This window comes from Rhinoderma darwinii, chromosome 1, assembly GCF_050947455.1.
Source record: "Rhinoderma darwinii isolate aRhiDar2 chromosome 1, aRhiDar2.hap1, whole genome shotgun sequence".
NCBI classification, from domain to species: domain Eukaryota; kingdom Metazoa; phylum Chordata; class Amphibia; order Anura; family Rhinodermatidae; genus Rhinoderma; species Rhinoderma darwinii.
Genome location: NC_134687.1, coordinates 289,242,026 through 289,302,973, shown reverse-complemented (window position 1 = coordinate 289,302,973; position 60,948 = coordinate 289,242,026). Strand labels below are relative to the sequence as shown.

General features: G+C 44.0%; 1 protein-coding gene across 1 annotated transcript; it reads left to right on the top strand.

Moving 5' to 3' along the window:
- The first annotated feature begins 526 nt into the window (after positions 1 to 526).
- Positions 527 to 52,371, top strand: LOC142646688 (occludin-like). Its single transcript, XM_075825303.1, has 8 exons — positions 527 to 669; positions 9,740 to 10,462; positions 10,552 to 10,713; positions 22,041 to 22,195; positions 24,034 to 24,201; positions 25,123 to 25,294; positions 25,388 to 25,429; positions 48,980 to 52,371. The coding sequence occupies exons 2-8, from the start codon at positions 9,755 to 9,757 to the stop codon at positions 49,082 to 49,084; spliced, it is 1,512 nt and encodes a 503-aa protein (XP_075681418.1). The 5' UTR covers positions 527 to 669; positions 9,740 to 9,754; the 3' UTR covers positions 49,085 to 52,371.
- Positions 52,372 to 60,948: the final 8,577 nt, after the last annotated feature.

Below are 60,948 nucleotides of genomic sequence, written 5' to 3'. Positions count from 1 at the left end.
AACCTGCATCTATCTGACAGTTATGACATATCCACAGGATATGTCATAAATGTCCCTGGTGGGAAAACTCCTTTAACTAAACCATCTGCTTTCTTTGTATAATTCCTGACTTGTACATGAAACAGAGCAGTATATTTTCTATAACATACAAAGTATTCAATTCTAATATACGGAACCTGTGCGTATAGTCACTACTTACAATTATAGTGATATCGTATCACACCTCTGCTCTTTCCACTTATGTAATTGATGTCCTTTTATGTGGCAAAAAAGCCCTTGGACCCCTCCCCAGACTGACACCAGGGCCAGGCTTTAAGTGCAACCTCTCCAGCCCCTATAGCTATGCTACTGCCTGTACTGCAGCAGGAAAATAATGGGTTAAAGGTATGTGAGTGCCAGACCTGCCCATGCACTTGTTCTCTGGGAATGATAAAGTTTTCCAAGTGCTGACCAGCCCTGAGGGAAGGATTGCACAGAGTGAATGTGGGCAGAGCTAGATTCTAATAATTAATCCAGGAACGCCATTGCCAGGGCTTAGAGTGGTGACAGACGAGTGTGAGCAAGGGGACACAGGAAACCTACAGAAGCCATAAGCTAGGTGACAGCACAAAGAACGTGAAGCCATGTATTAATGCCACAAGAACTGGACAGTACAGAAGTTTGAAACAGGTAAGGACAAAAAGAAGACAGCTGCTCACCGAGAGTGTAAGTGAAGGTGGCAGACACTTAGATGCGGGGATACCGAGTAATGAGAGAAAGGGATACATGGTCTGATGGGCAGAAAGAACATTAGTGTATGGGGGAGGGGAGAATAATGGTGAACTAAAGTATTTTAAGTAAGTAAAAGAATTAAATAAAACAACAATATAGTATCTTACATTATAAGTTCACATTAGTATTTGCTTTGTGTTGTCTTGACACATTTTAAAAATGTAAAGAACAGGTTTCGAACCAAAGTTTGTAAGCCGTGTCTTCCCCTTGTGCTTTAGTACAACATAATATAAAGGAATGTATTTAAAACCCTTTGTCAATACAGGTTTACATCTGTAAGGGCTTGTCCACATGTAACGGAATTGCTGCTGAAAATTTCTGCAGCAATTCCGTTGAAAGTTGCAGACTTTCCGCTGCGGAAAAACGGCACCATTTCCTGCGCTTTTGACTGCAGAAAATGGTACGTATTTTGCTGTGTTTTTCTCAATCATGGGAGATGGTGACATTTCCTCTGGAAAACGCCGCAATTTAGTGCACTTTCCACAGCAGGAATTGACATGCTGCGGTCCGAAAAATACGCACCGCAGGTCAATTTCTGGACTGAAATATTATGCAGCGTGTGGATGAGATTTGTTAAATCTCACCCGCTTTTCTGCTACTGTATTCTGCCCCGTATTTTCTGTCCGCAATTCCGGGCGGAAAATACGCAGCAATTCCTCTACGTGTGGACAAGCCCTTAGTAAGTGACTCGCTATATGTAAAGAAAATATGGAAATAGCATTCATCACAAACTAATACCTCGTTTTCTTTCACTGGCTAAAATACAGTGGCATCTAACTTATACCAGACAAGATTGGCAATTTGCCCAGATAAAATGTAGTTAACGCCAAGTGTTTTTATTCAAATTTTTTTTAACCCTAACAACATCCAAATACAGAGGTAACGTATTCCACTTTTGTAAACATACTGAACCCTTTACACAAAATTGCGACATATGCATCTATATTTTTCACGTTATTTCAAGTTATTTGCACCAGAAACTGCTGCGCACACACAACTCTTCACATTAGCAGCCTGATGAAGGAAAATATCTAACCTGAAATATTACACTTTTTTATATGCTATGTATGAGTAAATTTACTAACAGTGTTTTATGGTTCTGAGTTTTAAAAGTGTTAGGCTGAATTCACACATATGTTGCAGGGTTTGATGAAGATTTTTGAGCCAAAGTCAGAAGTGGTTTAAAAAAGAATGGAAAATATAAAAGGGAAAACTTATACTTCTCCTTCCTCCAGGATCCACTTCTGGCTGTGACTCAAAAATCTGCATCAAAATCAGCAAAAAATATTCGATGTGTTAATTTGAGCCTTAAAATAAAATCACTTGAAGCATACCATACACCTGAAGTACTGCTCCATTTTACGACTTTGTACAAGAGAAGTAGCATTGCATATATATTAATTCCTCAATGACCAATCATACGCCTTTTTACAGCAGTTATTAAAGGTACATATGCCAGTGGGTTGCATTTTCATGGTGCTGTATCATAAATCCGGTACGGGACTAGAGCAGGTGTCGGACTGTTTAAAGACAGCCTGGCTCTTGCTCTAACGGGTGGGATCAAAGATACCTTCAATTCCGCCCACTTAACCCCTTAGATTCAGTGGTCAATAGCAACCGCGACATCTAAGGCTGAGTTCCCACGTAGTGTAAACGATGGGGAATTTCCACAACTAAATTCTGTGCGAAAATTTCGCACCATTTATAGGAGCAGCAAAGTAAATGAGATTTAGCGCAGCTGTGGAAAAAAACCGCAGTGAAAACGTTCATAAATTCAACAAATAGCCAAGAGTTGCGACTCTTGCAGCAAAATCGCATCGATACTGGCGCTACTCAGAAAAAAAAAGCTAACACTTACCACCTGGGGTTGTCATAGCGGGGTATTCGACCGTCGTGAAGCCGGCCTTAATTTTTACAGAGAGAAGGTGCTCCCTCTGTCACCCCATCAGCGCCCCCTGTGACGTGATCGCAGGGTGTTGATGGTTTCCATTGGAGGCGTGGGCCTAACAAAGGACTTTATTGTATTCCTATTAGGCCCTATTAGAGGCAGAGCCTAATAGAATGCCTATCAGTTTTCCACTGACAGTATAATACATACATACATACAGAAGTATTGCAGTGTATTATAAAAGCGATCAAATAATCGCATAGTGAAGTCCCATAGTGGGACAAAAAAAAAAAAAGAAGTGAAAAATGGTTTAATAAAGTTGCTAATAAATTAATTAAAAATCGCAATTAAAAAAAATGAAACACACTTTTCCCCTTATAAAATGCTTTATTATGAAAAAAAACAAAAACATTTTTAAAAAGCTACACATAATTGGTATGGTCGCATCCATAACGACCCGAGTTACAAAACTGTTGTGTTATTTAACCCACATGGTAAACGCTTTAAAAGTAGAAAAAACAATTCCAGAATTGCTGCTTTCTGTTCATCCTGCTTCCCAACAAATGCAATAAAAAGCGAACAAAAAGTCGTATGTACCCCAAAATGGTACCAATGAAAACTAAAAGTTGTCCTACAAAAAATAAGCACTCATAGAGCTACATAGGCGGAAAAATTAAAAAAAAGTTATGGCGACACAAAAACAAATACTTTTTTTTTAAAGTGTTTTTATTGTGCAAAAATAGCAAAACATAAAAAACCAATATAAATGAGGTATTGCCAAAATCATAGCAACCCGCAGAATAAAGTTCTTATGTTATGTGTAATAAACGTAAGCGGTGTAAGTTTTAAACGCAAAAAAAGACTGGCGAAATTTCAGGTTTTTTCCATTACCCCTCAACTAAAACTAATAAGAGTTAATTAATAAATTGTATGTACCCCAAAACAGTGCCTTTTAAAAATACGACTTGTTCCGCAAACAACAAGCCCTCAAATGGCTATGCCTACAGAAAAATAAAAAAGTTATGGCTTTTAGGAGGCAACAATCAAAAAACTGAAAAAAAAAGTATTCAGACTCTTTGCTATGACACTTGAAATTTACCTCTGGGCACCTCCAATTTCTCTAGATCATCTTTGAAATGTTTCTACACCTTGATTGGAGTCCACTTGTAGTAAATTAATTTGATTGGACATGATTTGGAAAGACACACCCCTGTCTAAATAAGGTCTCACAGTTGACAATGCATATGAGAGCAAAAACCAAGCCATGAGGAGGAAACAACAGCCTATAGAGCTCAGGGACAAGACTGTGTGGAGGCACAGTTCTGGAGAAGGGTAAAAAAATATTTCCGCTGCACTGTAAGTTCCCAAGAGCACAGTGGCCTCCATAATTCTTAAATGGAAGACGTTTGGAACAACCAGGCCTCTTCCTAGAGCTGGCCGCCCCAACAAACTAAGTAATCGGGGAGAAAGGCCTTGGTAAGAGAGGTGACAAAGAACCCAATGGTCACTCTGGCTGAGCTCCAAAGATCATGTGTGCAGAAGGGAGAAACTTCCAGAAGGTCAACCATCACTGCAGCACTCCACCAATCTGGGCTTTACGGCAGAGTGGCCAGAAAGAAGCCTCTCCTCAGTAAAAACACATGAAATTCCTTAAGGAATTCTGAGGCAGATTTTACCTGCCTGAGAAAAAACTTAGTGTGAACAGGGCCTTAGACTGTAAGAAACAAGATTCTATGGTCTGATGAGACCAAGATTAAACTTTTTTGCCTCAATTCTAAGCGTCATGTCCGGAGGAAACCAGGCACTGCTCATCACCTGCCCAATACCATCCCTACAGTGAAGCATAGTGGTGGCAGCATCATGCTGTGGGGGTGCTTTTCAGCAGCTAGGATAGGGAGACTGCTAAGGGTTTGAATGGAGAAAATTAGAGAGATATTCTTAATGAAAACCTGATCCAGAGTGCTCTTGACCTCAGACTGGGCTGATGGTTCACGGTCCAACAAGACAATGACCCTAAGCACACAGCCAAGACAACACAGGAGTGGCTTAGGGACAACTCTGTGAATGTCCTTGGGTGGCGCAGCCAGAGCCCTGGCTTGAACCCGATGGTACATCTCTGGAGAAACCTGAAAATGGCTGTCCACCGACGTCCCCATCCAACCTGACAGAGATTGAGAGGATCTGCAGAGAATAATGGCGGAAAATCCCCAAATCCAGGTATACAAACCTTGTGGCATCATACCCAAGAAGACTGGAGGCTGTTATCACTGCCAAAGGCGCTTCAACTAAGTACTGAGTAAAGGGTCTGAATACTTATGTCAATGCAATATTTTAGTTTTTCCTTTTCAATAAATTAGCAAAGATTACTAACATTCTGTTTTCACGGTCATGATGGGGTATTAAGTGCAGAATGATGGGGAAAAACTTAAATGTTTATTTATTTTAGCACAGGGCCTCAACATAACAAAATATGAAAAAAGTGAAAGGGTCTGAAGACTTTCCGAATGCACTGTAAACATTCCGAATCAAATGGTAGTCTAAGAAAAATGGGTCGGCATTATTTCCAGAAATAGCATCATTCCTTTCCATGGGCTATGACATCATCCCACTTGAATAAAACACATAGCCAATGGAGAAGTGTGGCACTGTTTCCGGAGAAAGCAAAAAATATTATGGTCGAAAAATGTCAAATTATGTTTTGGCAGCATGGCAACATGCAAAGCACACCGCTGATACATGTAGATGTTATCCTGGTTGGTTAAAACCCAAAGAACCAGTGATGCAAGCCATTATTCCTAATTATTACATCAACACAATTAATTGTAATATTTATTTTCTGGGCACTTGTGTTCCTGTATACACTGTTCAGCCATAACATTGAAACCACTGACAGGTAAATTGAATATCATGATAATCTTGTTACAAAGGTGTCAGTCAAGGGGTGGGATGTACTAGTCCTTCTCAATGAATTAGAATATCATCAAAAATTTAATTTATTTCAGTAATTCAATTCAAAATTGAAACTCATATTATATGGATTCATTACACACAGAGTGATCTATTTCCAGCATTTTTTTCTTCTAATGTTGAAGATTATAGCGAACAGTTAATAAAAAACCCAAATTTAGTGTCTCAGAAACTTAGAATATTATATAAGCCCAACTTCCAAAATTATTTTTAATACCGAAATGTTGTCCTACTGAAAAGTATGTACAGTCTATGCGCTCAATACTTGGTCGGTGCTCCTTTTGCATGAATTACAGCATTAATGCGGTGTGGCATGGAGGTGATCAGCCTGTGGCACTGCTGAGGGGTTATGGAAGCCCAGGTTGCTTTGATAGCGGCCTTCAGCTCGTCTGCATTGTTGGGTCTGGTGTCTCGTCTTCCTCTTGACAATACCCTATAGATTCTCTATGGGGTTTAGATCAGGCGAGTTTGCTGACCAATCAGGCGCAGTGATACTGTGGTTATTAAACCAGGTATTGGTACTTTTGGTAGTGTGGGCAGATGCCAAGTCCTGCTGGAAAATGAAATCAGCATCTCCATAATGCTGGTCAGCAGAGGAAAGAATGAAGTGCTGTAAAATTTCCTGGTAGACAGCGGCGTTGACTCTGGACTTGATATAACACAGTGGACCAACACTGTTGCTCAGTGTCCAAAGTCCTGTTTTCAGATGAAAGTAAATTTTGCATTTCAGTTGGAAATCAAGGTCCCAGAGTCTGGAGGAAGAGTGGAGAGGCATCAATCCAAGTTACTTGCGGTCCAGTGTGAAGTTTCCACAGTCAGTGATGGTTTGGGGAGCCATGTAATCTGCTGGTGTAATATATGAGTAAGGCTGAGTTCACATGTCACAGATTTTCGGTGCGGATTCCAGATTGAAAATCCATGACAAATACAGTACAATGTAAAAACTCCAGTGCAACCCAACAGTAAAATTTTAAAACCCCATCCACATGTAGCAGAAAAAATTCACATGGAATTTTTAAAGTGGATTTTAACCTACGCAATGCATAGGGCGTGGATCATTAGCGAAATCTGCTGTGCCAAGTCTCAAATCACCCTAAGGATCTAAGCAACTTTGACAAGGGCCAATCCCACAAATTACTGAAAATGCTGGCTATAATAGAAAGGTTTAAGAACACACAGCTTTCTGTGTTTGAGGCTGCAGACCAGTACCCATACTGACCCCTGTCTACCGCCTTATATACCTCTGTGTGCATCAGAACTGGACCATGAAGCAATGAAGAAGATGGCCTGGTCTGATGGATCACTTTTTCTTTTTTGTCATGTAGATGGCTTGGTGTGTGTGCGTCGCTTACCTGGAAAAAGATGACACCAGGATGCAGTCTGGGAAGTAGGCAATCCAGCAAAGCCAGAGTTAATCTCTGAGTAATGTTCTGCTGGGAAATCTTGAGTGCTGTAATTTAGGTGGAAATTACTTTGACATGTACCACCAACCCAGGGGTGCACCCATACATTTTAATTGGGACAGGGGGCCCTAAGCCGACTGCTGCCGCTCTCCTCCAATACGGGGTCGATTTGTAGTCCCTCTCTGGACAACTTGGCAGCAGGCACATGTTGCCATGGTCTAGCCTTCTCTATTCTAATAGGTTGTGGAGGCTGGGAGGAGTGACTCAGGTGCACAAAACCAAAGCCAGTCATACTAATTCTTGTTAGGTTCTTTATCACTTTGTACTACAGTCCGCACTGGTGCACTCTTCTCTTCTATAGGCTCTGCTGATTTGGCTGCCCATCTGCTGTAATGTGCTGCTCCCAGGAATAAAATCTAGGGGGTGGAAAAACCACAAACTATCAGCCACATAAGTAGAAAGTAGGATGGGTACAGCGGAGGCATCAAACCCCAGATTAAACACAAAATGAATTCAGACCTCAGACCAAGCCCTTAAACTCACACAGACCCCAGACCAGACACCAAAATTAATTCAGATCTCAGACTAGACCCCTAAAAAAATCAGACCTAAAACCAAACCCTTGAATAAAAACACACCCCGGACCAGACCCTAAAATTATTTCAGAACTCAGAGCCATTAAATAAACCAAAACCCAGACCAGACCCTTGAATAAATACACATCCTATACCCCTCAAAAATACAGACCACATACCAAGCCCCAAATGTATTTAAGACCTCAGACCAGACCCCTAAATAAATCAGACCCCCAAAAAAAATAAAGACCACAGAGCCGACCCCAAATTTAATTCAGACCAAAACCCCAAAATAAATTAGATACCAGACCAGAATGCGGCGTTTACTTACTGCTTCTTGCTAACTAATCTTCTTTGGGTGCTGATGCACACTACGTCTTGGCACTGTTTGGCGTCAAGATACAGTGCAGCAGTGGGGCCCAGAGGAGAAAGAACTCTGAACCAAGCTGTGCAACTTGGAGCTGTGAGTTGCCGGCAACAGCGTTATGTATTGTAATTGATATGCAGGATGCAAATCAAATCCTATAAATGATGGCTTGTTTTTAAAAAGAAATCTTCATAGGCATCTTAGAGGGTGTGAGCACCATTGCACCTACCTAAAAATCATTGTAAACCAAGTACACCCCTTCATAGCAATGTACGGAATGGTATTCCCTACAGCACGAGACTCTTTCAGCAGGATACTGCAACCTGCCACACTTCAAAAATTGTAATGGTTTGTGGAACATGACAAAGAGTTCAAGGTGTTGACTTGGCCTCCAAATTCCCCAGATCTAAATCTGATTGAGCATCTGTGTGATGTGCTGGAAAATGAAGTCCGATCCATGGAGCCCTCACCTCGCAACTTACAAGACTCTAAGGATCTGCTGCTAACGTCTTGGTGCCAGATACACCAGGACACCTTCAGAGGTCTGGTGGAGTCTATGCCTCAATGGGCAGAAAGAGGGGAACCTCCACAATATTAGGCAGGTGGTTTTAATATTATGGCTGAACGGTGTACGGCTTTTGCAAGCATACTATGATCAAGTACTTAGGATTAAACAACCAGATCAAATCAAACTCAGCAATGAAAATGCATACCTGTAGTTTCAATTAAATGCTATTTAGAAACATGAGGGGTAAAAATTTAAAAAATATGCTTAAGCAGGTACGACAGTGGTAAGGGCAGGATTTACAAAGGGTGAGACAACAAGACAAACTGAAAAGAGCTAAGAAAGTGAGATAAGATTTGAAGCTGACGTGACAAAGATATGAAAAAGAACAAACAGAAGGGTGTGTAAAAAAATTAAAATGGAATAGGACACGAGACCATAATAAGAAGGGGAATGTGACAAAGGAACTGGTATAGAGAAACCATTCTTGTAACTACAGCAGGGTTGGGGTGGCTATCTTTTCTGCACGTGAATCACGTGGATCACGATCTTTACTTTTCCAACTATGGGTGAGTGTGCTCTTCCTGGCTCTATCTGGTGATTCCAGATGAATAGCCTTGCATACTCTGCGTATCTTGCATACATATTGCAGCTATACTTGGACCAGATGGTACTCTCTCTTGCTCTCGGGGATCTCTGTATGGCACATTCATTTAATACTAAGATCTGATGCTTTCCTTACGAGCATTATTGATGCTGTTTAAATTGTAGGATGTGTATTTGAGTAAGGGGTTTCCTTTATTGGATCCCCCTCTTTTTGGAATGATATAGACACATTAATGTGAGATTCAAAGTTGATAGATAGCAGCTTTTTTTGTATTTACTATTTACTATCATACTGCATATTTGTATGCTTCTTTTGCTATTTAAATCCAATTATGCTCATGTCCCCATGGTTATATACTACTTTTGAGTGACCCACATGCAACTTCTTCTTTTTAGAAACCTCGCCATGTTTTTTATTAATTGTTCGATATGTAAATTATATGTAATAAAATTTATCTTTTGTACTTTACATATAGCTTTAGGACTGTTTTTTCTCAATATATGCTATGCTATCAGCGAGTCTGCTATTCTGTGACATTTTGGGGGTGCCTTACACCAATGTTGGCTGCACCTAACCAGTTACCCGTCCCTGTGAGACATTTGTTTATAAGGGTTCTAATAGTCAGGATCTTTCATCTTTAAACTGTTCTCCCACAGGATACCAACCTCAACATGTACAGCCAAAAACGATACGACAGCCCCCCAGACTACAGTCCACCAACTTACATTCATCAGAATAGCCATGGTCCTGGATCCTATGCTTACCACATGAACTCTGCCCGTCCTGAGTCCTACTATATGGATGATGTGCCACCACAACCTTTCTACAAGTGGAAGTCTCCTCCTGGCATTGTCCGAATTCTACAGGCCATTGTCATTTTTCTTTGTTTGGCTACCTTTGCCTGTGTGGCCTCAACATTGGCATGGGAATACAATTATGGAGGGCTTGGGTATATGGGTGGAATGGGTGGAATGGGTGGAATGGGTGGATACATGGGTGGATACATGGGTGGATACATGGGTGGTTATGGTTATGGAATGTCCAATCCACAAGCTGCTAGTGGTTTCATGATGGCCATGAGTATTTTAACCTTTATTGCCATGCTGGGGATGTTTATTGCAAGTGTAACTAAAGCCAGTGGATCCCGGTCCCGTAAATTCTTTTTGGCTGTAGTAGTGCTGAGTGCTATTTTAGCTACGATGGACCTTATTGCATCCATTGTCTATATTGTTGGGGTGAACCCAAGAGCACAGATGGGTGGCAGCCTGTACTACAGTCAGATGTTAGCAATGTGTAACCAGATTTACAGTCCGGTGTCATCTGGAGCAGGCTTTGTAAATCAGTACCTGTACCATTACTGCATGGTGGATCCACAGGAGGTAAGAAAATATAATGGGCTGGGAAGAAAATAAGTTTTAAATATTGTTTGCAGTGATCAAATGTCAAGTATTGCATTTCTCTTTCATAGGCCATTGCTATAGTCTGCGGTTTTATCATAGTCATCCTTTTGTGTGTCACATCCTTTTTTGCCCAAAAGACAAGAAGCAAGATCTGGCGCTATGGGGAGCCCAACATTCACTGGGATAAGCCTTTTGAGGCATATCAAGAGGGTCCAAATGTTGAGGAGTGGGTAAGAACTATAAATCACTCATATTTACAACTTTCTGTCAGTGGTTTAACCTGTTACAAGTTTGTTCGCCACGGTTATCGCAGTTGTTCCTCATTGTATGGTTCATTTTGCTTGTTTTATGTTTACTTTTGTTATTGCTGTATTTATTTACATTGATTTTTATAATAGCAAAATAGTGTTCTCAGTATTTCATTTTGAGTAAAGAGTAGTTGCAAACAAGGGCATAACTACCGTGCATAGCAGCAGCTGAAGGTGCCCACCTCCACTGTTAAAGCATTGTAGGGATTACTGTGGATGATGGGGAGGGGGGGGGGGGAGTGCACACAAAGTTAAAGGTTGCTTCCTAGTATCCAAGAAAAATGATAGAGGTAAATGGTTATGTAAAGGGAAGCATAGAGTTCTGCCCCCCTATAAAGAATTCTGGACCAGCTATTCAGATTAATTCAAATGATATTATGGATAGACTTTTGAGACCACCACGATTAACCACTTCACCATTCAAAACCACCAGGAATATTACATACTTTTAGGTGTTAGCCACAAAACCACCTTAGACCGCCAGGGATATTAGATATTAATTCCAAACCTTTATAGATGACCATAGATATTGTATATAAATATTGTGTACAATACCAGAGATACTACTGCTAAACCACTCCAGACCAACAAGATTATTACAGGATTACAATCACTAAACTGTAAACCACACTTTGTAAAGTTGACAAACTGACTATAAGGCCAGATTCACACGAGCGTGTGTGTTTTGCGTGTGCAAAAAACGTGGCGTTTTACGTGCGCAAAAGGTCCATAAAAGCTCCGTGTGTCAGCAGCGTATGATGTGTGGCTGCGTGATTTTCGCGCAGTCGCCATCATTATGACACTCTGTTTTTATGTTTGTGAACAGAAAAGCACGTGGTGCTTTTCTGTTTTCAATCATAGTTTTGACTACTGCAGCGCGCATCACGCGCGGCACACGGAAGTGCGTTCGCGTCCAGTGCGCGGTTTTCACACACCCATTGACTTCAATGGGTGCGTCATGCGCGAAAAATGGGCAAATATAGGACATGTCGTGAGTTTTACGCATCGGACACACGCTGCGTGAAAATCACTGACAGTCTGAACGGCCCCATTGACTAACATAGGTCCGTGCGACGCGCGTGAAAATCACGCGTGTAGCACGGACATATTATACGTTCGTCTGAATAAGCCCTAATAGGAAAAGGCCATTTTTACATCTCCGTTGTAGGCACCAACACACCTGGAAACCACCTCAAAAAATCCTGCATTTTCCCCTGACTTAGGCCTCATTTACACGAGCGTAATATACGCGCGTGCGACGCGCGTGCTTTTCACGCGTGTCGTACGCACCTATATTACTCTATGGGGCAGTGCAGACGATGCGTGAATTTTGCAAAGCGCGAGTGCGTTGCGTAAAACTCACGACATGTTCTATAATCGTGCGTTTTTCGCGCATCACGCACCCATTGAACTCAATGGGTGCGTGAAAACCACGAAGGTCGCACGGATTTGCGCAAGAGCTGTCAAACTGAATCTAAACAGAAAAGCACCACGTGCTTTTCTGTTTACAAACATCCGAACGGAGTGTCTTAGACATGAGCGAACCGAACTTTACCGGGTTCGGCCGAACTCGTTTTGACCGAACCCGGCAGGAGACAGTCACTGTGCAGGGTGCTGAAAGAGTTAAACTGGTTCAGCACCCTGGACAGTGACTTCTGATTCCAATATACGTGAACGTGTAAAAAAAAAAAAAGTTCTGACTTACCGATAACTCCCGGCTTCTTCCTCCAGTCTGACCTCCCGGGATGACAATTCAGTCCAAGTGACAGCTGCAGCCAATCACAAGCCAAGCACAGGCTGCAGCGGTCACATGGACTGCTGCGTCATCCAGGGAGGTGGGGCCAGATGTCAAGAGAGGCGCGTCACCAAGGACACGTCACCAAGGCAACGGCCGGGAAGTTCTCGGTAAGTACGAACCTCTTTTTTTTAAAACAGGTTACTCGATATGGTGATCGGAATGCACTGTCGAGGGTGCTGAAAGAGTTACTGCCGATCAGTTAACTCTTTCAGCACCATGGACAGTGACTGACGTCGACTAGCCTCATCTCTATGATGGCGGCTGCGCGAAAATCACTCAGCCGCGCATCATACACGGATGACACACGGAGCTGTCAAGTGCCTTTTGCGCACGCAAAACGTTGCATTTTTTGCGCGCGCAAAACGCACACGCTCGTGTAAATGAGGCCTTAGGCTTTATCCACACTGCATTTGCAGTGTACGCTTGCTAATGTGCTGTAAAATGCTCCTGGCGTTTATACGCCGAATGTGTTTTTAGACTTCTATGGATATATGTGACATATGCCAAAAGAGTGTGTTTTCGCCAAATGTCTGTCCGGTATGAATCGACATACCGTTTTTTTAACGGTATCGAATAGCATAGACTACATCATTCAATACAGAGGCATCCGGCAAAATAGTATATACCTCATGTCATGATATATATATATATACAGTGAAGGAAATAAGTATTTGATCCCTTACTGATTTTGTAAGTTTGCCCACTGTCAAAGTCATGAACAGTCTAGAATTTTTAGGCTAGGTTAATTTTACCAGTGAGAGATAGATTATATTAAAAAAAAAAACAGAAAATCACATAGTCAAAATTATATATATTTATTTGCATTGTGCACAGAGAAATAAGTATTTGATCCCCTATCAACCATTAAGGCCTCATGCACACGACCGTATTTTTTCCCACCCGTAAATACTGGCGTAAATACGGGTCCGGCGTCACACGTATTCCACCCGTTTTGCACCAGTATTTACGAACCCGTGCTCGTAAATATGGGTCCGGTGTCACACGTATTCCACCCGTATTTACGAGCACGTTTTTGGCGGCAAAATAGCACTGCACTAATCGGCAGCATTAAGAGTTCAGCCTCCTCCAGACCAGTTACACGCTCCAAATCAACTTGGTGCCTGCAATAAAGGCAATCTGTCTTAAATGGTCACCTGTATAAAAGACTCCTGTCCACAGACTCAATTAATCAGTCTGACTCTAACCTCTACAACATGGGCAAGACCAAAGAGCTTTCTAAGGGTGTCAGGGACAAGATCATAGACCTGCACAAGGCTGGAATGGGCTACAAAACCATAAGTAAGACGCTGGGTGAGAAGGAGACAACTGTTGGTGCAATAGTAAGAAAATGGAAGACATACAAAATGACTGTCAATCGACATCGATCTGGGGCTCCATGCAAAATCTCACCTCGTGGGGTATCCTTTATCCTGAGGAAGGTGAGAGCTCAGCCGAAAACTATACGGGGGGAACTTGTTAATGATCTCAAGGCAGCTGGGACCACAGTCACCAAGAAAACCATTGGTAACACATTACGCCTTAATGGATTAAAATCCTGCAGTGCCCGCAAGGTCCCCCTGCTCAAGAAGGCACATGTACAGGCCCGTCTGAAGTTTGCAAATGAACATCTGGATGATTCTGAGAGTGATTGGGAGAAGGTGCTGTGGTCAGATGAGACTAAAATTGAGATCTTTGGCATTAGCTCAACTCGCCGTGTTTGGAGGAAGAGAAATGCTGCCTATGACCCAAAGAACACCGTCCCCACTGTCAAGCATGGAGGTGGAAACATTATGTTTTGGGGGTGTTTCTCTGCTAAGGGCACAGGACTACTTCACCGCATCAATGGGAGAATGGATGGAGCCATGTACCGTCAAATCCTGAGTGACAACCTCCTTCCCTCCACCAGGACATTAAAAATGGCTCGTGGCTGGGTCTTCCAGCACGACAATGACCCGAAACATACAGCCAAGGCAACAAAGGAGTGGCTCAAAAAGACGCACATTAAGGTTATGGAGTGGCCTAGCCAGTCTCCAGACCTTAATCCCATCGAAAACTTATGGAGGGAGCTGAAGATCCGAGTTGCCAAGCGACAGCCTCGAAATCTTAATGATTTACAGATGATCTGCAAAGAGGAGTGGGACAAAATTCCATCTAACATGTGTGCAAACCTCATCATCAACTGCAAAAAACGTCTGACTGCTGTGCTTGCCAACAAGGGTTTTGCCACCAAGTATTAAGTCTTGTTTGCCAAAGGGATCAAATACTTATTTCTCTGTGCACAATGCAAATAAATGTATATAATTTTGACTATGTGATTTTCAGTTTTTTTTTAATATAATCTATCTCTCACTGGTAAAATTAACCTAGCCTAAAAATTCTAGACTGATCACGTCTTTGACAGTGGGCAAACTTACAAAATCAGCAAGGGATCAAATACTTATTTCCTTCACTGTATATATATATTTATTTTTTATTTTTTTTGCAGTGTGGGTTCTTTGGGTGATGTATGAAACTGTAGGACTAAAGGAAGCCCATAAACTTTTCATGTCCTGAACTGACCTGCTGCTTATGGTGATCATCGCAGAGTGGGGCCTGATTCCAAGCTTTGCTATGGAGTCCTGTCACAACTTGTTACAACCCTGGCTGCAAAAGCATAATTGGGAGAATGCCCAGTTTCATTAAAGCCTTCAGAACTTCTAGCAGTTTTATGCGTATTCACAATGGAATCATATTACTATGGATGGATAATCAATATATAGGAATAAAGAAAACGTTCTGCCATAAAATGAATAATAACGTATTGTCAATCATATAACACTTTAGAAGTTCAAATGGCCAGTTTTGCAGTAGATAGTGATTTTGTTTCTCCAAAAATGTGCTTTCTAATTCACTGAACTGTTTTAATACATATATTAGGAATTGACCTTAACATTACAGGATGGGCCTGGATATTTGTGATTAATCTTCCTGGTACAGTGGGCACAAACTCTGGAATACAGAGCATCTACCTTTTTTTATGGATACAGCCAGCCTTTAAAGGGGATTTCCAGGACTTTAATATTGATGATGACCTATCCTTAGGATGGATTATCAATATCAGATCGGTGGGGGTCTAACTTCTGGCTTCCCCACCAATCAGCAGTTTGAAGAGGCTGCGGCGCTCCGGTGGCCACTGATGCCTCTTTATTGCTTACCGGCAAAGCCACTACAGAATGTACAGAGCTGTGCCTGGTAAGCAATAAAGAGGCCACAGTGTCAGAGCGCCGCAGCCCCATAAATCAGCTGATCAGTGGGGCTGAGGGGAGTCGGACCCCCTCTGATCTGACATTAATAATCTATCCTAACGGTTTAATATCAATGTCTCGGAAAACCCCTTTAACAATTTATTTTTAATAGATGACTATTAATTAGTCACATATGTATTACCCTATATGTATATAACCCAGACGTAATGTAGACAGTAGAGTGTTGATTCTACAAAATTTAAGCTTAAAGGGGTTTTCCCATCAGAGACATTTATGACATATCCACATGATGTGTCATAAATGTCAGATAGATGCAGGTCCCACCTCTGGGACCCGCAACTATCTCTAGAACGGGGCCCCCTAAACCCCGTTGTAGCTTTTTCTGCTCCCTCTGCTTCCCCGACTTTATGGTCAGGAATTACGAAAACAGCGTAGCTCGCTTTATCTTCTTCACTTTTGGCCGTTTATCTGCTTTTTAGCATGTGCACATGTATGATCAGTGACTACTACTTAGTTTTATTGTCTAATGACAGTCGCATGTGTTATGAAATCCACCTCCTGTCTGCCCCAAGGCTCAGACTACTGTCTTGTTCCTCTCTCGTGTTTTATACTGCAGCCCTGTTTGTTCACATTGGCTGCTATATATATGTACCGTATTTTTCGGACTATAAGACGCACCTGACTATAAGTTGCACACAGGTTTTAGACAACAGAAAATAGAAAAAAAAATGTCATATTTTACTACTTTTACAAAGCAAAAACTATTTGTTCAAAAAAATAATTTGTTCTGTTTCACCACATTCTGAGAGACATATTTTTGTACATACGATTTTGTTATCACTTTTTATTTCATTCCTTTTTTTTTATTTTTACATTGTGCTATTTTTTTACATTCCTGAAAATGTATCTAACTTTTTTTTTTTTACACATTTTATTAGTTCCCCTAGGGTACTTGAACCAGTGATCATTAGATCGCTGGTACAATACACTGCAATACATGGATGAGTTACAGATACAGTTTAACCCGCTGAGCTACGCTGTTTCCGTAGCTCCCATAGTAGTGAATGGCAGTTACAGAAACATGCTACGCTATTTTCGTAACTACTATTCAGTTCTATGGGAGTTACGGAAACAGCGTAGCTGAGCGAGTTACGCTGTTTCCGTAACTCGTCCATGTACGCTGTTTTCGGAGCTACCGAGTTCCGGAAACAGCGTAGCTCGCGGTGCTACGCTGTTAACGTAACTCCCACTCACTTCTATGGGAGTTACAGAAACTGCGTAGCTCAGCGAGCACTCGGCTGTTTCCGTAACTCCCGACCACCTAACCAGGAAGTGGCCAGAGCGAATAAGCTAGAACGGGGTTTAGGTGGCCCCGTTCTAGAGGTGGGACCCGCATCTATCTGACATTCATAGGAAGACCCCTATAAATGCCACGGTCGCTATTGACCATGCCATTTAACTAGTTAAATGGCCAGGAACAGCGCCATCGCTGTTCCTGGCTGTTAGGCCTAATTCACACGAGCGTGTTAAACGTCCGTGGGATGGCCGTTGACACAGCGGTCGTCCCACGGACCTATGTAATTCAATGTGGCCATTCACACAGCCGTTGTTTCAACGGACCGTGTGAAGGGTCCGTGAGAAAATGGGACCTATTATGTCCTATCTTTTCACGCATCACGTATCCCTCCATAGACTCTCATCTATGGGGGATGCGAGACCTCGCGTCCCGCAGGGCTGAGCACGGATGCACCTCGGCTGTGAAAAACTGTCGTTTTTCACGTCCGAGGTGGGCAACGCTCGTGTGAATTAGGCCTTCGAGCAGCATGTCAACTGTAAAACACAGCTGACATCTGCAGTGTATGGAGCGGGCTCAACGCGTGAGCCCGTTCCAATCATCATCCCCTCCCTGCTCCATGATGTGCCGGCACATCATGAGTCGGGAAACGGTTAAGAAGCAGTCAGGGTTCCCGGCGCTGCCGGGTCCCTTGACTGCCGACTAGAAGACGCAGGGACTTTTTAGCAAGATTTATACTTGCTAAAAACTGCGTCTTATATTCCAAAAAATACGTCATATAAGCACAAGCTCACACGAAACTACACGTGCTTGTTTGCATTACAGGAAGGTAGGTTAAAAATTATAAAACAAAAGGCAACTAAACCATCAGTGAGAAAATGAAGATCAGGTTTCTGCCACACCTATAATGAGGTAAATAAATCTCAACAAGGGAGGATCCTAGTGATACAATACAAATAAACAGCATTATGGCTCATGAAATTCTATTGAGCTCGTACTCCGCTACATCGATTTCCGGAAAGAGCCGAACAGAAACGAAGTGGCTAAGCGCTCACACGAGCGCTTTTGCTGCTTCATTTTAGCAATTGGTGGGGGGTCTTAGTGCTCGGACTCCCACCAATCAAAACTTCTGACATGTCACTATGACATGAGAGAAGTTTATTGAACATTTAGTTACCCTTTAATCATATTATGTGTTATTCCCTGCTCAGACATATGTCTAAATGTAAAATTCTGTTAGCAGAGAGCAGTGCATTGTGGGAGCATAGATCTATTTTACAGAGTTATAAGCTCTTTAGTCACATGAATGTACAGTATTAGCAGTGCATATAATCCATATACAGACTCTAGAAGCAGTTTTGCTTTTTACAGTATTTTGGGTGGGGAAGAGAAAGAAAATGACATAGATCAAAATCTGTACAAGATAAGTAAAGTAAAGTATTTACAAATGTATTTACATTTTTACATATATTTGAACTCTTATATCTATTTATTTTTTTGTTTGGATTTTTTGCTAAAACCAGAACTGGATTTAAAGTTTACCATTATATATTTTCTATCTTTATAATTTAGTCCCAGTTTTAGCTTTTTTTAAAAAAAATAAAAAAAAATCCAGGGCAGACAAATCATTCGGGCAATTCTGCACTAGAACATTAAGAGTGCCCACAGTTGTCCACCTAGAAACTTCATCAAATTTATTTATGAAGGTCAGAGATTTGTTTTTTTCTTTACAGAGCTTCAAATCCCCTGCTTCCTGACATGGAGTTAAATTGTAAAATTCTGGGTTCCTGCATCCACCACTAGGGGGAAATTATTGCATACAGATTAATACAGCTCCCATTAAGTTCATAATCCTTATGACCTGGGGGCCCAAACAACTCTCAGTCCAGTCTGGTATATACGGCAACTATGTGAGCTGTGTGGACTCAGCTTATCTTATTAAGTTGCTTCCATACCATGAAAAAATATATATATATTCTATACATATATTCACATACAATGGCATTGCTATAGAAAAATTGCCATACTATTTTTTGTTTTTCAACACTTGTAAATAAGTTCTTCAACTTTTATTAATAGGGTAGCTAAATGAGGTTTCTCTATAAAGGTGTATGGCACAATGTCAGGTGTTATGAGCTCTGTGTAACTGCCAGTCCCTTCCTAAATGCATATTTACTTATTGATAGTATTTATTGATAGTACCAGTTTCTGTCTAGTGACTCATTAACACCATTTTTAATAAGAGCCAGCACAGCATACAAAACTCACACCTTATATCAGGGATCGGGGAAAATAACCTCTTGCTTTCTACCGAACAAAAAAAATCTAATGTAACCTTTTACTTTTGAAATTACATGGAATGTAACAGTATGGAACATAGAATGAACGAATGTCTGCTTTAATGTGCGCCTACAGTTGTCAATCACTGTGTGTGGTCGGTGGAACTGGACTTATAGGCTTTCTCTGTAACGTCCGTGGTCGCTGACCACGAACTCCTTCCATCCAGTCGACGCCCTTCTCTCCAGAGATGTCTGCACATATACGGCCGTCCTGTTCCACAGTGACCACCAGGGTGCGCTCGCGAGCTCAGTCCAGACTCGAGGAGCCAAAGCGCACGCAGGTGGTAGATTGATCTGATTGCTCCCAGAGCACCCTGGGCTATAAGAAGGGCTGTGCCCCTTCCTCCCATGCCTAAGCGTTGTTGTCGTACCCAAAATTTGTCTATGCAAATGGTCTCCTAGTGTCTTCCAGTTCACAGTGTTCCCCGTTCCTTTACCTGTATCCTGTAACCTGTATCCCGTGCTATCCTGGTCAAGTGCCATGCTGAGCTGTAGTCATGCTGTCCTGCTACTCCACGCCTGACGTCTACCTGCTGCCTAGTCCCAGCCGAGCCTGTCTTGCTACTGTCCGAGCTGCCACAGGTACACTATATGAACTATAGACTGTGACCTGTGTCCTGTTGGCCAGCTGCCATACCGTCAAGGTGGTACGGCCCAGTGGGTCCATGAACCCAACGTGAAATTCTCTATGAGTCCTGGCAGCAGCTAAGCAGCTTTTTACATGAAAAAACGGAATCAAATAATAGAAAACTGTATATCTCTGAGCCCAGTATCTACCCCTCTATTTAATGCTAATATTACATGGGGTAGCATTGGAGAACAGACAGATCTGCTTTGAAAAACACCTTGGAAGTCTGAGCTGAATAGGATTTTGCGGCAATTTATTTTTCTCCGATAGTGGCAACGTTCTACTCTGTAAACTGTACAAAAAAATGAGTCATTCAGCCCTAATAATGCTATTGATAACTCAGCTGCTGATATGGCTTATAAAGTGAGTAGATTATAGAGTATAAGTAACTGAATCTCGAAAAATTATATTCTCTGATTTTCTACAAAAAGAAACAGGCTAAGGATATGGATATGCATACTACAGATTCTTAACCATACAACTATTATATCCAAAAAGAAGTAGCAAAATGCTATGTAAATGTTCCTGGAATCTGTTAATCACCCCACTCAGTTTCAACGGCGTGTCCCAGCGAGTGGCCGTGGCCCTGCTGACCGCTGCATTTGTTGTTGGAAATTAGACGTTTCCCCTTCTCTTGGCCTGACTCCTGTCTTTCGCCACGACCCTGTTGCTTCAGGCCGTGGCCCTCCTGTTTACACTGCTAAGGCAACTAGTGCCCGAAGATGACGTCAGGCCTGGCTGGATTGTGTTTCATATCCATTCCTTGCTCCTGTGCTATTTGATCCTGATATTGACCCCTGATTGACTCTGATCCTAACCTCGGTCTTGTTTTAGGCTATCGCTCCTGTCTCATTTACTAGATTGTTTGCCTGGCCACTGTTGCCCTACACCTGGGCTGCAACCCTTGGTTATGTTTCTGACTACGCTTCTGGCCTGTGGCAGGATGACTATGCTTCTCGTCCTCTGGCCTGTCGCATCCGGACAGCTCTCCTGGCTCCATTCCAGACTACACTACTACTGTGCACTGGTGCCATCAATCGGTGACTAGTTTGGGGATCGTAACCTGGGGATCTTCCTGCAGCAAAGTACATACGTCATTGCAGGGTTAAGGGTGAAAACCTAAGGAACCCTTAGACTCTGCACCAAAGTCTAGCTAGCAACAGAACGATTACGGCTTAGAGAATCCACATCTCTGTTATGTGACTGTAAAGAAGTGTATTTATAGGTGTTGTTTTTAAAGCTCTACTGCACTTAGGTCTCAATTAACTTTCCTCATTGCAGTAATTCAGTTAAAACAAAACTAAACATTGAACGACAATAAAAAATTAAACAAAACAAATATAACCAAGTTAGTGCATTATTTAAGTTGAAACAATGCCAAAAAGAAAAAACAGGTTGTTGGTAGCGTTAGCTAGTTGAAAAAAGTTGTATTGCCCTCAGTAAGAGAAACAAAATATCAATCTTGCAGACATAATATCTTTTAGGGTATGCTCACACGTAGCGTAAACACTGCGGAAATTCCAACAGGATTTTTCTGAGCAGAAATTCCGCAGCATTTTCGCAAGAAAAATTGACATGCTGCGGATTGAGAATCTGCAACACAAGTCAATTTCCGCACTCCTTTTCTGCTTATTTTTTACACAGTGTGTGGATGAGATTTGTTGAAATCTCATCCACTTTGCTGCTACTGTAATACGCTGTGGATTTTCCACAATAAAATCGGTTGCGGGAAATCTGCAGCTTTTCCGCCCTGTGTGCACATACCCTTAAAGACTAACAAAAATAAATGATTTTAAGCAGCAAGCTTTCGAGATTACTTAGGTCTCTTTATCAGGCAAGGTATAAAGAGTACATGGTTTCCAAAAGTAAATTTTTTTATTGGTTAATGGTAAGTGGGCCTTCTAAATTGAATATCTTTCTTTTGGATTATACCATCTCTCTACAGGTAAAAAGTGTTCCAGAAGGTCCTCCTGATGATACTGCTACCATGATTTACTCAGAAAAATCACAAAGTCCTCTGAAGGCATTGAGTAATAACAGCATGTACAAACAACCCAGAGAAGAGTTTGAAAAAAGAGCTAACAGTCCTCTAACCAGCAGGTGTGTGTATATAATATGTAAGGAAGGCTTGGATTTCGGCCATTCAACAGTCTTCTGGTTTTAGCACTTCTGAGCTTTTAGAACAAAACTAGACAAATGCCTGTATAAACTAATTATTTATTTCATATTTTACATGGATGTAATGTGTCTGGTCCTAGAAATACTCAGGAAAAAAGTCCATAGGATCGCACTTTTGACCTATAGAACCTCTTTTGCCTTTAGACTTCAGTTATGGCTTCTGGCACTTTAGTACGTAGGTGTGATGTTTTCTTCCTCACACTTATTCCCTGAATAACTTTGGCTCAAATATCTGAGCCACAGGGCAGGTAGTTTCACATAGAAATGAAAGATGCGTAGTTGCACAGGTTGGGACTCAAAATCTAGGCAGAAAGTCTGCAACAGAAGGTCATAGGAAGTGACATGGATGAAGCAGAGGAGTAGGCAACGCAGGCCAGGTCAAAAATAAGTGATCAATGGTGAGGTACTAAAGCACAAGGAACAGGAGCTAGGAGCCCCTCCATCATCCGCAGTAATGAATAACTGTCATCCACCTCTGAGACTCCTTTAACAGTGAAAATTTACTAAGCAAAATGTGCCGGAATTCTATTGCAAAATGCACATGTACGGATGTAGCCATCTTTATCTTGAGTCTGATAACTTGTTGCTGCGTGATATCACACAATAAATGCTATTGAGAGAGTCAAGAAAAAGTATTTTTGATACCGTGTGTTTAATGCGTTAAAAGTCAAGATAAAGATGGCTACATCTGTACATAGCAAATGCCAAATTTATTGTGTGTTTTTAGAGGCTTTTTATGCCTACCTCAACAGTTTGGAAAAGGCCAATCGCCCCCATTTACATTGCGACTAATCCCGACGTACATGATATACATGTCCATAGGGCTCCATTAGCCTGACAGAGGCCAAAAGTGTGTCCTTTTGGTCTCTGTCTGTATTACTTTTTTTTTTTTTTAAAGTATGGAATAGTGTAGTAGACTACACTATTCCATCCTGAGGCATCCCGCAAAAAAAAACACTTTTTTTTTTTTAACATGGGAGCCTATGGTGATGGATGCCACAGGTTTAAGTTAAACGCATATTTCGGTAAGCCCGGGGACTCCAACGCTGGGGAAGCTCCTGTCGTCGCTGTCCATATATGGACAGTGGTGTCAGGAGTTTCCATAGCACCGAAGTATTCAGGCAGAGCACTAGATAATGGTCTGCCTGGGGACTTTGACGCTCGGAAAGTTTCTGAAGTCACTGTCCATATATCATCAGTGACTTCAGGCGTTTCAGTGGGCGACACATACCACTGTATGACGTATACCTCCAATGGAAGGCCAAAATGCGATGTGAAGAAGACCTAAGAGAAGTGGTAAAGTCGGTAACGTTTTTATGCAAAATATTAGCATTCATGCATTCTAGCCATGATCTTATGTAAAAGACAATAAATGTCTCATATGCCTAGTAAGTTGCGCCAAATAAATTGTGCCTTGCTCTCCATTTTAATAAATATTCACCGACTTGTATTTTCATACATCTTTCGACACTATTGATAAATATCCCTATTGTCTTATAAGCATGGGCCATACTTAATCTTACAATTTAAAAGCAAACAAATCTTAAAAGTCTGAAAACGTCCGTTAGCCACTGAGTAAATTATTTTATGTGACATTTACACACAGATAACTGGAACATAGTAATAGATAATTAAAGTGACAGCCTTGGGATCATTCAGAAACTCAGATTTAGTACTTTCCCAATGGTAAAAACGAGTGTTGAAAAAAATCATATTTACTTATCATATCTATAACTGAATGTGATCCTGTATTGTTATAGCCCACCTGTATCAGTTAGAGAGACCCAGGAACAGAACAGGGGAAGGCCTCTAGTCCGCAGAGGTCGACGATGGAGAAGAAATCCAGAGCTGGATGAATCCCAGTATGAAACGGATTACACAACAGCAGTTGAATCTGGAGAAGAAAGAGACCTGGAGGACTGGAAGAGGTAAGTAGATAAATAGGCAATGCAAGAATGACAAATGTGTAGCATAGCATAAAGATATCATTAATGGTAGCCATCTATCTGGATGAAGAAAATGACCAATGAAAAAAAAATAATAAAACCCCACATTAAAGTTAAACATTTCACAGAAGCCTTAGTGAGGATTTATACTTACATCTTCTAGACTTCTAGAGGTTGTCCAGGATTAGAAAAACATGGCTGCTTTCTTCCAGAAACAGCGCCACACCTGTCCATGGGCTGTATTTGGTATTGCAGCTCCATTGAAATTAATGAGGTTGAGCTGCAATACCACACACTACCTGTGAACAGATGTGCCACTGTTTTTGTAAGAAAGCAGTCACCTTATAATCCCGGGCAACACATTTAAATATTTAGCATCTCCATTGATAGTGGAACTTAGACACCTGTGACCGGTTTATTTCAAACATAGTATCATTTGGAAAATGTTGGAATAGCATACATGGATATAGTTTGCAAAATATTGGTGATAGTGTGCATAAGGCATATTTACTGTATATATACATGCACACAGGACCCATCCAAAGGCCTTGAAAAATTAGGAAATAGGACGTGGGGAATGAGGCCATGAGTCATAGAACAAAATGGATATACATAAGTCAGATATTATATTTTCCCTTTTAAGCTTTACCCACCAATTACTTCAGACTGCCAATGGCTGGAAAATAAGCGATTATTGGGAATGGGGCCCCTTCTCCACTATGTTTGTCCCTGTAACCGTTATTCAGCAAAAAGTATATGTAAAGCTGTATACAGCTGGAACTATAATAGAGGCAGTACGTTTGCAGGTAGTGGATCCTCTACAATTGAACCCAGTACTGCTAAGCCCAAATATGTCAGCGAGAAATACATATTACGTCAGATATTGTTTTTTTCCCTTTTTAGCTTGTACCCACCAATTACTTCCGACTCCCAACGCCAGGATTATAAGCGAGAGTTTGATTCTGACCTAAAGCGATACAAGAAAATGTGTGCTGAAATGGATGATATTAATACCCAGCTGCAGCAGCTAAACAAGCAACTAGATGGACTGACCGAAGGCACCACCCAGTACCAGGTACGGTACATTATCCATGCTTAACCCTAACCTCCTCTTCTCAATAACATCCAAACAACAATCTCACTTCTTGTCTCATGTTTATGATTGCAGGGAGTTGCAGAGGAGTACAATAGACTTAAGGATATTAAAAGAGTAAGTGATCCTACACCACTTCATCCAATTAGGCTGTCGAGTTTAATCCAATCTGACTTTATTAGACATTTCTGATTACCGGCTTTTATAAAAGTTTTCATCAACCTGCACTATCTTTTTAAGTTTGTTTCCTTCTGCGTATATTTTGCATGTAAATCATACATTTGTTAGTTTAATATAACAACATATGTATTAGGGTATGTTCACACGGCGGGGGTCCGTAACGGCTGAAATTACGGGGATGTTTCAGCCTGAAAACATCCCCGTAATTTCAGCCGTACCGGCATGTGCAGGCGCTTGAACGCCGCGTCAATTACGGCCGTAATTAGCGCTGCTATTCATTGGAGTCAATGAATAGCGGCTCCAATTACGGCCAAAGAAGTGACAGGTCACTTCTTTGACGCGGGCGTCTAGTTACGCGCCGTCATTTGACAGCGGCGCGTAAATATACGCCTCGTGTGAACAGACAAACGTCTGCCCATTGCTTTCAATGGGCAGATGTTTGTCAGCGCTATTGAGGCGCTATTTTCAGACGTAATTCGGGGCCAAAACGCCCGAATTACGTCCGTAAATAGGCCGTGTGAACATACCCTTAGTCTTAGGCTCTGTTTACACCAAGGTTGGCTAGGGCCTCTTTATCCATAAGGCAAAGGGTTCAACTGCACCGGACCCCCTTGCACCAAACCTCGGAATCCCACACAATCCCTCCCTACCTGCTAAGCCACTCTGGTGGAGGATCTGGGATCTGTGTCAAGCACCATTGGGTGGGAGGGGGGGGGCTTGGTATCTTTGGCAGACACTCTGGCATCAGAGGCCTATTTACTGAATGCGCAGGGCTTTTGAGGCTAAAAGCACTATATGAGGGCATCTTTGACTGGCACACATATGGGGGTGGCATTTGAGGCGGAATTAATATATAGGGGCATCTTTGACTGGCACACATATCGGGGGTGGCATTTGAGGCGGAAGTACTATATATGGGCATCTTTGACTGGCACACATATGGGGGGGTTGGCATTTGAGGCGGAAGTACTATATAGGGGCATCTGACTGGCACACACGGTTATGAAAACATTGGAATTGGGAAAAAAACAAAGGCATTGTCACAGATAGTCTACTGTCTTAGATGTTGCTGCATTTACCACTTAGGGTTATTACTTTCTCTCTAGCGCTATGGAGGCCCACTAATAAAATCTTTACACTGGGCCTACCGTTGTGTTTGGCAACCAAGATAGACAAGTTTAGAGGCGTAGCTAGCAGGGGGGCAGGGGGGGGGTGATGGCCCAGGGCCCACTGAGATTGTGGGGCCCAGGGGAGGGATGGTCGCGGTATGTCCTTGTCTCAACTGTATCTGCATCCTCAAGACACAGATACGGTTGAATCCAATGCTGGAGCAGGGAGCCGTCAGCTCCCTGCTTCAGCATTCACTGTGTAACGCCGGCCGTGAGCAGCTTAGCATAGACAGACGCAATGCAGTGACGTCATCGCGCCTGTCTGCGTCAAGCCACTCATAGCACATACCGGAGGAGCAGAGAGATCTCCTCCACTCATCGTGGGAACAGGGATGGGTGAGTAATTATTATTCATTAGGCCCTATGGGAGCATTATACTGTGTGGGGGCAGCTATGGGGGCAATATACTGTGGGGGCTGCTATGGGGGCATTATACAGTATAGGGGCAGCTATACGGGGGGCATTATACTGTGTTGGGCAGCAATGGGGACATTATGCAGTTTGGGGGGCCACTATGGGGGCATTTTACTGTATGGGGCAGCTATGGTGGCATTATACTGTGGGGGCCGCTATGGTGGCATTATAATGTGTGGGGGCAGCTATTGAGGCATTATGCTGTGTGGGGCAGCTATGTGGGCATTAGACTATGTGGGGGCCACTATGGAGGCATTATACTATATAGGGGTAGCTATTGAGGCATTATACTGTGTGGGGGCATCTATGGGGCAGTGGGGGCAGCTATGGAGCTTAATACTGTGTGGGGGCACTATAGGACCATTATACTGTGTGGGGGCTCTATACTGTGTGGGTGCACGATAGGGGCATTATACTGTGTGTGAGGCACTTTGGGGGCATTATAATGTGTGGAGAAGTACCATAGGGGCATTATACTGTGTATGGCAGCTAAAGGGGCATTTTACTGTGTGGGGCAGCTATGAGGGCATTATACTGTGTGGGGGCAGCTATAGGGGCATTATCCTGTGTGGGGGCAGCTACAGGGGTATTATACTGTGTGGGGAGGCACTATATAGTGAATGGAAGTGACGTAAACAGCATAGCTTGCTATGCTGCGCTGTTTCTGTAACACCCATTCACTTCTATGAATGTTTACAGAAACAGAGTAACACAGCAAACGACACTGATTACGTAAGTCTGACCCCGCCAGATGCACCTCTGCAGTAGTAAACATGTGTTGGGTGGGCCACAGGGTTGGGGCCCACGCAGATGTGTTTTGCCCCTCCCCCCCTGGTGCTTAATCCCTAGCTCTTACTCTGGGTAAGTTACACTCCCCTTAGAACTGCAGTTCTCAGGGGTAAATCCTCACAGGCCTTTATAGTGAGAATGTGCTTACTATGGGAATTGTGTCCCCTGCAAGAAAAAAAATAAACAGACAGACATATTCTACTGTTTTTGGTCACAGTCCAGTATTTGGAAATATCAAAAAAGAAGTACCGCCGGGTGAAATATTAGGGGTGCACTGCACAAAACTACCAGTCAAGACTAGTCCCCTACCACTTTCAAGCCATAAGATTTGGTTAAGGCTTTAACTTCTGATTTTCCAATGTATGTAATTTTTTGCACTTTGGGTGGGATACCTTAATATTTCGAACAACAGATACAATATCTAAAATGTTTGGCCAGCATTAGGCTGAGATTACACACATACTTTTTGCAGTAAAACAGTTGCAGTCCAAAGAAATATATAAAAAAAAATAACATGGGGTGAAAATCAGCTATGCCCAAGTCACACACACGTCATATCACAGTCTTACAACAACAACTACTATTGCTATTGAAGTTATCTTGTTCAACTGATAGGAGTTGTAGTGGGACAAAAGTCGGTTTGTAGCCCAAGCCTTAGGCAGGTTTGTAGCTAGGGGGGCGCAGGCGGGGCATGTGCCCAGGGCGCAAATCTGAGGTAGGGAAGGGGGGGCCGCAGAGCAGCCGTATCAAACAGGTGATCGCTGCTGACAGGTGCCCCGTATGCCATGCAGCTACAGCAGCGATCAGTGTTATGTGGAGGCAGGAGGTCTTGCGGCGGGGTTCAGACTGGGGTCGGTGCCAGCCCGGGAGTGGACCAGTCCAGTCACCTGACCTCACGTCAGTGACATGCGGTCAGGTGACTGGACTGGTCCAGTCATGGGCCGGCACCGACCCCAGACAGAACGCAGCCGCAAGGCCTCCTGCCTCCTCCTAATGGTGAGCCACGTCAGGCAGAGCGGAGAGTAGTAGCGGTAAGCTACCGCTCTCCGCACTGGTGGCAGTCTGCCACTCAGTACAAGGGGGAGGGCGGTTCAGTGGCACTAAGCACAAGGGAGAGGGGGTTCAGTGGCACTAAGTACAAGGGTGAGGGGGTTGTGTGGCACTAAGTACAAGGGGGAGTTGGGTTGTGTGCTATTAAGTACAAGGAGGAGGGGGGGGTTGTGTGGCACTAAGTACAAGGAGGAGGGGGGTTGTATGGCACTAAGTACAAGGGGATGGGTGTTGTGTGGCACTATGTACAAGGGGAGCGGGGTTGTGTGGCACTAAGTACAAGGGGCGGTAGGGCACTAAGTACAAGGGAGGGCAATATCTACAATAGGGGGCTGTGTGTGGCGCTATCTACAGGGGGCTGTGTGTGGCGCTATCTACAGGAGGGCTGTGTCTGGCGCTATCTACAGGAGGGCTGTGTGTGGCGCTATCTACAGGAGGGCTGTGTGTGGTGCTATCTAAGGGGGCTGTGTGTGGCGCAATCTACAGGGGGGCTGTGTGTGTGTTTCTATCTACAGGGGGCTGTGTGTGGTGCTATCTACAGGGGGGCTGTGTGTGGCGCTATCTACAAGGGGTGTGTGTGGCACTATCTACAGGGGGCTGTGTCTGGCGCTAAATACAGGCGGGGCTGTTTGTGAAGCTATCTACGAAGGGTGAGGGTGGTACTATCTACAGGGGGCTGTGTGTGGAGCTATCTACAGGGGTCTGTGTGTGGAGCTATTTACAAGGGTCTGCATGGCGTTATATACAAGAGAGGGGCTGTGTGTGGCGCTATCTACAAGGGGGCTGTTTGGCACTATGAACAAGGGGAGCCGGGTTGTGTGGCACTAAGTACAAGGGGCGGTGTGGCACCAAGTACAAGGGAGGGCTGTGCGCAATATCTAAAAGGGGGGGCTATGTGTGGCACTATCTACAGGGAGGCTGTGTGTGGCGCTATCTACAGGGGGCTGTGTGTGGCGCTATCTACAGGGGAGCTGTATGTGGCGCTATCTACAAGGGGTGTGTGTGGCACTATCTACAGGGGGGCTGTGTGTGGCGCTATCTACAAGGGGTGTGTGTGTGTGTGTGTGAAGCTATCTACAAAGGGTGTGTGTGGCACTATCTACAGGGGGGCTGTATGTGGAGCTATTTACAAGGGGCTGTGTGGCGTTTTACACAAGAGAAGGGCTGTGTGTGGCGCTATCTACAAGGGGGCTGTGTGTTGTCGCTTTCATTTTTTTTTTTTTTACTTATTGTTATGTTAAACTCCCTTATAGAACTATATTGCTTGTAAAACGTAGAAATGGTTTTATGCTTGAGTTACATTAAAAAAATTGTGAAAAAAAAAAACTTACACCTTATTGATTGGTAGAGAAAGCAAACATGTCGAGGGGGAAGGAAATGTCGGGAAAGAAGTTGGGGGGGACACCAATCTGAATCTTTGCCCCAAGTGCTGGAGAACCTCGCTACGCCTCTGCCTTAGGGGACACTAAAACTGATAATATGTAACACCTTGTTGTGAAAAAGCCAAATGCAACAACAAAACAAAACAAAACTAGAATATTAGAGTATTAGAATATTTTTGGCTACAAAATAGTTACTTTTAAGGCATCTTCTATTCATCCAGCATAATGTAAACCTCCTGAGTCCTGATGTCTGGATGTATAGATATATCTATCTATATATATATATATATATATATATATATATATATATATATATGTATATATATATAGATATATATATATATATACAGTGAAGGAAATAAGTATTTGATCCCTTGCTGATTTTGTAAGTTTGCCCACTGTCAAAGTCATGAACAGTCTAGAATTTTTAGGCTAGGTTAATTTTACCAGTGAGAGATAGATTATATATTAAAAAAAAAGAAAATCACATTGTCAAAATTATATATATTTATTTGCATTGTGCACAGAGAAATAAGTATTTGATCCCTTTGGCAAACAAGACTTAATACTTGGTGGCAAAACCCTTGTTGGCAAGCACAGCAGTCAGACGTTTTTTGTAGTTGATGATGAGGTTTGCACACATGTTAGATGGAATTTTGGCCCACTCCTCTTTGCAGATCACCTGTAAATCATTACGATTTTGAGGCTGTCGCTTGGCAACTCGGATCTTCAGCTCCCTCCATAAGTTTTCGATGAGATTTTGCATGGAGCCCCAGATCGATGTCGATTGACAGTCATTTTGTATGTCTTCCATTTTCTTACTATTGCACCAACAGTTGTCTCCTTCTCACCCAGCGTCTTACTTTTGGTTTTGTAGCCCATTCCAGCCTTGTGCAGGTCTATGATCTTGTCCCTGACATCCTTAGAAAGCTCTTTGGTCTTTCCCATGTTGTAGAGGTTAGAGTCAGACTGATTAATTGAGTCTGTGGACAGGAGTCTTTTATACAGGTGGAAGACAGGAGTCTTTAATGCAGGCACCAAGTTGATTTGGAGCGTGTAACTGGTCTGGAGGAGGCTGAACTCTTAATGGTTGGTAGGGGATCAAATACTTATTTCTCTGTGCACAATGCAAATAAATATATATAATTTTGACAATGTGATTTTTTTTTTTTTTTTTATATAATCTATCTCTCACTGGTAAAATTAACCTAGCCTAAAAATTCTAGACTGTTCATGTCTTTGACAGTGGCCAAACTTAAAAAATCAGCAAGGCATCAAATACTTATTTCCTTCACTGTATATAGATATACAGTGAAGGAAATAAGTATTTGATCCCTTGCTGCTTTTGTAAGTTTGACCACTGTCAAAGTCATGAACAGTCTAGAATTTTTAGGCTAGGTTACTTTTACCAGTGAGAGATAGATTATATTTTAAATAAAAACAGAAAATCACATAGTCAAAATTATATATATTTATTTGCATTGTGCACAGAGAAATAAGTATTTGATCCCCTACCAACCATTAAGAGTTCAGCCTCCTCCAGACCAGTTACACGCTCCAAATCAACTTGGTGCCTGCATTAAAGAGAGCTGTCTTAAATGGTCACCTGTATAAAAGACTCCTGTCCACAGACTCAATTAATCAGTCTGACTCTAACCTCTACAACATGGGCAAGACCAAAGAGCTTTCTAAGGATGTAAGGGACAAGATCATAGACCTGCACAAGGCTGGAATGGGCTACAAAAGCATAAGTAAGACGCTGGGTGAGAAGGAGACAACTGTTGGTGCAATAGTAAGAAAATGGAAGACATACAAAATGACTGTCAATCGACATCGATCTGGGGCTCCATGCAAAATCTCACTTCGTGTGGTATCCTTGATCCTGAGGAAGGTGAGAGCTCAGCCGAAAAGTACACGGGGGGAACTTGTTAATGATCTCAAGGCAGCTGGGACCACAGTCACCAAGAAAACCATTGGTAACACATTACGCCGTAATGGATTAAAATCCTGCAGTGCCCGCAAGGTCCCCCTGCTCAAGAAGGCACATGTACAGGCCCGTCTGAAGTTTGCAAATGAACATCTGGATGATTCTGAGAGTGATTGGGAGAAGGTGCTGTGGTCAGATGAGACTAAAATTGAGCTCTTTGGCATTAACTCAACTCGCAGTGTTTGGAGGAAGAGAAATGCTGCCTATGACCCAAAGAACACCGTCCCCACTGTCAAGCATGGAGTTGGAAACATTATGTTTTGGGGGTGTTTCTCTGCTAAGGGCACAGGACTACTTCACCGCATCAATGGGAGAATGAATGGAGCCATGTACCGTCAAATCCTGAGTGACAACCTCCTTCCCTCCACCAGGACATTAAAAATGGCTCGTGGCTGGGTCTTCCAGCACGACAATGACCCGAAACATACAGCCAAGGCAACAAAGGAGTGGCTCAAAAAGAAGCACATTAAGGTCATGGAGTGGCCTAGCCAGTCTCCAGACCTTAATCCCATCGAAAACTTATGGAGGGAGCTGAAGATCCGAGTTGCCAAGCGACAGACTCGAAATCTTAATGATTTGCAGATGATCTGCAAAGAGGAGTGGGCCAAAATTCCATCTAACATGTGTGCAAACCTCATCATCAACTACAAAAAACGTCTGACCGCTGTGCTTGCCAACAAGGGTTTTGCCACCAAGTATCAAGTCTTGTTTGCCAAAGGGATCAAATACTTATTTATCTGTGCACAATGCAAATAAATATATATAATTTTGACTATGTGATTTTCTGTTTTTTTTTTAGATAATCTATCTCTCACTGGTAAAATTAACCTAGCCTAAAAATTCTAGACTGTTCATGTCTTTGACAGCGGGCAGACTTACAAAATCAGCAAGGGATCAAATACTTATTTCCTTCACTGTATATATATAGATATATCTATATATATATATATATATATATATATATATATATATATATATATATATATAGATCTATCTATATAGATATATCTATATCTATAGATATATCTATATCTATAGATATATCTATATATATATATATATATATATATATATTACCAAAAATATTTAAATGAAGCATCACTCATGTAGTAAAGTGGTGGATGCAAAGCAACTACAGCTTAATCCACAGCTCAAGATACCATACAAGAAAAGAAAGATTGCAGCACTCCAGCAAGTTCCAGTAAAAAATCTGTGGTTTTATTTGCCCATGTTTAGAGCGAAGCAACGTTCCATTTCCACCATGGAACTTTTTTCAAGCAAAGTGATACATGTCAACCAAGTATTGAAGACATGTGAACTAGTTACATCATTAATAATAATTAAAACATAAAAGTGACACAGTGCATACAATCATAGGAGTACGTATAGATCATAGATATGATCAAATTATAAAGTGCATAGTAATCAGGGACGTAGCTAAAGGCTCATGAGCCCCGACGCAAAGATTCTTCTTGCCCCCCCCCCAACTTCTCATGGCCGATGGCCTGCAGCTTTCAGCTGCATCGCTGGGTCTCCTAAGTGATCCAACAATGCAGCACTAGCAACCAGTGACGTCACTAAGGACTTGAAACGTCAGGGGAAACAGCCCCGATACATACACCCCCCCAAAAAATGTGTGTGCGTGTATGTATATGTGTATATAGGAGACAGCATATCTATAGCACTACGACCCTATACCTATGGTTAGGATTAGATACAGTGGCTCAGCAGACAGTATCACACATGATAGGATTAGATACAGTGGCTCAGCAGACAGTCTTACACATGATATTATAGGGACCAGCTCTCTGACATTGCAACTCCAGCGCTGGAACCTGGAAAGGCAAGAATAATAATTGTTTTGCTTTTTTATGTGTTCCTAATTATTTTTCTGTGTTTGTGTTTTTTTACAAGTTCGGTTGTTGGACTACTTCGATGACGGCATTTTTTTTGTATTCTCAATAAAATGGATAACAAGGGTTGTGTGTGGGATTTTTATTTCAATAAAATATTTTTTCCTATGTCTTTGTATTTTTCTAAACTTTATTACTACCACCTTAGTAATGGCCGCTGGCTGATTGACAACGTCCATTACTAAGGTGGGGCTTAATGTTAGACATGAAGAGGCTAACACTAACCCCTATTATTACCCTGGTACCTACCAACATCAGGGGTACTGGGAAGAGCCGGGTACGATCTAGTACCCGACCAACTGTAGTGATGTTTGGGTAGTGTCGCGGCCGCAGGCTGGTATTATCAGGCTGGGAAAGCCAAAAAACAGTGGCCCTTCCCTCCCTAGGCTGTTGCTGCTGTGTTGTATCTGGCTGGTTATCAAAATGGGGGAACCCCACATCGTTCTTTCCAATTATTTATTTATTAAAACAAAAATTACATGGGGTCCCCCCTCATTTTTGATAACCAGCCAGATACAACACAGCAGCAGCCTAGCGTTACCAGGGTGGGAAGGGCCACTGTTTGGCCTTTTCCAGCCTAATAATACCAGCCTACGCCCGCCCCTGTGCCCGGCAATCACTACAGATGGTGGGGTACTGGATCATACCCGGCTCTTCCTGGCATTCCTGGTGGCGGTGGGTACCGCGGTAATAATGGGGGTTAGTGTTAGCCTCTAGACCGACTAACACTAAGCCCCGCCTTAGTAATGGATGCTGTCAATAAGCCAGCAGCTATTAATAAGGCGGTAGTAATAAAGTTTAAAAAAAATACAAAGACAGAAAAAACTGGTTTATTGAAATAAAAAACCCCCACACAACCCTCATTAACCATTTTATTGATAATAAAAAAAAGCCGTCATCGAAGTAGTCCTCGAATCTGACGTAGTCTAATGACCGAACCTTTAAAAAAACACAAACACAAAAAAAAACCTTAGTAAGGGCCTGTTCACATCACCTCAGTCGACTGTTGCTATTGGTTGCGTCAAGAACAACGGAACCCTGTCACAACGGTGACAAATGGAAGCCTTTAGCAACGTTTCCGTCACCATGGAGATCAGTGGTGAGGGAAACGGAAGCTGAGGTTTCAGTTTGCCGTTCCGTTGAGGGGTTACCCGATAGAAACCTCCGACGGAACCCCTCAATGGAAGGCCAACGCTAATGTGAACACAGCCTAACACATATGGTAGACTTAGATACAGGGCCCAAGTGCATGTGTGATACAGTTTGTTGGACCCTGTATCTAAGCCTAAGGTAGGCTTAGATAGAGGGTCCAGCAGACAGTAATCTTATACAGTATAAGACTACTGTCTACTGGGGCCCTGTATCTAAGGCTACAACATAGTAGGCGTAAAGGGGGTTGTCCAGACACTAAATATTGATGGCTTATCCTCAGGATAGGCCATAAATAGCTGATGGGTCGGGGTCCGACTCCCGGGACACCCGCCAATCAGCTGTTTTGAAAGGGGTACAGCGCTCGAACAAGCGCTGCTTCCCCTTCATTTCCCTTACTTTTTCACATTGTGAATCGCTGGCACGTACATGTCGGTGATTCAGTGTGTAAAAAAAGTGACCGTAATGAAGGGGAAGTAGCGCTCGTACGAGCGCTGCACCCCCTTCAAAACAGCTGATTGGCGGGTGTCCCGGGAGTCGGACCCCGACCCATCAGCTCCAGCAGACCGTGGTATTAAACTTACCCTCCTCCTCAGCCGCAGCAGAGGTCCTGACTCCATCCAGGGTCGGGATGTTGTGCGCAGCGCATAGCGCTGTGACGCCATGCCTTGCACTCAGCGCTGTGAGGTCAGGATCTCCGCTGCGCTCCGGAAAGAGGGGGTAAGTACTGTCCGTTACTATAGTAATGGGGGCCCGTGTAGTTTATTACATTGTGCCCAGTTACTATAGTAACTTTCCATTGATGTGGTGTGGGGGGCCACAGGCCCCCATGGCTTCAGGGCCCGGTCGCAATTGCGACCCCTATAGTTACGCCACTGATAGTAATCATATAGTGCATATAACACAAGTACATAGTGTACATAACAGTGGTAAACAATTACTAACAATTGTGTACATCTGTAGTGGAGGAGGGACAGCAATTAATTTACCAATCCATAGGGTATCACAGAGATCATATGTAAACACAGCCATGTGCTGTGCAATGTCATTCTGAAAACTCAACTGAGCATGCTCGGCTATAGAGCCAAACAACATGCTAAGCTGTACAACCAATTAGCAATTTCGGAAGAACAGCCAATAGGCATGATGCGGATGTCATGAGCCCCATGGTAACATGCAATTATCTTCAAAGAAGTATAGAATGAGTAAGACATATAATAGAAGCTCAGATATAAGGCAACATTATATCTATGTAGTAAGCAATAAACAAAGGAATATTTAAGCTGGTATGTAAAAATATATAGATATAACTAAACGGCAAAGACAGAGTCAAGTAACAGCACCAGGACTTCAAAATTGGAGAGATGTTGGTTTATTCACCACAGAGTGAACAGAATGAGCAACGTTTCGGTTCACAACCTTTCTCAAACTAATGAAAAGTGCATAGTGCCAAGTATATATAGGAAGTACATATAGCATACAATGTATAATGCAATAAATTCATAATATATAATAAATGGACATATAAAAAGACATACTATATAAAAAGTGAATACATGTGAATCAGTGTTACATGACTAGTGTGTTTAAACACATATCTCAGTGATTCAAATAAACATATATAGTATAAACCAAAAAACTAATATTACATTCAATTATAGCAATGACTCCTAATGAAGGAGGAGGGCAGAGGCCAATCATATATTAAAACAAAATGAATACAAAAATGTAATAAGGGAACTTACGATGCCGCATTACTGAAGTGCATGGAGCAAACGCCGGCGTCCTGCGAACCATAGTGCACATGCGCAAGATGGCGCAAGTACAGGAAATGCGTCATCGGAACGCATCTCTGGACCGCAAGGAAAGCCATGATAAATCACACATGCGCAGAGATGCTAGCGTCTACTACTCACGTTTTTTTGTAATTGCAAAACCAGCCATTCTTAAATCTAAACAGAATATCACACTAGGTATAATATTCTGAAATGTATATATAAAGTAGTATACCATAACTTATTTCTAATAAATTATGGATTATTCCATGTACATCAATCATATATATATATATATATATATATATATATATATATAGTCCAGAGATAGATGAACACAGCACTCCAATGGTTCCAGAAAATCAGGCCATGTGCTCGTTACCTGGGGGTGAATCAATTCCCCAAAATAAAATAGAAAAAGGCATAGAACACAGTAACAGCACCAGGACTTTATTTATTCACCTCAACACAGCAACGTTTCGGTTCAACAGGAACCTTTCTCAAGCCAAGTTCTATGCCTTTATATATATATATATATATATATATATATATGTTCCAAATTTAGATAGTATGTTGAAATAACTGCGTCTGCTCCCACAATGTTTCCCTCCATACAGAGAATCGATATCTGCAACAAAACACAACATTTTTTAATTCAAATTAAAAGATAATTGGGACAATATTCATAATAAGTATATGTATTCATAAAAACAAAGAAATATACAAATCTAACATATAACCAGGAGGAGAATCTTGATCGATTCACTAGAACTCACGCTTAAATTATATGCAAAAAACTGAAAATGAGATGTGTGGAATATAGGCATAATCTACATTAAAGAGGCTCCGTCACCAGATTATAAGTGCCCTATCTCCTACATAATCTGATCGGCGCTGTAATGTAGATAACAATAGTGGTTTTTATTTTGAAAAACTATCATTTTTGAGCACGTTATGAGAAATTTTAGATTTATGCTAATTAGTTTCTTAACCCCTTAGTGACCACTAATACGCCTTTTTACGTGATTCACTACTGGGCTTTAGGCTAGGCTGACGCCTTTTCACGTCAGCCTAGTCTAAGTCCTGCACGGGTCTCCCGTGCAGGCAGGAGCCGGGGCTCTGCTGTCTGATGACAGCTGAGCTCCTGCTCCAACGCCCGCGATCGAAGTTTACTTCGATCGCGGCCGTTTAACCCGTTAAATGCCGCCGTCAATAGCGACCGGGGGCATTTAACTTTGTTTACAGAGGGAGTGCGCTCCCTCTGTCACCCATCGGCGGCCCGCGAATGCAATCGCGGGTCTCCGATGGGGTGTCATGGCAGCCAGGGGACTGATAAAAGCCCCCAGGTCTGCCCTGGACATATGCCTGTTAGGACGCGCCGGAGGCACGTCCTAACAGATTGCCTGTCAGATTTACACTGACAGGCAATAATGCTCTGGTATACGAAGTATACCAGAGCATTATAGCAGCGATCGGAACATCGCACAGCAAAGTCCCCTAGTGGGACTAATAAAATCAGTCATCAAAGTGAAATAAAGTATATTAATAAAAAGTACAGTAAATAAATAAATAAAACCATTTTTTTCCATAAAAAGTGGTTTTATTTAGTAAAAGTGTAAAAAAAAAAAAAAGTACACATATGTGGTATCGCCGCGACCGTAATGACTCCATTAATAAAGTTAATATGTAATTTAAACCGCAAAGTGAACACCGTAAAAAAAAAACGCAAAAAACTATGGCGAAATTGCAATTTTTTTCCATTGCCCCCCAAAAAAGTCATAATAAAAATGAATCAATAAGTCCCATGTACCCCAAAACAGTACCATTCAAAACTACGTCTTGTCCCGCAGAAAACAAGCCCAAAAAATCACTACATTGATGGAAAAATAAAAAAATTACGGCTCTTGGAAAGCGACGATGCAAAAACAAATAATTTTAGTTCAAAAGTGTTTTTATTGTGCAAAAGTCGTAAAACATAAAAAAACCTCCACATATGTGGTATCGCCGTAATCGTACCGACCCATAGAATAAAGGTCACATGTTAATTACGTCGCACAGTGAACGGCGTCAATTTAAAAACGCATAGAACAATGGCGGAATTTCAGTTTTTTTTTATAATCCCCCCCAAAAAGGTTAATAAAAGTTAATATAAAAATTATATGTACCCAAAAATGGTGCCATTAAAAAGCACAACTAATCCCGCAAATAACAAGTCCTCATACAGCTATGTAGACGAAAAAATAAAAACGTTATAGCTCTTTGAATGCGACTATAGAAAAACGAATAAAATAGCTTGGTCATTAAGGCCTAAAATGGGCTGGTCACTAAGGGGTTAATGACCAAATGGGCGTGTTTTTACTTTTTACCAACTGGGCGTTGTGAAGAGAAGTGTATGATGCTGACCGAATTGCAGTCACAGTATCAATACTAAAAGAAGAGATCTACCAGTGTCTAGACACTTTGTAGAGTGCAGACTCAATGTATCTCCGTTGCATATTAAAATAATTGATTCAGTACTCCATAATAGACGGGGAGGTGACAGAGAATTGGCCCTTAAAAGAAAAGAACTGGAGTGGATTTTCACCCTAGAAACTATGTCCCCAAAGGGACTTAATGTAGATTATGCCTATATTCCACACATCTAATTTTCTGTTTTTTGCATATAATTTAAGCGATTTGCCATGAGTTCTAGTGAATCGATCAAGATTGTCCTCCTGGTTATATGTTAGATTTGTATATTTATTTGTTTTTATATACATATACTTATTATGAATACTGTCACAATTATCTTTTAATTTTAATATAAATTTTTTGTTTAGTGGCAGATATCGATTCTATGTATGAAGGGAAACATTGTAGAAGCAGAGGCCGTTATTTCAACATACTATCAGAATTTTGTTACACACACAGTTTTAACAGCACATTCCAACAAATTGATACAAAACGTGTATGCAGGTGCAAGAACACCTGTGACTGCAAATATACAGCAGACAAAAAAATGGCGACAGCACACTGCGAACACTAATGTAACCTAAACCGCTAAATATAAATAAATATGCATTACTGCTAAATCTACTTACAATAGGGAGGTTCTTAGTGCACATTTTGATCAAAAAGCATATTTATTTATATTTAGCGGCTTAGGTGACATTAGTGTTTGCAGTGTGCTTTTGCCATTTTCTAGTGTGCTGTATATTTGCAGTCACAGGTGTTCTTGCACCTGTATACACGTTTTGTATAATTTTGTTGGAAGGTGCTGTTCAAACTTTTGTGTTGTTTATGTGATTCATATATGCGGGGTTAGTGACTGCCTCAATTTTTTGATCTTGCACTCCTCCCATTCTGCCCTGGGTGATTTTAATTAGTTTAATGCTGGTTCCTACCATCCCCAGATATATATGTAGGCTTAGTCCCAGTTCTGGGTGTATGTGCAGAGTAGGTCCCCACCTATGGAGGATGACTTGTCGTGGCAGGTGGGCAAACACTTTTTGATCAAAATGTGCACTAAGAACATCCCTATTGTAAGTAGATTTAGCATGTAATGCATATGTATATATATTTAGTGGTTTAGGTTGCATTGGTGTTCGCAGTGTGCTGTCGCCATTCTTTTTCTGCTGTATATTTGCAGTCACAGGTGTTTTTGCACCTGCATACACATTTTATATCATTTTGTTGGAATGTGCTGTTCAAACTTTTGTGTTGTTTATGTGATTCATATATGTGGGGTTAGTGACTGCCTCCATTTTTTTATCTTGCACTCCTCCCATTCTGCCCTGGGTGATTTTAATTAGTTTAATGCTGGTTCCTACCATCCCCATGTACATATGTAGGCTTAGTCCCAGTTCTGGGTGTATGTGCAGAGTAGGTCCCCACCTATGGAGGACGACTTGATCAAAATGTGCATGATCAGGGGACTGTAGAGTGCGTACACTCCTACCGGGGGGGGAAGTGGCTTCACCTACTCACCTTCCCCATTAATGGCCATACCTTTTCCCAAACCCCCTGTCCCTCTAATAAGACTCAGACACTTGGGTTGGATAAATTTGGCCACAGCAGCCATTTTATTTACAAACAAACATCAAGAACAACAATTTACAAATAATAATAACAATGGAAGGGGAGTCCTTGGAGCTACAAAAGTCTGTCACGAAACAGCCCACCTGCATAGTATTTTACTCCCAGCCGTCACCCTACTGGCTCAGGGGCACCGTTATACCTGCAGTTGGCTGACCTCAACCGCAACCACTCCCCGGGACACCACCCAGCGGGAGCCCAAATTGACCACTCCCCGGGACACCACCCAGCGGGAGCCCTAATTGACCACTCCTCGGGACACCACCCAGCAGGAGCCCAAATTGAGCAGACTACCAACCATAATAAATTGGGGAGGGACCATACCCCCTATGAATCCCCCCCCCCCACAGTAATTTACCACCAACTCCAAGGACCCCCAATCCGCCATACAACTGCTGCGACATTGCAAAACTGTTCCACAGCATCCTCTGGTACCTGCGGAAAAACAAAAACAACGAGCAACAAAGCGAAATACCAAAATAGTCACACAGATGAACACATCATTTTGGGAGGGAGGGTGGGACAAGCTTCCCTGTGCTGTTACTAAAGATGGCGACGCCTTTCCCTCTCCTACCCTTAAGTAAACTGACCTCGCCCCCCTCACATCCGCCCCCTCCTAACCACACCCCTAACTCCTTAACTCCTTCCCTTCCTAACATCCCTGATCATGGTGGCCTCCCCCTATGGCATTCTGCCGGGTCCAGCCTGTACTTGATCAGGGGACTGTAGAGTGCGTACACTCCTACCGGGGGGGGAAGTGGCTTCACCTACTCACCTTCCCCATTAATGGCCATACCTTTTCCCAAACCCCCTGTCCCTCTAATAAGACTCAGACACTTGGGTTGGATAAATTTGGCCACAGCAGCCATTTTATTTACAAACAAACATCAAGAACAACAATTTACAAATAATAATAACAATGGAAGGGGAGTCCTTGGAGCTACAAAAGTCTGTCACGAAACAGCCCACCTGCATAGTATTTTACTCCCAGCCGTCACCCTACTGGCTCAGGGGCACCGTTATACCTGCAGTTGGCTGACCTCAACCGCAACCACTCCCCGGGACACCACCCAGCGGGAGCCCAAATTGACCACTCCCCGGGACACCACCCAGCGGGAGCCCTAATTGACCACTCCTCGGGACACCACCCAGCAGGAGCCCAAATTGAGCAGACTACCAACCATAATAAATTGGGGAGGGACCATACCCCCTATGAATCCCCCCCCCCACAGTAATTTACCACCAACTCCAAGGACCCCCAATCCGCCACACGAACATACTTAGACACCTTTAAGTATGCGAGCCCCCACCCAACGAGAGGGCCCTTTCGATACCTTCCTGCAGGCGCAGAGTCCACAGGTCGATCCCCACGGCCGTCAGGTGCACACCATCACCTAGCCAATAATTACCCTGGCCATCCTCGAAGTCATAATGACGCACGAAGACCCCCCCATTTCTCACCACGAAACCCGAAACTGCCCGATTAACCTTAACCCTGGCTTTATTCAACCGCTGCACCGATCTAGCATGCCGCCAAACCTTCCGCGGGACAATCTCTGACCACACCACCTTAATAGCCGGGAAAACGGACCATAACCTGAGTAGATCGTATTTTATATCCCTGATCAATTCCCGAAAAGGACGACTACCCAAATCGTTACCCCCGACATGTAACACCAAGACATCCGGGGCCCTGTCCATCAGCGCAAACCGATGCACGTCCGGCAACACCCGACTCCACAGCATCCCCCTACTCCCCAGCCACCGCACGACTACATCCTCCCGCCGAAAACCCAACTGCCGCCCGTCTGGACGAACATCCGCCCGCTCCGCCCCCCAATGAACGTAGGAATGCCCGACGATCCACACCAATCGGCCCGCGGGTCCTGAAAAATAAAACCACTGATTAACAAAACGAGTAAGGATGCAAGCGAAACATGGAGGAGGAGAGAAAAACGATGAGGGGAGCCGGAGGGAGTGTAGAGAAGGAGGGATTACGACTGGACTATCATATAAACTGAGGGCGCACATACAGCTGGAAGCGGCGGGAATCCCATCGACCTATCTGCTTTACCACTTCCTCACCCAACCCCCATGCCACCGCCTCCGTCGCTGCCCCAATCCGAAAAGAATGGGGGGAAAACAACGCCTCCTCCAGTCCCAACTTCCGCAGACACCTACGAAAAACCCACGTAAACTGATACCGGGACATAAAGGACCCATCCTCATGACACAACAACTGTCCCCTACGCACCGTTGAGACCTCTCTGAACCCCGCAAAGCAGGCGACCGGGCACATCCTGACCCCCTTGGCCACCCCCAACACCACTCTCTTACCCCGACCCCCTTGATCCGTCTTAGACCGCCGGATCCAGAATTCCACACTCCGATCCGTTACCAACACATCTTCCATTCTCAACCCCCCAGGTCTCCTTGTGCTGGGAGCCACCAGCTCCCCGACCCTCAGGGCCCCAAAAAATGCCCACGAGAATGCCAACCTATACAGGGTCACCTCGTAGCTGGAAAAACAAATGTCACACAACACCCCCCACAACTGTTCCAACAACATAAACGACACAGGGCGCCGCCGATCCGGCAACATCCTCCCTCTCCTGTACCCCCTCAGGGCCTGGCCAACCAAAAAACTTTTTGTAACATCCGTGTACCCCCGGACCTTAAAACCAAAAGCCAGGGCTGCCACAAAACGATTCACCTTGGACACTGACCAGCCCGCGATAGAGACTTGCCCCAGAAAAACTAACAACGCCACCACCCGATCCTCATCCGTCACTACACCCTCCAGAACTGCCAACCAACTCTCCCACTCCCGCCACGCCGAATCATAAGCAGCCCAAGTACCCTGCGCAAGCGAAGCCTGAATCAAACCTCCTGCGGCTCGTAACCCAGCCCCCACAACCATTCCGGGCAAGCGATCCCATCCTCCTCCGCGTCCGGAGCCACCATCCTGAACCGCTCCCACTGCAAGCGAGAAAGAGAATCTGCGATGTCATTTTTTGATCCCTGGCACATGAACCGCCACAACCCAAGCGTTCAAAGACAAGCAACGTAAAACAAGGTGCCTCAAAAGCCGGACGACCGGGGGGGATGACGCTGACACGTTGTTAATGGCCCCCACTACGCCCAAGTTGTCACAATGGAACCGTACCTTGCTGTCCCGAAACCTCTCACTCCAAATTTCCACCGCCACTACTATGGGAAACAGCTCTAGGAATGCCAGGTTCTTCACCAAACCCAACTCCGCCCATTCCTCAGGCCACCGCGCCGCGCACCACTGACCCTTGCAGTAAGCCCCAAATCCCACGCCCCCCGCAGCATCTGTAAACAGCTCCCAATCCACGCTGTCAACCACCGGGGCCATGATCAAGGACCTCCCATTATAACGATGCAAAAACTCAAACCAAACTGCCAAATCTGCCCTCAGCGTCTGTGTCAGACGAATGAAATGATGAGGGGCTGTCACCCCAGCCGTCGCTCCCGACAGCCGCCTGCTGAAAATCCGGCCCATGGGCATAATCCTGCAAGCAAAGTTAAGCTTACCCAATAATGACTGTAAAGCACGTAACGTGATCTTACGCAAATGTCTAGCCCGGTCCACCTCCGCCCGTAACGCTACCAATTTATCTTCCGGGAGCCGACACTCCATCCTCAAAGAATCAATGGTGATTCCTAAAAAGACCAGACAGGAGCTAGGTCCCTCCGTTTTGTCCTGGGCCAAAGGCACACCGAACCTCTTTGCCACCCACTCTATCGTGTTCAACAACGTAGCACAAACCGAAGACCCGCCTGGACCAACACACAGGAAATCATCCAAGTAATGTATGACCGATGAGACCCCCGCAACCTCACAAACCACCCACTCCAGGAAAGAACTAAAAGCTTCAAAATAGGCACAGGAAATAGAACACCCCATAGGGAGGCAGCGATCCACAAAATAAGCCCCGTCCCAATAACATCCTAACAGCCGTATGCTGTCAGGATGCACAGGGAGGAGGCGAAAGGCCGACTCAATATCCGTTTTTGCCATTAATGCACCCACACCATAGCGGCGCACCCACGCAACTGCCGCATCAAACGACGTGTAAGCCACCGAGCAAAGTTCCGGAGAAATCCCATCATTAACCGATCGCCCCCTCGGGTAAGATAAATGATGTATGAGCCTAAACTTATTCGGCTCCTTCTTAGGCACCACCCCCAGTGGTGACACCACCAGCTCTGGTAAAGGGCAACTCTCAAACGGACCTGCCATGCGCCCCAACTCCACCTCCTTCCGCAACTTATCCCCTACTACCCCTGGATACTGCAACGCTGAACGCAAACTACGCAAGGTAAACGGCACCTTGTGAGCAGGGGCAGGGATCCGGAAACCAACCCGAAAACCATCCAACAACAAACTTGCCCTGGACCTATCAGGGTACCTATTTAGAAAGGGCTCCATGTCTTCCCACCTCACCGGTGTCCGGCCCTTGACTAGCGCCCCCGGCCCCTCGTCCTTTTCCCTTCCGAAAACATTTAACCGCTCCGTGAGAGATCCCCCCACAGGAGGAGCAGCTATGTTTGAACTTACAACCCGATCCGAACTTACACTGGCCCTCATTAAACTGCCAGCAGAACCCGGATTTTCCTCCTGCCCCCCCTGCTCCCCCCCCCGGGGGCAATGAGGGGCCGGCCACCCCGGCCCCACCCCCTTGAAAGGACTGGCCAAAACGCACTGGAGCCATGACCCGCAACCATAACCCTATGTCTTTGTTATCCCACCTAATGTCAGGTCTCACTGCCTTCCGCTGCCGGAACTGCTCATCATAGCGCAGCCACGTCTGCCCGCCGTAAACTCGATGAGCCTCTCCGATAGCATCCATATAACAGAAGAGGCCCGAACAATGTTCCGGCGTCTTCTGTCCAATGACGCTTGCCAAAATAGCAAAAGCCTGCAACCAATTAACAAAAGTTTGGGGAATCAATCGATACCGACGTTTTTCCTCCTTCTCCTTCTTGCTTTCCAACCACTTCCCTTTATCTAAATTGAACTTCTCCAACGGCAACAATGAAAAAATTTCCACATATTCATCCCTCCATATCTTTTCCCTTACTTCCGGTTTCAGATGCGCCCCCAATGGGCCCTCAAAACAAACATAGACCTCGCCCTTCGCCTTATCGTCCAACCGCACCTCATCCACTGCCACATCTATTTCTGTCTGCACCGACACTGCCACGCCCGATTCCCTAGACACTACCCCAGCTCCCCATAGCGTGCTATCCACCACTGCAGGCCCCGACGGCCCCACCCAAGCTGCAACCGGGGATGGAGAACCTATCGCCCCCCCTCCGCATCGCGCCAAAAGGTCACGCACACAACACAACAATTCCTGAATCTCACCCCCACCACCCGTACTTCCTGTAATCCCCCAGCTACACCCCGGCAATCCCGTAGGCAAAAGTGAACCCCCACCCCCTACCCCTGGGGACCGAAATACAGCAGGCAATGAAAAAGTAGGAGACAGCGACTCACCGGGCTGCGCAGGTGCTGTGTCCCCACCAGCCGGGGCGAAGGATCCATCCAGACGTCCCTCTTGGTCACCGAACTCACGGTCGTCCACTTCATCCTGCCCAGACGGGCCAGGACAAGCGCCGCATGCATGACATCCCCGACCTTCTGATGGAGCGCTCCGTAACTGCGCCGATGAACTGGGCCTCTCCGCCCGTCTGTTGGGGGGCTCGACCACCCTGCGGCCCGCAGGTAGCCGCCCTCCTGCCCGCCGTGTCACCACCGACCGTGGCACACGCCTGGAATTGGTTGCATCATCCTGGGTACAGGTGGGCCGCCCGACTGGAGCATCGCCAGCACGGCCCACCGCAAGTCCTGGGTCCCGTCGTCTGGAGGCAGAGGGTGGTCCCGGATGCATGGGCGCCTGCCCTACCACCTCCGCTGAGCCAGGCCGGCTTCCAGGATTCCTCTCAGACCAGGCCGTCCTGCTCACGGCAGCCGAGCGAGGGGCCCGGCCTGGAGGGTCCCTCGTGGGGCTCCTTACCCTGCGCCTGGCTCGTGGCATCACTTCCGGGCTCAACCTCTCCGGAGGCCTCGTGCGACGTGACCGCCGCCGGGGAGGAGAGGACGGCACCGCCTGCGCCCCAGATCCAAACACGGCCGCGTCCTCCGTACTCGCCCCTGAACCAGGGGGCTCCCCATCTTCCTCTCCTCGTCCGCTCACCGCCGAGCTCGGAGCCCCAGGCAGCGGGCCGGAAAGCCCCAGCCCCTCCGCTAGCCAGGCCATGCCTCGTTCTGCTACTGCTGCCCGGAGCTGGGTAAGTAGTGCATCCATTGTCAAATCCTGGACAAGCTTCCCTGTGCTGTTACTAAAGATGGCGACGCCTTTCCCTCTCCTACCCTTAAGTAAACTGACCTCGCCCCCCTCACATCCGCCCCCTCCTAACCACACCCCTAACTCCTTAACTCCTTCCCTTCCTAACATCCCTGATCATGGTGGCCTCCCCCTATGGCATTCTGCCGGGTCCAGCCTGTACTCTAAGAACCTCCCTATTGTAAGTAGATTTAGCATGTAATGCATATTTATTTATATTTAGCGGTTTAGGTTACATTAGTGTTCGCAGTGTGCTGTCGCCATTTTTTTGTCTGCTGTACTTCCTATATATACTTGGCACTATGCACTTTTGGACTAGCTTGAGAAAGGTTCAGGTGTGAACCAACACGTTGCTCATTCTGTTCACTCTGTGGTGACTAAACCAACATCTCTCCAATTTTTAAGCCCTGGTGCTGTTTGTTCTACACCAAGGAGTTGATTCATCCTTTCACTGGTAATGTGCACATGGCCTGATATTCAGCTTGCTTTGAGTGCTGTGTTTTTCTTTATATTTTTGGCTATATAGATATATATATCACTAATACAATACATAAACACAAGAGCTTGAACAGTACATTCCAGCAAAGTGAAACGTGTATACAGGTGCAAGAAAGCCTGTGACTGCAAATTTATACAGCACACAAGAAAATGGCGACAGCACACTGCGAACACTAATGCCACCTGAGCCACTAAATATAAATAATTATGCATTACTGCTAAATCTACTGTCGTGGCAGTTGGGCTCACACAATTTGATCAAAATGTGCGCTAAGAACCTCACTATTGTGAGTAGATTTAGCAGTAATGCATATTTATTTATATTTACCGGCTTAGGTGGCATTAGTGTTCGCAGTGTGCTGTGGCCATTTTTTGTGTGTGCTATATATATATATGGAAAGAGAAAACTTGCAGCACTCCAGTATGAAAAAATGGTGGTTTATTCAGTCAAACACAAAGCCTGTGTTTGACTGAATAAACCACCATTTTTTCATACTGGAGTGCTGCAAGTTTTCTCTTTCCATATATGATATTCCGTCCTAGGATCATGACGTCTTGCCGGGCACCCGTACAACAGTTTTTTGTGAGTGCTGCTGCTTTCTGCCTATATATATATATATTATACTGTATATAGTTATATAAACCCTAGAACTTAATTGGCATATTTATCTCAGGATTCCCACTCAAAACGGAGGTCCAATATGGTTTTGTATGGGTCACAAAACTGTTCTAATGCGATTATATTTTGTATCCAAAAGTCATGGAACGAGAGTATGCCCTCAATGCAATTAATTGTACACACCTTAATTGTCTTTAAAAACTTAGCTTACATAAACTGGCATTTTTCTTGGCAATCCAATGTGTTCTCACGTGAAACTAGGCTGTTTTTAATTTCCTTTTTGTTTTTCAGACTCCTGACTACCAAACAAAGAAGATTGAAACCAAACAACTTAGGAGCAAACTGTTTCATGTAAAAAAGATGGTGAATGCTTATGACAAAGAAAGGAATTGCTAAACAGGAACAAAGACACAATGTCAGAAAAATCCACTAGAGGGCAACCAACACCGGCAGATAAAATAATAGACATAAAAGGCAATTGCATTTTAATGAGAAATGCTTATATGGAATGTTTTTGCAGCCTTAAAAGGGGTTGTCGTAGGGGCGTAGCTAAAGGCTCATGCCCCATAGCTGCCCCCACATAGTATAATGCCCATACACAGTATAATGCCACCCATAGCTGCCCACACAGTATAATGCCCCATAGATGCCCCCACACAGTATAATGCCCCCATAGCTGCACCCACAATATAATGCCCTCCATAGCTGCCCCCACAGTATATTGCCACCCATAGCTGCCCCATACAGTACAATTCCCCCTTACAGTATAATGCACTCCATACAATATAATGCCCCCATAGCTGCCCCATACAGTATAATGCCCTCATAGCTGCCCCATACAGTATAATAACCCCCTAAGCTGCCCCATGCACTATAATGTCCCATAAAGTATAATGCCCTCCATAGCTGCCACATACAGTATAATGCCCCATACAGTATAATGCCCCCTATAGCTGCCCCATACAGTATAATGCCCCCCATAGTTGCCACATACAGCATAATGCCCCCATAGATGCCACATACAGTATAAAGCCCCCCCCCCCCATAGCTGTCCCATACAGTATAATGCCCCCTCAGCAGCTACCATATGAGCCCTCCCTCTAGGCTTGGGGGCCCGGTCACAACTGCAACCGTTGCGACCCCTATAGCTACGCCACTGGGTTGTCCAGTTTCAGCAAATTAATGTTACTTTTTGCACCCTCATTCTTAACTATTACCACTTAGAGGTTTTTTTATATCAGAGTTTTGTTTTGTTTTTGTTTGCTCTGTATCTTCCTCCATATTGGATCCCTGTGGCGAAAAGACATAAAATCTGTCATTGGTTTCCTTTCCTCAATATGCTAAAATCAATTCCAATCTTTGATAAAATATGTCTAAAATATATATGTGTGTGTGTGTATATGAGTCCTGATTTTGCTCATCATACAGTATTAGGTCTAGTTCACACAGTTTTTAGTTGCTCTTTTTGACACGGAAACCGCATCGGAAGCAGCACCAAAGACCGACCAAAATCGCCTCCCATTGATTCCAGTTGGAGGCGGAGGTGTTTTTTTCCCGTGAGAGAAAAAAAAAAGCTTGAGGGGAAAAAAAAAGCGTCATGCTTTTTCTTCCCGCGTATCCATCTCTGACCTCCAATTAACATCAACGGGAGGCAGAGAAAGCGGTTTTCATGGCATTTCTTGCCCGCGGCGCTCAATGGCTGTGGCCAAAAAACACAGCAAAAAACGTGGCAAAGAAAGTGCAGGCAAGTCAAAATCTGCCACAAAATTCCTGAAGGAATTTTGAGGTAGATTTTTCTGCCTGCAAAAAAACTCTGTGTGAACATACTCTTAGAATGAATGCCATGATGGGATGTTTTATACTGTAAATAATAAAATCACATTTAGGTCATAGATTAATAGTAAACTATAGTACATTTTTAATGTAAATATGCAAATACATCCAATAAGGTTTTAAACTACAAGCAAATTTAAATCGTTTTATATCCTTAGCTATGTCATTAATATCTAACATTGTCATTAAGATAACATAAATAAGGCTCTATGAGCTTGACAATGTATCTGAACCCCTTTGGTGCTCACCTAAGATTTCCAAAACTGACTCTTTGGACTTTCTGAAGACAGTGTGTTGTAGGAGACACCAGCTTGCAGACCACATATGTTATCCTCTTAGGCTCGTTCACATCTGCGTTGGAGGCTCCATTAGGGTTCTCCGTTGCAGATCCGGCCAAGACTACTGGAGATTACTTGAGACAATAGCGCGTCATGCTGCCCTGTTGTCTCCGGTAAAATCACGGACACCCCAACGGAAAGCCGAAAGAACCAATTGAAATCAATGAGTTCCGTTGGCCACCGGTGTTGTCCGTTGTGCAACAGAATTGTTACTTACGTTATTCCCTTGTTCTGCTCCTATGACTGAGCAGAACAACGCAACACACCGACACAGGTGTGAGTCAAGCCTTACACATGACAATGACATAATTCATTATAAAGCGCTCATACTCAAAGTACATTTCAAGTCTGGTGCTGGAAAAAAAATAAAAATAATAGAGGATCTTGGGAAAAAAAAAATAATAATAGTGAAGTGTTAACGATTAAGTTGATTAAAGGGATTTCCCACTACCGGACAACTGATGGCCTATCCACCAGATAGGTCATCAGTATATGATCGGTGCGAGTCCGACCCGCACCGATCAGCTTCTCTGGCTGCCTCCGGGCACCGCACGTCCATGCCGGAAGCAGATGGCTTCGGCCACGGAATAGTGGGAGAGCTGCAGTTCTGCAGCACGGCCGCTATGCAATGTACTGAGCCAACTGCTTCGGGCTCTGTACACTGCATAGTGTTCAATGACATCTGGTGCCCGCAGGCAGCCGGAGCAGCTGATCAGTGTGGGGTCTGGGTGTCGGACCCACACCAATGATATTACTTATCCAGTGAATAGGTTATCAGTTGTCCGGTAGTGGACAACCCCTTCAAGCAATGTATATACTTGCTCTTATTTACAGGAAACATGCAAAAATATGTAAAATCTGCACATATTTTCGAGTTACATGTTCATACTACTGTAGTATATAGAAACCTGCTTGAGCGTGCCCCAGTAATCTACATTTTTTTTTACACTGAATATTTTGAGATTTCTGTTGTTTTAGTAGGTACAATATTATGCTGCTATGAGACTAATTCCATCTCAGGCATATAGAATCAGTTTATTGTTCTTCACAGCTCACAAGTGACAAAAAAATAAATGTGACATACATACTGTTCGGAGGGGGACCATCTATGAACCTCTGCTGACTATTAACACATTCCTGACCCTGATCACACGATATGGAAATCCATAGTTTTATAAAACACCAGTCAGAATTATACACTGTATAAGATACAATGGTATTTCCTGTAATCACTCTGTACATTATAAAGCCACACCAGAAATCAGTAGAGATTAATATTATCCTAACTAGATAGTTTGTGTTGCTAAATGTATAAACCTGTATTAGGAAGCAATGTGTTCATGTCCTGATAACCATACTGTATTACACAATAGCCCAGCCATAATATCTTAGCTTGTTCTGATAAATCTGCATACGGGTTTTGTGTCTTTCTGTACCAATATACTATGACAAAATCTGATCTGATTTTTTGTAAACATATTTTAATAAATAGTGTGATTTGTACAGGTTTTATTTACTTTTTCATGTGTGTTTGTATAAAACAAAGAGGAGTCCGGATCTCATGATTGTTGTTTTTGGCTTCATTCACATCTGCGTCAGGACTCCGTTCTGGGGTTCCGTCGGAGCTTCCCGTCAACACGGAACCCTGACTGAAACAAACGGAAACCATAGGTTTCCGTTTGCATCACCATTGATTTCAATGGTGACGAATCCTGTGCAAATGGTTTCCGTTTGTCTCCGTTGTGTAATGGTTCCGTCGTTTTAATGGATCAAATACCGTAGTCGACTGTGCTTTTCATTTAGTCAAAATGACGGAACCCTTACACAACTGAGACAAATGGAAACCATTTGCACCGGATCCGTCACCATTTAAATCAATGGTGATGCACACAGAAACCTATGGTTTCCGTTTGTTTCAGTCAGGGTTCCGTTCTGACAGGAAGCTCTGATGGAACTTACGCTGGGTTTAGGAAAATCTTTGTAAATATTGAGACGAGTGGTCAAAACGCTGCAGTAATACTATACACTGCACAATTTTAAGCACTGTATGAAACTCATAACTTAACAGCACTACTTTGTAAAACTACAGTATACATTACGGCACGATTACGTGGCTTCTTAGGGTATAGGACTTATCCACTGACCCTTGAGCATAGTTTCCAACCGCCTCTACGTAGCCTAGGGACCCAGGAATTGGGGTAGAAATGCAGTACACGAGGGGGATTTAGTTACCACTATACAGCGAATGAATAAACACAACCGCTCCCCCTCTTATTAATTAAATAGTGCTAGTCTGCAAACCACCCCTAGGTTTGTTATGGGCTATGCCATGTTGTGGCATGGCAGACTCTTGGAAAAAAGGTTACACTCTGGTACCAAGGTAGGAGTAGTCACTGGTTTTTAAATGTCATTATTAGAACGGACACTGCTTTCCGGGCACTTCTATGTGGCTGGCATGATTTTATAGATCCTACTAGGGCTGGCAGTAGTGTCTTAGCTGGCATCTTTACATTAGAACTTAAACTGCTACATGTACACCAATCTCTGCATAACACATTTGAATTCGTTTTACTATGACTGGCTGGCAAATTTGTATTAATACTACCAGGGGCGTAGATAAAATGCAAAAGTTTTTCTTGGGGCTCCCCTCCCAAATTCTTCTCATGGCCGATGGCCCGCAGCCTTTAGCTGGGTCTCCTAAGTGATCCAACTATGCAGCACTAGCAGCCAGGGGCGTCACTAAGGTCTTAAACCGTCAGGGGCAATAGACCCAATACATATCCCTTCAAAATAATCTGTGTGTGTGTGTACATGTGTATGTGTATATGGGAGACAGCATATCCATAGGACTACTACGCTATAGCTATGGATAGGATTAGATACAGTGGCTCAGCAGACAGTATCACACATGATAGGCTTAGATATAGGGCCCAGCTCGCTGATATTGCGGCTTCAACGCTGGACCCAGGAAAGGGATGAATAATAATTGCTTTGCTTTTTTATGTGTTACTAATCTTGCTTTTGTTTTTTACAGGTTCAGTCGTTGGACTATTTCGGATTCGAGGACTACCTTGATGACTGCGTTTTTTTATTCTCAATTAAATGATTAACAAGGGTTTTGTGTGTTTTTTTTTTTTTAAATTTCAATAAAATACTTTCTCTATGTATTAGTATTTTTAGCTGGTGCAGAGGCTAACACTAACCCCCGTTTTTTCCACGGTACCCACTGCCACCAGGGGTACTGGGAAGAGCCGGGTGTGATCCAGTACCCAACCATCTGTAGTGATGTTAAGGCACTGGGGCGGCTGCAGGCTGGTATTATTAGGTTGGGAAATCCCAAAAACAGTGGCCCACTCTGGTAATGCTAGCCTGCTGCTGTGTTGTATCTGTCTGGTTATGGAAAAACAGTGGGGGGGGGGGGCGGGGACTCCAAGTCGTTTTTTCCAATCATTATTATTATTATTTTTTTTAAATGACGTGGGGTTCCCCCCATTTTTCATAACCAGCCAGACACAACACAGCAGTAGCAGGCTAGCATTACCAGGGTGGGAAAGCCCACTATTTTTGGGCTTTCCCAAACTAATAATACCAGCCTACGGCCGCCACAGTGCCCATTCATAACTACAGATGGTCGGGTACTGGATCATACCCGGCTCTTCCCGGTACCCCTGGGGGTGGTGGGTGGTGGGTACCGGGGTAATAATGGGGGTTAGTGTTATCCTCTGCCCCAGCTAACACTAAGCCCAGCCATAGTAATGGACGCTGTCAATTAGACAGCGGTCATTACTAAAGCAGTAGTAATAAAGTTTAAAAAAAAAATACAAATACATAGAAAAAATATTTTATTGAAATAAAAAAAAACACACACAACCCTCGTTAACCATTTTATTGAGAATAAAAAAAAGTCGTCATTGAAGTAGTCCTCGAATCCGACGTAGTCCAACGACCAAACCTGTAAAAAAACACTAACACAAAAAGAAAAACATTAGTAACACATGTGGTAAGCTTAGATACAGGGCCCATGTGTGATACTGTCTATTGGACCCTGTATCTAAGCCTTCCACAAGATAGGCAGAAGTTTTGATAGCTGGGGGTCTGAGTACTGAGACCCCCACGATAACTAAAACGAAACAGCAGAAGCACTCGTGTGAGCGCTGAGCCTCTCTGTGCCTGTTCGGCTGATGTAGCGGTGTATGGGCTCATATACTTCCTATTGTGTCCGTACACCAACTGCTCAGCTTTACAAGAAAAGCCGAACAGAAAGCAAACGCCTCAGCGCTCACCCAAGCTATATGGCCCAAAGTATGTGGATACCAGACCATCACACCTATACAGGGGCGTAACTAGGAAACACTGGGCCCCATAGCAAATTTTTGACTGGGGCCCCCTCCCCTGGGTGCCACACAGAGCCCGCCCTTGTTGATAGTGCCCCCTGTAAATAGAGCCATACAACCCCCTCCTGTAGACAGTGATATACAGCCCCCCTCTGTAGACAGTGCTATACAGCCCCCCTCTGTAAACAGTGCTCTACAGCCCCCCTCTGTAGACCGTGCTATACAGCCCCCCTCTGTAGACAGTACTATACAGCCCCCCCCAGTAGACAGTGATATACAGAGCCCCCTGTAGACAGGGCTATACAGCCTCCCCATACAGTGCTATACAGCCCCCAATGTAGACACTGCTACACAGTGCTATACAGAGCCTCCTGTAGACAGGGCTATACAGCCTCCATACAGTGCTATACAGCCCTCCCTGTAGACAGTGCTATACTTTCAAGTATCACAATGAGAGACAATCGATGCGGCGCGCAGTATCAATTTTTTTCTTTGAAGCCACGCCTCTAATCCCACCCAATCCCCACCCATACACACCCGGTTCAGCCCACACAGTATCATGCTCCCATAGTGCCCCCCCACAAAAGTATAATTCTCCCATAGCTGCCACCATACACTATAATTGTAAAGGATCTGCCAGGCACAGCTTCGGGGTTAACTCCCATAGGTAATCAGTCGGCACCTGAGTCTATGTCTCTGAGACTGACTCCAGCTTCCACCACTCAGGCTGGCAGGCTTAGGAGTGGGAGAGCCTATCGCAGCCTGGCCAGACTCAGCTAGCTCCCGCCCTCGGTCTATTTATACCTGCCTTTCCTGTTCCTCCTTTGCTTGTGATTCTTCTCGTGTGGTTTCCTGGCCTTGCTACAGCTTCTGACTATTTGATCCTGCTCCATACTGACCCTGGCTTACTGACTACTCTCCTGCTCTGCGTTTGGTACCTCGTACACTCCTGGTTTGACTCGGCTCGTTCACCTCCCTTGTTGCTCACGGTGTTGCCGTGGGCAACTGCCCCATTTCCCTTAGCTTTGTGTACCCTTGTCTGTTTGTCTCGTGCACTTACTGAGCGTAGGGACCGCCGCCCAGTTGTACCCTGTCGCCTAGGGCGGGTCGTTGCAAGTAGGCAGGGACAGAGTGGCGGGTAGATTAGAGCTCACTTGTCCGTTTCCCTACCCCTATCATTACAATAATGCCCCCATACAGCATAATGACCACACAGACGCCCCATACTGTATAATGCCCACACAGATGCCCCATACAGTATAATGCCCACACAGATGCCCCATACAGTATAATGCCCACACAGATGCCCCATACAGTATAATGCACACACATATGCCCCCATGCAGTACAATGCCCAAACAAATTCCCCCATATAGAATAACGGCCCATAGCTGCCCCCATGCAGCATAATAGCCCCATAGCTGCCCCACACCATATAATGCCCCCATAGCTGCTCCACACAGTATAATGCCCCCCATAGCTGCCCCACACAGTATAATGCCCCCCATAGCTGCCCCACACAGTATAATGCTCTCTATAGCTTCCCCCACACAGTATAATGCCTCCCACAGCTGCCCACACAGTATATTGCCCCCATAGCAGCCCCCACAGTATAATGCCCCATGCAGTATAATGCCCCCAGAGCTGCCCCACACAGTATAATGCCCCCCATAGCTGGCCCCACAATATCATGCCTCACATAGTATAATGCCCCCTCATAGCTACCTCCACAATATAATTCCACACATAGCTGTCCCCACAGTGTAATTCCCCCCATAGGTGCCCCCACAGTATAATGCCCCCACAGTATAATTCCCCCATAGCTGCCCCCAAACAGTATAATGCCCCCATAGCTACCCCCACAATATAATGCCCCCATAACTGCTCCCACAGTATAATGCCACCCATAGCTGTCCCCACAGTATAATGCCCCCCATAGCTGCCCCCATAGTATAATGCCCCCACAGTATAATGCCCCCCAAAGCTGCCCCCACACAGTCTAATGCCCCCCTTAGCTTCCCCCACAATATAATGCCCCCCATAGCTGGCCCCACAATATAATGCCCCCGATAGCAGCCCCCACAGTATAATGCCCCCATAGCTGTCCCCACAGTATAATGCCCCCACAGTATAATGCCGCCCATACATTATAATGCCCCTCATATAGTAAAATGCTCCTATAGATGCCAACATATCAGCCTCCCTTCCCTACCCAGTATAATGCCCCATAGTGCCTAATAGAAAAATAATAACATAATTATTTACCTATCCCCATTCCTACAACGGGTGGAGGATGCGCTGTGAGTGACTCGACGCAGACAGGCGCGATGACGTCAATACATCGTGCCTGCCTGCGCCGAGCCGTTAACAGCAGAATGAATGCTGTTAGTTCCTTGCACCAGCATTCAGGAAGCAGAACCAGCGCAGCCAGCGCTGTGTAGCTACGGGGGCCCTGTGAGCCCCCCAGGCTTAGGGTCCTGTTCGCAATTGCGACCGTTGCGACCCCTAGGGCTATGCTACTCTTACAGTAGCCTATGGCAGAGCAGGGAGATACCTCCCTGCTCTGTCATAGTGTTCAATAGCATCTGTTCCAAACGACGCAGACACTATTGAAAGCCATAGCGGCTGCTAGCGGCACCTCAGGGCACGGGCCCCCTCATGCCACGAGCCCCGTAGCAGCCGCTATGGCTGCTAAAGCGGTAGTTACGCCACTACACCTATATGAGCTTGTTGGATATCCCATTTCAAAACCATGGGCCCGTATTCTTCTTTGAAGGCATTTCTCAAGATTTTGGAGTGGGATTTTGTGCTCATTCACCAAAAAAAAGAGTATTTGTTAGATAAAGCACAGATGTTGATTTGAATAAAAAGGTCTGGTTCACTCAGCTTTCCAATTTATCCTAAAGGTGTTCAATGGGGTCGAGGTCAGGGCTCTGTGCAGACCATACAAGCTCCGCCAACCCAAACTCCTCAGACAATGTTTTGTGAACCTCGCTTTGTGCATGGCTCCTAGGCTGGCAAGACAACCATCGGCGACCCGCGATAGCATCGCGCGGGGGGGGGGTGATGGAGGGACAGATGGGGTTCCCCCACTCTTTCTAATGGCTAAGATGCCGCAGTTTCTATTGACTGCAGCATTTAAGTAGTTAAAAAGCTGGGATCGGAGTAATCGCCAAACCCCACCATAATTGCGAGGTGTCAGCTGTAACATACAGCCAACACCCGCTGGGTATGGAGCGGGCTCTGCTCATGAACCTGCTTTGTAATCCCACTTCGCTGCTATGACGTACAGTTATGTCACATGAGGGGAAGGGGTTAACAGTACCATTCACTAGAAATAAGGTGCCTAACCTAAACCCTAAACAGCCCCACATAAATATTCCTCCTTCACCAAAATGTGACAAAAGTTGGATTCTATGTAAGAGCAATGTGTAAAGGCACTGAGCTCTGCAGTACAACCCATACTACTACCAATATTTGGCTATGGAGATTGCATGGTCCTATGCTTTAGTTTTACAACTGTTTGCAATGAGAGTGGCTGAAACACCTGAACTCAATAATTGGGAGGGGTGTCCACTTACGTTAGGCATACAGTGTATCTTGAATGGAAACAAAAGAATTGTACAGGTAAGGCCACATTCACATGGCAATATTTTGCTTCAGAATTTGTAAGCCAAAACCAGGAGTGTGTTGCAAACACAGAAGGGACTAAAATCTTTCAATTATACTTTTTCTCTGTGTAGGTTATGCTCACAAAGGTTAGGGTATGTTCACACGGCCTATTTACGGACGTAAATTGGGCGTTTTTGCCCCGAATTACGCCCGAAAATAGCGCCTCAATAGCGCTGACAAACATCTGCCCATTGAAAGCAATGGGCAGACGTTTGTCTGTTCACACGAGGCGTATATTTACGCGCCGCTGTCAAATGACGGCGCGTAAATAGACGCCCGCGTCAAAGAAGTGACCTGTCACTTCTTTGGCCGTAATTGGAGCCGTTATACATTGACTCCAATGAATAGCAGCGCCAATTACGGCCGTAATGGACGCGGCGTTCAAGCGCCTGCACATGCCGTTACGGCTGAAATTACGGGGATGTTTTCAGGCTGAAACATCCCCGTAATTTCAGCCGTAACGAACGCCCTCGTGTGAACATACCCTAAGGCTTACAAATACTGATGCAAAATACGGACCTAAATACTGGCATGTGAAAGTAGCCTAGAACTGACTTACGCTATCCATTTTCTCCCCCACTGATAGTCCTTAACCGGTTAAGGACTAGGCTGTTTTACAGCTAAATGACCAGAGCAAATTTCACAATTTTGCTATGCGCTTCTTTAGATGACTATAACTCAGCAGGTGAATAAAGTTCATCTTTGAATTTTACACTCTTTTTAAAGGTCAGATAGGGCTTTGTTTTAGTGGCATTTGTCAGTATATATCATTTTTTTCTCTAAAGTGGGCAAAATTGGAAAAAAATGCAAGAATTTAGCAATTGCGCCAGTTTATGCTAGCATTTTTCACACACGGTATGGACCACGCACAAAATTAATCTCCTTTCACATTCTTCCACTTCTCCCGTGCATGGGGATACCAAATATGTGTGCCTTATTCACTGTGCGGGCATGTGCCAGGGCTTGGCATAAAAGGAGGCTTTTCGGCCTTTTCGGTCCAGGAATTTTGCATTTGATTTTATAGCCGCATACTGTTTTCTGGGGGGCGTAATGCTGCTGAAACATTAGAATCACCCCATAAATGACTTCATTCGCACAAGTAGACCCCACAAGGTTTCCTTCAAGGGGTTTATCATATTTTTAGCAAGTCCAGTTTTCTTCTGAAAGTTTCTTAAATAAGATGGAACAAAAAAAAATCAGCTATTTTTTAGCAAATGCGTCAGTTTAGGCTAGTATTTTTCACACACGGTATAGACCACGGACAAAATTCATCTCCTTTCACATTCTTCCACTTCTCCCGTGCATGGGGATACCAAATATGTGTGCCTTATTCACTGTGCGGGCATGTGCCAGGGCTTGGCATAAAAGGAGGCTTTTTGGTCCAGGAATTCTGCACTTGATTTTATAGCCGCATACTGTTTTCTGGGGGCGTAATGCTGCTGAAACATTAGAATCACCCCATAAATGACTTCATTCACACAAGTAGACCCCACAAGGTTTTCTTCAAGGGGTTTATCATATTTTTAGACAGTCCAGTTTTCTTCTGAAAGTTTCTTGAATAAGATGGATCAAAATAAAATTAGCAATTTTTTAGCAAATGCGTCAGTTTATGCCAGCATTTTTCACACACGGTATAGACCATGGCCAAAATTAATCTCCTTTCACATTCTTCCACTTCTCCCGTGCATGGGGATACCAAACATGTGGGCCTTATTATCACATAGAGATGTAGGAGGGCGGACGATAGAAGAAGCTTATTTCACAAATCGCTTTTTTTCAAAGCTGGTTTTACAAAACTCAACAGAGTTTCTATAACACTTCCAAAATATCTGCTCTTGAAGCAGAAATCCCAAAATATTCATCTAGGGGTATAATGGGAATTTATTTTTTGGGGTTTTCTAAAATAAGAAATTGCAGGTTTATGCAAATGGAGCTCTCCAGCAGATGAACTTTAGAGAATATGCAAACATGACATCCACCCCCCACCCATTCCCTCCGTCACCCTTGGAGTAAAATCAGGGGAAAAATAAAAACGTAATGTAGGGCAAATATATTTTCAACGAATTAACTAAAATCTAATAAT

What these genes read in the sequence shown, in the direction of transcription:
- LOC142646688 (XM_075825303.1), top strand. Translation starts at nt 9,755, where the DNA reads ATGTACAGCCAAAAACGATACGACAGCCCCCCAGACTACAGTCCACCA. An exon ending in GACCTGGAGGACTGGAAGAG is followed by an intron (nt 24,202 to 25,122) that starts GTAAGTAGATAA and finishes TTCCCTTTTTAG; the next exon opens with CTTGTACCCACCAATTACTT. An exon ending in AAGGCACCACCCAGTACCAG is followed by an intron (nt 25,295 to 25,387) that starts GTACGGTACATT and finishes TTATGATTGCAG; the next exon opens with GGAGTTGCAGAGGAGTACAA.